At 41.7% G+C, this 72089-nt stretch overlaps 4 protein-coding genes across 4 annotated transcripts in view; 2 read left to right on the forward strand and 2 right to left on the reverse strand.

The window, feature by feature from the left end:
• LOC306852627 (uncharacterized protein) overlaps window positions 1–2797 on the forward strand; it is a 3795-nt gene extending 998 nt beyond the window's left edge. The window contains exon 2 of the mRNA XM_079389612.1: window positions 526–2797. Coding sequence (XP_079245738.1) covers window positions 526–1925 — 1400 coding nt within the window. The 3' untranslated portion in view covers window positions 1926–2797. The remainder of the gene's footprint in view (window positions 1–525) is intronic.
• Window positions 2798–22326: 19529 nt separating this feature from the next.
• On the forward strand, window positions 22327–27372 carry LOC306852676 (nuclear factor 7, ovary-like). The gene is made up of 6 exons (XM_079389700.1): window positions 22327–22882; window positions 23011–23106; window positions 24116–24346; window positions 24420–24442; window positions 24523–24644; window positions 25135–27372. The coding sequence occupies exons 1-6, from the start codon at window positions 22496–22498 to the stop codon at window positions 25638–25640; spliced, it is 1365 nt and encodes a 454-aa protein (XP_079245826.1). The 5' UTR covers window positions 22327–22495; the 3' UTR covers window positions 25641–27372.
• Window positions 27373–38744: 11372 nt separating this feature from the next.
• On the reverse strand, window positions 38745–50148 carry LOC306852640 (uncharacterized protein). Its single transcript, XM_079389638.1, has 2 exons — window positions 49726–50148; window positions 38745–40597 (listed from the first exon to the last, which is right to left on the reverse strand). Exons 1-2 carry the CDS (start codon window positions 49922–49924, stop codon window positions 39276–39278), a joined length of 1521 nt encoding a protein of 506 aa, XP_079245764.1. The 5' UTR covers window positions 49925–50148; the 3' UTR covers window positions 38745–39275.
• Window positions 50149–61083: 10935 nt separating this feature from the next.
• LOC306859085 (collagenase 3-like) lies at window positions 61084–67157 on the reverse strand (the record flags this gene model as incomplete). Its single annotated transcript, XM_079399904.1, has 11 exons — window positions 61084–61223; window positions 63404–63499; window positions 63599–63702; window positions 64096–64255; window positions 64360–64481; window positions 64567–64681; window positions 64765–64926; window positions 65052–65177; window positions 66360–66508; window positions 66588–66835; window positions 67059–67157. 11 exons carry the CDS (start codon window positions 67155–67157, stop codon window positions 61084–61086), a joined length of 1521 nt encoding a protein of 506 aa, XP_079256030.1.
• Between the last annotated feature and the right edge of the window lie 4932 nt (window positions 67158–72089).

A 72089-nucleotide genomic window follows, 5' to 3' on the forward strand; every position in this document is an offset into this window, starting at 1 on the left:
GCATAAACAAGGAAAATAACATACAAAATATAAAAACATCATAAAATAATAAGTGAATTAATAAAATCATAAAATGCTATAAATGCTAAAAAAAAACAATTATCAAACAATAAATTCCATAAATGACTATTGATTATAAATGATTATATGAATAAAGGATGATGGTCAGTGGACCGAAACGTTGATTGTGCTTATAACAATAAATTTCAATATTTAGCCAGTACCGATAGCATCTTTTAGCAAGCATCTTTTTATATTTTGGAGTTGGACTATTTTTCCACTCACCTATCGTTTTTTTCAGTTTCTGTTGATTGAAAACTAATAATTTGAGGATCAGTGTACCTCATTCATGGAAAGTTTCGGGGACATATAATTAATAAAGTTACAGTAATATGATCAAAATTTTGTAATGCAATTGTTTGCTTTCCGCTGTTATATCAGGGTTCGTTTTTGTCCTTTCTGTATTTTTTGTTTGTTTGTTTTTTACGAGTTAATGAAAATTTACTGTTTTTACTTTTATTTCAGAGTTGATTGAAGACAATGAGGAGAAAAAAGAACTGAGTGAATTAGAGGACAAAAATCATGTCAAAAGTGGACAAAAAGCCAAACAGAAAGATTTAAAGAAAGGAAGAGCCAAGAAATCTTTCACGTGCACTCAGTGTGGAAAGAGTTTCAGAGACAAATTTCATCTTGATTATCACATGAAAGTTCATACTGGAGGGAAACTGTTCACTTGTGATCTGTGTGGAAAGAATATCACACGCAAAACAAGTCTTGAGCTTCACATGAGAGTTCACACTGGAGAGAAACCGTACACATGTGATCAGTGCGGGAAGAGTTTCTCACAATCATCAAACCTTAAGAAACACATGAAAGTTCATACAAAGGAGAAGCCACATTCATGTTGTTTGTGTGGAAAGAGTTTTCCACGTCTACAAAGTTTGAAAATACATCAGAAAATACACACTGGTGTGAGAGAGTACATGTGCTTTGAGTGTGGAAATACATTTCCTTCAGCATACGGTTTAAAACTGCATGAGATGATCCACACTGGAGAAAAATCTTACATGTGTTCACACTGTGACAAGAGTTTCAGTGTGTCATCAAGTCTGAAAACACATGAGATGATCCACACTGGAGAAAAACCTTACAAGTGTTCACACTGTGATAAGAGTTTCAGTCGGTCAGGAGACCTGAAAACACATGAGAGGATTCACACTGGAGAAAAACCGTTCACTTGTGATCAGTGTGGAAAGAGTTTCTCACAATCAGTAAACCATAAGATACACATGAATATCCACACTGGAGAGAAACCGCATGCATGTGATCAATGTGGAAAAACATTTTTGAGGGCTTCAAACCTGAAGATACACCTGGAAGTTCATACAAATGAGAAGCCACATTCATGTTTGTGTGGAAAGAGTTTTTCACATCTACAAAGTTTGAAAATACATCAGAAAATACACACTGGTGTGAGAGAGTACCTGTGCTTTGAGTGTGGAAAGACATTTACTTCAGCGAGCTGTTTAAAACTGCATGAGAGGATCCACACTGGAGAAAAACCTTACAAGTGTTCACACTGCGTTAAGAGATTCAGTGTGGCATCACGTCTGAAAACACATGAGATGATCCACACTGGAGAAAAACCTTACAAGTGTTCACACTGTGACAAGAGATTCTGTCGGTCAGGAGACCTGAAAACACATGAGAGGATTCACACTGGAGACAAACCTTACAAGTGTTCACACTGTGACAAGAGATTCAGTCAGTCAGGAGTCCTGAAAAGACATGAGAGGATCCACACTGGAGAGAAACCGTATCACTGCACTGCACGTGGGAAGCGTTTCAAACATTCATCTGCTCTACAAAGTCATACAAAAACAACCATATTAAGTAGATCATCTTCACCAGATGTGACACAGTAACGCATCAAGCAACAAAATATCATCTGGATAAATCTGTTCTAACCAGACATTACAAGCGACGTGACAAAGAAACATCATCTAAAGTTTTCACAGTGAATAAAGTTCATCTTCATCTTCAAAACCAGCAGATTCAACTGAGATTCAGATCAACTCAAAGATGGAGTTCCTCCCCAAAGAACAATGTCCAAAACTTTTATTCTTGTTATAATTTTGCTTCATGATGAATTTTATATAATTTTAGTTACTTATGGGTTTCATATTATGTTTAATTGTTTCCTGTTATGTCCAATATGTTTAATTAGCAAGACTGTAAGAATAGTAACACCATTAAAACCTTACCGATACCTATTCTTTCTTGCAAGTCAGTTGGAGAGAGAGGTCCATCTCATTAGTTTTCACTTTTGCTCTGAGTAATTATTAATTCAATGTTAACCTTTTAATTAATACATTATCTTTAGTTTTAATATTTTATCAACTTTTATTGTCTGCTGATTGTATTTGAGTCAGGAAAAAGTAATTTTATAATTTCAGTTTTAATGCAGCGCAAGGGTGATATAATTATATGGTACTTCAAACAATTATAACTGTATGAATAATGTTATGAGATTGGTGTTTTAAATATTAAATACATTTTGAATGTAGGTATTTGGAAAATGTTTAAAAATAAGATTATTGATAGGCCTATATTTTGACAATAATTCAAACAATAGCCTTCGTGACAATATCCATGCCTTTTTCCAAATCCATATCGTTAACCAAATTCTCCCAATCCAACATTACGTCTTGAATTAGTCTAATTACATATGTTATGTCATATTGTGTGCTGTGGTGCACAAGTGTGTGATTTGTTGCTAATAAACAACATTTAACTGAAGCTCTGTTGCTTTTATTTTAAAATCAATATGATAATGAACAAGACAACCAAAGGCTGATGTGTTGTTTAATTTCATCCAGGGCTGGACTCAACATGTTGTTATTAGAGTAGAGCGGGGGGAAACCCCTACTTCTGTTTTTCCCACAATAGCCACTAGATAAAGTCAAGATACATTTTTGTGACTATAGACTATGACGACAAGAGTGATGTAGAAGTATTCACCATGAAGCTTAAGGTAGAATGAGGAAAACGCCCCCCCTTAAGGACAGTGTAATTCATCTTGTATTTTTTTTTCTTTGAAACAAAAGTTAAGTGTGTTGAGAAAAGTTATCATAGTTTTAAAACAAGTATGAAAAATATCCAGAGTTTTCATGGTATTATATTTTTAACAAATATTACATCTGTACCAATTAAGGGGACATTTTGCTCCATGTGGGGTAAAATGCCCCCCAGTCTTACAAAGCAATTTGCTTTAAATATTTACAGCAAAATCAGAGTACTGTCACGGTGCACACACGAGGGAGGACACAGGAACACGCAGACGAGGATGTAAACTCATATGTCTTTAATGAAGACATCAGCACAAGGCAGACATCAAACACCAGGGAGTAACGAGTAGACCAGACGAAATCTAACTCAACAGACAGGACTATAAATACACAGGCAAATCATAGCTAATGAGACAAACACAGCTGGACAAGAATTAACTAATGATAACATTTAACAAGGACAGCAAACAAGCCAAATATGGACACACAAGGCAGGAACACATGACAGAGGACTGACATAACTCCCCCCTCCAGAAAGGCTCATCCCGAGCCTTAACAGTTCCATCGGGGAGGGGGGGTGGGCGCTCTGGAGGCCCCTCAGGACAGAAACACAGGACGGGGACCTCCAGAGTGGAACAGACGGAGCCCAAGACGGAGCTGGGAGCTCAGGAGGCCATGGCAGATGGTCTTCAGGGCCTTGGCCTCGGAACCCTCGGCCCGGCCCCTACAGCCGGATCCCTCTCACCCCCCCTTCCCTGGGGAAGTTAGGGGGTATCAGGAGCCCTCCGGGGCTAGACACACAAAACAGTACATAACAGGATTAGGAACAGGACTGGACAGGACAACCCACAGGAACAGGAAGCCCTCCTGGGCTAGCTCGGAAGCTGAGGCTTCTCCTGGGCATGACAAGGAGTCAGGGGCCCTCACAGGGTCCCTCAGCAACCGCCTCCACGACAAGGGGGCAGGCGATTGGAAATGGCCTCCGCGGCCACTACAAGAGCCGCCTGCCCCAGACGAGTCTCCGTGGACAAGACCAACCGACATAACATGATTAAAACTGCTCCTGTGGACACAACACAAAACCGGCACTCCTGGCCAGAACTAGGGTTGGCTTTCCCCACGGACGGCGGCGTGATCTTCCGCGAACGGCGGCGTGACTTGGGGGAGCCGCCGATGGTGGGTTGGCTTTCCCCATGGACGGCGGACTTGGGTGAGCCGCGGACGGCGGCGTGACATGAGGGAGCCATCGACGGTGGGTTGGCTTTCCCCACGGATGGTGGCATCGATCTCCCGCGATCGGCGGGCTGGAGGGCTCGCGGCCAGCGGACGGACAGACACAGGAACAAAAATAAAAACTAGAAAAAACGAACAAAACAAAACGAGGTGAAGGGGCGCCGCTTACTGTTAGGTCTGGTCTTCTGTCACGGTGCAAACACAAGGGAGGACACAGGAACACGCAGACGAGGATGTAAACTCAAATATGTCTTTAATGAAGACATCAGGACAGGACAGGACAGGGCAGACATCAAACACCGGGGAGTAACGAGTAGACCAGACAAAATCTAACTCAACAGACAGGACTATAAATACACAGGTAAATCATAGATAACGAGACAAACACAGCTGGACAAGAATTAACTAATGATAACATTTAACAAGGACAGGAAACAAGCCAAATATGGACACACAAGGCGGGAACACATGACACACACGACAGAGGACTGACAAGTACATGCAGTTTTAGCTTAAAAAAATCTATATACAATCAATAATTATGAATTACAAAATTACAATAGCCTATTTGAAAATTTGTTAACTGATGCTAACTGTCTTGCTAACTATCTACCTGATGACATGAATTTCATGACATAACTTCAGGTAATTTTTAAGTATAAAGTCCACATATTTTATAACTAGTCAGAATACATTTTAAGGAAAAACAAAGGATTTGATGTTCAGAACAGAATAAATACAGTAATTGCTCATTGCCCCTTGGGGGGCGTTTTTACCCCACAGACTATGTTTGAGAAAAGACAAAAAAATGTCATTCTGAATATATAGTTATATTTTTATTAAATAACAGATACTCCATATCTACAGGCCCTACTGTTCTCATATCATATATAACTGTGAGGGGGTGTTTTATCCCACTCTACCCTACACTGGTGATGTACCTGAGAGAAAAAGGATTTCAATTCAAGTTTATTTGTACAGCGCTTTTTACGATACAAATCGTTGCAAAGCAGCTCTACAGGAAATTAAGTTTCTGCAATATATTTATATATTGTAGAAACTTAATATATTTAACTTATGATAAAATTTGGTAATTCTGTATGTTGTCTGAGGGTTGGCATCCTCTGAGGTCCTCTGAGGGGTTGGCATTATCTTTTCTCAGGTGTTCGGTCATCTCAGATCATTTAAGGGTTGGATCCAGACTGAAGCTTCTGTAATTCCTAGTTACCACGGGGATGTTAATCCTGTCGCAGAAACAGAGAAACAAATAGAGACATAATGAGTGTAGCTGCTGTTCCATCCGAGCAAAAATGATTTGTTCAACCCAAGCTAAAGAATAATAATAATGTACATTTGATCAGATATAACTGCAGTAAGCTGCCCACTGCTCCGGGTGTATGTTCACTACTGTGTGTTCACTTGGATGGGTTAAATGCAGAGCACAAATTCCAAGTATGGGTCACCATACTTGGCCACACACCACTTCCCTTTCCCCCTTTCCCTATTCGGGAATATATAGATTGGACAACGCAAGTACTTCTATCATTTAAGTGGGTAGAACCAAAGTCATCATAGCAGTTATTTGAGGGTTGGCTTACCTTAACGTGGTGGAGGGGTTTGAGTACCCGAATGAACCTAGGAGCTATGTTGTCCGGGGCTATATGCCCCTGGTATGGTCTCCCAAGGCAAACAGGTCCTAGGCGACGGGTCAGACTAAGAGCGGTTCAAAAACCCCTTATGATGAACAAATATCAGAAGACCGTGACGTCGCCCGGTATGGCGCAGCCGGGGCCCCACCCTGGAGCCAGGCCCGGGGTTGGGGCTCGTATGCGAGCGCCTGGTGGCCGGGCCTCCCCCCATGGGGTCCGGCCGGGCTCAGCCCGAAGGAGCGACGTGGGGCCACCTTCCCGTGGGCTCACCACCTACAGGAGGGACCGTAAGGGGCCGGTGCAAAGAGGATTGGGCAGCAGTCGAAGGCGGGGGCCTCGACGACCCGATCCCTGGACACAGAAGCTAGCTCTAGGGACGTGGAATGTCACCTCGCTGGCGGGGAAGGAGCCTGAGATTGTGCGTGAGGTTGAGAGGTTCCGACTAGAGATAGTCGGGATCACCTCTACGCACGGCTTGGGCTCTGGAACCACACTCCTCGAGAGAGGATGGACTCTTCACCACTCTGGAGTTGCCCATGGTGAGAGGCGGCGGGCTGGTGTGGGTTTGCTTATAGCCCCCCAGCTCAGCCGCCATGTGTTGGAGTTCACCCCGGTGAACGAGAGGGTCGTTTCCCTGCGCCTACGGGTAGGGGATAGGTCTCTCACTGTCGTGTGTGCCTACGGGCCGAACGGCAGTGCAGAGTACCCGGCCTTCTTGGGGTCTCTGAGAGGGGTGCTGGAAAGTGCTCCAACCAGGGACTCCGTCGTTCTACTGGGGGACTTCAATGCCCACGTGGGTAGCGACAGTGACACCTGGAGGGGCGTGATTGGGAGGAACCCGATCTGAACCCGAGTGGTGTTCAGTTATTGGACTTCTGTGCTAGTTACAGCTTGTCCATAACGAACACCATGTTCAAGCATAAGGGTGTCCATCAGTGCACGTGGCACCAGGACACCCTAGGCCGTAGGTCGATGATTGACTTTGTGGTCGTTTCATCTGACCTGCGGCCGTATGTCTTGGACACTCGGGTAAAGAGAGGGGCGGAGCTGTCAACTGATCACCACCTGGTGGTGAGTTGGATCCGATGGCGGGGGAGGAAGCTGGACAGACTCGGCAGACCCAAGCGTACAGTGAGGGTCTGCTGGGAACGTTTGGCCGAGTCTCCTGTCAGAGAGATCTTCAACTCCCACCTCCGGCGGAGCTTCGACCGGATCCCGAGGGAGGCTGGAGATATTGAGTCCGAGTGGACCATGTTCTCCACCTCCATTGTCGAAGCGGCCGCTCGGAGCTGTGGCCGTAAGGTCTCCGGTGCCTGTCGAGGCGGCAATCCCCGAAACAGGTGGTGGACACCAGAAGTAAGGGATGCCGTCAAGCTGAAGAAGGAGTCCTATCGGGCCTGGCTGGCTTGTGGGACTCCTGAGGCAGCTGACGGGTACCGACAGGCCAAGCGAACTGCAGCCCGGGTGGTTGTGGAGGCAAAAACTCGGGCCTGGGAGGAGTTCGGTGAGGCCATGGAGAAGGACTATCGGCTGGCCTCGAAGAGATTCTGGCAAACCGTCCGGCGCCTCAGGAGAGGGAAGCAGTGCCCTACCAACGCTGTTTACAGTAGAGGTGGGGAGCTGCTGACCTCGACTGGGGATATCGTTGGGCGGTGGAAGGAATACTTCGAGGATCTCCTCAATCCCGCCGTCACGTCTTCCATTGAGGAAGCAGAGGCTGGGGGCTCAGAGGTGGACTCGTCCATCACCCAAGCTGAAGTCACCGAGGTAGTCAAGAAACTCCTCGGTGGCAGGGCACCGGGGGTGGATGAGATCCGCCCTGAGTACCTCAAGTCTCTGGATGTTGTGGGGCTGTCTTGGCTGACACGCCTCTGCAGCATCGCGTGGCAGTCGGGGACAGTGCCTCTGGGGTGGCAGACCGGGGTGGTGGTCCCTCTTTTTAAGAAGGGGGACCGGAGGGTGTGTTCCAACTACAGGGGGATCACACTTCTCAGCCTCCCTGGGAAAGTCTATGCCAGGGTACTGGAGAGGAGAATACGGCCGATAGTAGAACCTCGGATTCAGGAGGAACAGTGTGGTTTTCGTCCGGGCCGTGGAACACTGGACCAGCTCTATACCCTCTACAGGGTGCTGGAGGGTTCATGGGAGTTTGCCCAACCAGTCCACATGTGTTTTGTGGATTTGGAGAAGGCATTCGACTGTGTCCCTCGCGGCGGCCTGTGGAGGGTGCTAAGGGAGTATGGGGTCCGGGGTCCTTTACTAAGGGCTGTCCGGTCCCTGTATGACCGAAGCAGGAGCTTGGTTCGCATTGCCGGCAGTAAGTCAGACTTGTTCCCGGTGCATGTTGGACTCCGGCAGGGCTGCCCTTTGTCGCCGGTTCTGTTCATAAGTTTTATGGACAGAATTTCTAGGCGCAGCCAGGGGCCGGAGGGTGTCAGGTTTGGTGACCACACGATTTCATCTCTGCTTTTTGCAGATGACGTTGTCGTGTTGGCTTCATCAAGCCAGGACCTTCAGCAGGCATTGGGACGGTTTGCAGCCGAGTGTGAAGTGGCTGGGATGAGAATCAGCACCTCCAAATCCGAGGCCATGGTCCTCAGTCGGAAAAGGGTGGTTTGCCCACTTCAGGTTGGTGGAGAGTTCCTGCCTCAAGTGGAGGAGTTTAAGTATCTTGGGGTTTTGTTCACGAGTGAGGGAAGGATGGAACGGGAGATTGACAGACGGATCGGTGCATCTTCTGCAGTAATGCGGTCGATGTACCGGTCTGTCGTGGTGAAGAAAGAGCTGAGCCGCAAGGCGAAGCTCTTGATTTACCGGTCAATCTACGTTCCTACTCTCACCTATGGTCATAAGCTTTGGGTCATGACCGAAAGGACAAGATCCCGGATACAGGCGGCTGAAATGAGCTTTCTCCGCAGGGTGGCTGGGCGATCCCTTAGAGATAGGGTGAGAAGCTCGGTCACTCGGGAGGAGCTCAGAGTAGAGCCGCTGCTCCTTCACATTGAGAGGGGTCAGCTGAGGTGGCTCGGGCATCTGTTCCGGATGCCTCCTGGACGCCTTTCTGGGAAGGTGTTCCGGGCGCGTCCCACTGGGAGGAGACCCCGGGGAAGACCTAGGACACGCTGGAGAGACTATGTCTCCCGGCTGGCCTGGGAACGCCTCGGTGTCCCCCCTGAAGAGCTGGAGGAAGTGTCTAGGGAGAGGGAAGTCTGGGCATCTCTGCTTAGACTGCTGCCCCCGCGACCCGGCCCCGGATAAGCGGAAGAAGATGGATGGCTTACTAGTCACATTGAGCATAGCATCCATAGCGTTCTTTACACCATGACAATAACCATTTGTTTAAAGCAAAAAGTCTACTGAACCTTTCGTGTCCTGGTCGATACGTGGGAAGCGGTCCTGACACGATGATCGTCGTCGCAGGTGATGTGCTGCGTACCATCTCGATCAGGCTCCTGAAGTCCCTCTTCAGTGCCGATGCTCTCGTCGCCCTTCAGGATCGCGGGTATCTGCGCAGAAACATCGAGAACACGAGCACCGGGAAACAGTGAGTGTGCACTTTACCTTCAGCTAACGTAGTACGGACGTGCCGGATGATGGAGTCTCCGACAATCACAGCGTTGCGTTCCGTCTCGCAGAGGGTGCGAAGCGATTTCGGGTGGAGATCTCGAAGACCGGAGGCGGCACCCGGGGCCTGGCTCGCATCTTCCGCTGCTGGTGCACCCAGGGTTTGTGGCATCAGAGAGAAGGACATCTAGGAAGATCGCGTCCTAGGTGCACAGGGCCTGTGCAGAGAAACACACGGAGTAGAGGTGGTGGGAGTGTTAGCAGCGCGCTGTATACTTACCCCGGACATGTGAGCGTCAGCCCGGGATGTTTCCAGCGTGGCTCTCCGCTATCTCAGCTGGGCCTGCTTTTCCACCAGGTCGCGGATCTGCTTCTCCATGGCCTCCAGCTCCAGCTGCACCGAATGCAGCTTGAATGTGTCCTCTCCTGCACTCAAAGGTAGACACAAATCCGTCATTTAAGCAAGTAACAGTGAAACAATGGTAATGGTGAGTATTAGCAATGTAAGCGAGATTAGTGGCAGCCACGCTGCCGATGCTAACAGGCTATAAACTAACAGCAGACTCGGGAAATCAAAATAAAACTAGTGATAACAAGGCACTCTGAAGAATGCTATAGAGGATATATTCACACGTTATAGAAACAAATTATACTGTATAAAATATATTTTTAGATAGAAAATAGACGATAAATAATTTACTTGGAGCTCTTTTGTTTGACTTGTGCAGGACAGGCATCTGACAGCAGATCCATCAGATCCTCAGAAACTGATTGCTCCTGTTATTTCTGTCTCATCTGATCGTCTTGTAACGTCTCGCTGTGTGAATGAACTTCATGAGATCAACTGTCATTTTGATGAAGTAAATCTACTCAATCTCTCTCAACGTTTATATTTTAAATCATTAGAGCTGCAGTTTATCAGGGCATTCTCAATCTCCAGAATCACGTGAGTTCATCTGATGATTGACAGCGTTTTATACAGTTAATTAATTCAGCCCAGATCATTTGATTTTCTACTGTATTTCTTGTATAGATCAGTGGTGGTGGATTTCTGTCCTGATCTTCATTGTACTTCTGGTTTTGATCTGTTTCTTGCTGTGGAAAAGGATCTTCAGGTGAGTCTCGAGTCTTTAATTGTGTGTCATGAAGTCATATTTAATGATGAAATCAATAGTTTATTCATTGAAATTTAATTTGAGACTCTCTGAATTTGAATCTGCTGAAACTGAATGTGATTCTCTTGGGGATCCTGAATCTGGTGTCCAGATGAAGCTCAGATCAGAAGAATCTGATTCACTGAATCAATCTGAATCTTAGCAGATCAACGGTTCTATGTCCAGAGGATGATCTTCATCATCAGCATCATCTTCATCATCACCACAGTCATTTACTCAAACTCCTCAGGAGAGGGATTGTTGCTTCATTCTGAGCTTCTCAGCTTATTCTCATTCATCTGCATCTGTCTGTTTTATGGAGTTTCTTATGAGCTCAAAGTCATCAAAGCATCGATTCTGTGAAGCTGTTGACATTCAGTCATTCAAATCTCTGTAAATAAATGGCTTGTCAATAAGTCTTTCTCCTTAGTTCTTCACACAATTTTCATGTTTCACACATTTTAATAATTCAGGATCTAAAAAAAAAAAACTAAACTGAGCAGGAGTGGAGCGCAAGGCATCATGTTTGTTCCACATTGCATTTGTGCTCTAGTGCAAGACCCGTACGTTTCTTGAGGAAATTTTAAGTTTTGTGCCAGATTTATTGGGTTTATTGACAAAAAAAAAAAATCACACATTCATTCACTTTCACTGTGGAAAAACATTTGAACCTTGAATACTATGAATGTATCTTTTTTTGCACACCTGTAGAACAACCAAAATTAAGCCCAGTTTTGTGTGTGTATAGTTAATGTCACAAAATTAGGACCGGATGTCCCTTATAAACATGATTGTCACGAATCTGGTACATGCTCTCCCGGTTAACCACCACCAGAGGTCACCCGTTCACCACATTGACTTTCACTCACAACACACTAGACTCCATTTCCCACAATGCATTGCACAGATCACAGCTGTCACCATTCACACATCACACACACCTGATGCTCATTTCACAATCACTCACTCTCTATTTAAGCCTGGGACTTGCTTTTGCTCACGGCCGAGTATTGTTAGCATTTATCACTCCCCAAGTGATAACAACTTTACAGAGTCCTAGTCCTAGTCCTAGTCTTAGTCTTGCCTTGTTTTCCTGCCGTGTCTGACCCTGCCCGTGTTTACTGGATTTACCCTTAGCCTCTGCCGTTTGGACTCTGTTCGCTCCCCGTTTGGACTTATTGCTCTCGTCTCTGGATTATCTCTGCCTTGCGCCTTTGGATACTGTTCGTTGATCGTCGACCCACACTTGCTCCACGGACTGCTTTGTCTTGCCCTTGCCATACCTGTTTGCCACTATCTGACCCTGCCTGTTTACTGACCATGTTTTACAATAAAGCTTTGCAAATGGATCCGTACGTCTCACGTCTCGTCAGCCCCGTAACAGAATACTCGGCCATAAGAGGATCCAGCGGCTTTTCTAATAGACATTGGCCAGGTATGGACACTGCACTACTGTTGTTAACCCTCGAGCAGGGTTCAAGACCGCTCGAGGAATACATACAAGAGTTTTTAGATCTCGCTTATTTTTCTGATCTGCCGGACTATGCACTAATAGACTTCTTTTGTGAGGGCATTATCAGCCGCTCAAACGACAGTTAATCCGTGAGGGTCCCCGTGCGTCACTCGCTCAATTTATGGACTGTGCTTTGCTGTGTGTGGGCTCTTCATTCACTGTGGGTGTCGCGGAGGAACGCAACACAGCACTCACTCGCAAAATGGCGGCAACAACAACACCCCTTCATGTCATCGCTGTCAAGCCAGAGTCTGCTCACGTCATCGCTGTCAAGCCAGAGTCTGCTCACGTCATCGCTGTCAAGCCAGAGTCTGCTCACGTCTCAGTGCTCCAGCCAGAGTCACACGACGCCTCAGCTCCTCAGCCAGAGTCTGTTACCACAGATTCAAGGTCAGTCCTTCGAGTTCTGATATCCAGTGTGATGGACCCACCACTGATGTCGGTGCGAGTAGCAGGCATTTCCAGGGCCTCAACCCTGGCTGTTACAGAGACTGTTCCCCTGTCCTCAGTGCTTCCCGTTATGGCGGTCGCCATTTTGAGTGTGTGGGCTGCACACTGTGCTCCTGAGGCCTCTCCTGTCCACGAGTCTGTTCCTGAGGTCTCTCCTGTTCACGAGTCTGCTCCAGTGCCTCCAGAGGTGGCGGCTTCTGCTGCAGAACCTCCCGAAGTGGTGGCACCTACTCCCGAATCCCGAGAATCCAGTTCTCATGTCACGGCCATGGAGGCCGTTCCTGTACTCACTGTCTGCCTTGTGTTACGCGCCTCCCAGTCTAGGGGGTCAGGGAGGCAGTAACAAGAAATTTACTAAAGAGTAGGCAACCAAGAGCTCTCATCTCCTGTCCCACCACTCTACAAAGAAAAATCACACTGATCTTTGTAACACTTAAGAAAGACTTTATTTAGTCCAAAATACACAAAGAAAAAAAAAAGGAAAGCATGAATAGGCTTCGGGAGGGGACAAGGCCAAAACAACAAACATAACGTTCTAACCTTTTAGGGGGTATACTTTCCTAACCTTTCAAAGCAAGATTCAAAGTAAGTGACAAAGTTCTTACCTTACTCCCTCTCTAAGCAAACACAGGAGAAAACATGGACGTAAACAAAAATGGCATCCACCTCCCTACTGCTTCCGTAATTAACTAAACCAAAATTTATAATCAAAGCCAAAATTCTAAATGTTTTAAACTCAAGGCTCTTACAGTAGTCAAATGAAGTTAAGAAAACTTAGCTTCACTGCAGCCCAAGTCTGCTTAGCTTAACAACAACAAGTAATCAACAAGTTACAATCAACAATGAGAATTTTAACACACATGCTACAGCTGTGAGGCAGGAGAAGACAGTCTTGGCAGCCTGGAGTCAGAAAGGAGCTTTTTAAACTGGGTTTTCCTCTCCAGCTTTATCCACAAGCCTTCTCAATCAAAAGCCAATCACTGACAACCAGGAGATGATTGTAATTGGTGTCAGCTGGTCTTCATTTGCACTCAGGAGGGGGGAAAGAGAGAGAGCACAACAACAACAAAAAACACCAAAACATTGTACACATAATAATTACGCCCTGGGACGTAACACCCCCATCACCAAATTTACAACCAATGGCTTGTAAATACTGTAATGAATTCAGCCACCACTAGGGGCCGCTGGCGAGCTTTATTGCAGATTATGACCTATGCTGCCACCACCTTTAATTCTGACCCGGTCTGGTCCGGGAGGAGCACACGAAACACACTCCAAAACAAGAATTATAAAGAATTACACTTTATTAACAACAATAGCAGCCATATGGCATTGTCTCACTTAAATATCCTGATTACATATACTGGTCATATTAGTTCATTAAACCGTGAACACGCATTTAAAAGGGAATCAAATACTCATTCCAGATTCACAGCACACTATAAATATGGTGACATCTCATGCAAAGCACACTTAATTAGAAACTCCAAACATCAATCACATGCCTTAAGTGTAATAACCAGCACAGGCAATCGACATTCAATTCAAGAGGACAGTAATCACTAATGGCTGAACACAACAAGAACAACACACATAAATCATATAGAAGGATTAAAATGATTTCGGACTTCCCTGTCCACGTCCAACGACACCCTGCCGTCACTGTGAATACTCAGCCTTCCCCACCGCGCCAATGATAGGAAGGTCTCTTTTAACCAGCCGCCAGGTCCACCTACACTCTCGTCCCTATCTATCTAAAGTTCCTCCCCACTATCTACCTCCAGGCCAATAAGTGGGACCCCGGTTTTCTTCACGCCGGTGGTGCTAGCCAACCACGAACGTCACGGATCCCTTTTGTGAACCTAGCAGGCTTAGAAAACACAGTTTATCAGTCTCTTTCACAGTCCCCTGGTCAAACAACCAACCCCCATTTTAAAGATATCCAATTATTACTCATTGTCCACAGGTGTCCTCAAAAACGTCATTCCTTCCGTGTTTGTCCGTAGCAATGATGTCACGCACCGTCAATCGAATCATAATCATTACAATACTTTACATGTACAGTTTCTTCCACAGGTTCCGTAACACGTTAATCTCCGTCACAGGCTCTGGAGAGTGCATCTGCCAGCAGGTTCTCGGAGCCTTTCTTGTATTGAATGTTCAAGTTAAACTCTTGCAGGTAGAGTGACCAGCGCATCAAACGCTGATTCTGGTTGCACATGCGAGAAAGGAAGGTGAGAGGGTTATGGTCAGTATAGACAACTAGAGGAATACAACTACCTCCCACATACACTTCAAAATGCTTAAGTGCCATCACTAGCGCTAGAGCTTCCTTCTCGATGGTACTGTAGTTGCGTTGACATTTGGAGAACTTCTTAGAGAAGTAACAGACGGGATGCTCGACCCCAGCACCGTCTTCCTGCAGCAGGACTGCGCCCGCTCCCACAGCACTTGCATCTACTTGTAGTTTAAATGGAAGAGAAAAGTTTGGAGCTGATAGGACCGGAGCATTGCAGAGAAGGTCTTTGGCAGCCACAAAAGCACATTCACACTGAGGAGACCAAACAAATTTCTTCACGGTACTAAGCAGGTCAGTAAGGGGAGACACTAACGTTGCAAAGTTTTTACAAAAACCTCTATAGTACCCGGCCATACCTAAAAACCGGCGTAACTGACGCTTGGTACTAGGGGTAGGAAATTCAACAATAGCAGTTACTTTAGCTGTAACTGGTTTTACGTAACCTTGCCCCACTTTTTTCCCAAGGTAAGTTACCACACCTTTAGCAAATTCACACTTGGCCAGATTCAGGGTTAGCTGAGCATCACTTAATCTGTTAAACAGACTTTCCAAACTACAGAGGTGATCTTCCCATTCACTTGAATAGACTACAATGTCATCCAGGTAAGCTTCACAATTAGGCAAACCTGATAAAACTTTTTGCATTAAGTTTCCGTTCAACGGCATACGGCCCAGAAAACTTAGCTTGAAAAGCTGAGCCAGGAACAGGAAATAACACAAGTACAGACTCACCCGGCTGGAAATTGCGCTGTACTGCATTTCTGTCAAAGCAAGATTTCATCTTAGACTGTGTCGTTGCTAAATGGATCTTTGCCAGTTCACAAGCCTTGTGCAGACGGTCACGAAAAGAACTGACATAGTCTAGAACAGAGACTGATGCATCACTCTTACCTACTAACTGTTCTTTTAACAACTTTAAGGGGCCTTGAATAGTGTGAGCAAACACAAGCTCAGCAGGACTAAACCCTAGTGACTCTTGAACAGATTCCCTTGCAGCAAACATGAGGAGCGGTAAGCCATCTACCCAATCCCTTCCAGTTTCTACACAAAAGATACGGATCATAGACTTCAGGGTCTGGTGAAAGCGCTCTATCGCCCCCGTGACTCGGGGTGATAAGCACTAGACATGTGATGCTTTATTCCCAACTCTTTCAACATCTGTCCAAAAACCTTTGAAGTGAAATTTGACCCCTGGTCAGTTTGAATTACTCTGGGCAAACCAAATGTGGTGCAAAACTTGACGACCTCCTTCAGCACCATCTGTGCTTTCAACGAACGCAACGGTACAGCTTCTGGGTAACGGGTTGCAGTACACATTATTGTCAAAATATACTGATGCCCATGTTTTGACTTCGGGAGAGGTCCTACACAGTCAATTAGCAGTTTTTCAAAGGGCCCTCCTATAACAGGTATCGGATTAAGAGGAGCTTTTGGGACAGTTTGGTTTGGTTTTCCCGCACGCTGGCAGACATCACATGAACGGCAGAATTGAGACACACTGGATTTTACCCCAGGCCAGTAGAAATGCTTAGTGATCCGCTGAAACGTTTTAGTGACACTGAGGTGTCCAGCGAGAACATTCTCATGTGCCAATTTTAACACTTGGGAACGATAACTGGAAGGTAGAACGATCTGGAAAACTGTTTGCCAATTATACCTTTCTGAAGACTTTGGCTTCCACTTACGCATTAAAACCCCATCATCCCAAAAGTATCCTACCCGCGCTATTAAGAGATCGCAATCGTCAACAGCAGCACTAATGCACTTTGCGAGAGTAGGGTCCGATTTCTGCATAACAACCAGATGTTCCTTACCGAACACAGGAGGAGGATCAGTGATGGGCTGGGACTCATGACTAGGCAATATTTCAGTCTCGACTGACAACTCGCATTCTACTGGATTAGGCTGTACAGCTAGGAAAGAGTCTGAAAGACCAACAACATCTTGAAACTTTTGTGACTGGGACCTAGTAACAGCACACGCAGGAAAAGCTAGGGGAAATTTTCCAGAAAGATCAACTGAGCTGCACACAACTGGCTCACTGACAACAATTGGATTGGGGAAGACTACCACCTGCAAGATCATTTCCCAATATAAGACTGACGTTGTCTACTGGCAATTTTTTACATACCCCCAACTGAACCATGCCCGTAACAAGGTCAGACTTTAAATTAACAGTGTGTAATGGAATACTAACACAGCCCATTTCGATGCCACGAACAAGGACATTTTCACCAGTGTATGAAGCATCAGAGAAAGGCATAACACCATCCAGAATGAAGGACTGAGCCGACCCAGTATCTCTCAAAATCCGCACGCACTTAACTACAGAACTGTCAGCCAAAGACACATAACCAGTCAAAAGAAATGGTGAATAGGTCGCAGCGTCAGTGGCAAATAAGTCGGGAATAGATTGTACGAGTGCCACATTTTTAAGTCTCGCATTTGCAGTCTTCTGTTTCCAAGCCCGACAGTCAGAGATTATATGGCCAGGATCAAGACAGTAAAAGCAGACTCTCTTTCTTTCCACCTCTTTTGAGACAGTTTTACCCCCACTAGGCTTACTGACATTACCACGGGCTATGTCCCGAACCACAGACTCTGTAGCTAAGGAAGTTTTTGTTTGACGACCAGTGGAAAAAACGGTTCGGTGGGTGATCGCAAACTCATCTGCAAATACCGCGGCATCTGAAAGCTTTGATACTTTTTGTTCATTCAAATGAACTACAACACCTTCCGGTACACAAGTCTTGAAGTCTTCCAGTAAGACCAAATCTTGCAACTCCTCATAAGTTGAAGTCTTACTGGCAAGACACCACTTTTCAAAAAGTGATTTCTTTTCTCTAGCGAATTCGACATAGGTTTGATTGGCTTGCTTTGAACATGCTCTAAATTTTTGCCGATACGCCTCCGGCACTAACTCGTACGCCCTTAAGACTGCTGTTTTCACAGTGTCATAGTCCAATGACTCCTCAATTGGCAAAGCCGCACACACCTCCTGTGCTTTGCCAACCAGGTTACACTGAAGCAGTAGAGCCCACATGTCCTTCGGCCACTTCAGTTTAAAGGCGACACGTTCAAAAGCGACGAAATAAGAGTCTACTTCTGCTTCACGAAAAGGAGGTACTAACTTGATGTACTTGCCCATTTCAAAGTCAGATTTAGACTCAACAAGATCAGTAGGGGAAGGTGGAATAGGAACTTGTCGATCACGAAAGGCTTGCGCTTCAAGATCAAGTTTACGCAGTTGAATGTAGCAGTCAGCTTTAATTTCAAGAGCTCTCAGACGAAGTAGTTGTGTCTCATGCTTCTGTTTTCTTAATGCCAGATCAAGCTCTTTTAATTTAAGCACCACTTGGGGATCTTGATAAGATTCTTTTTTCACACTACTTCCTGAACTGGAATCACTGGACGCGACTTCTGTGTTAATTTCAGTGTCGACCACATGCTCTACTACCAACTCTGGAAAAATACCTTCCTCTGCCAATTTCTTGTACAATTCATCTTTTATCACCTTTTTCTGCGCTGTCCTAGCAACCGTTACATTATAAAAGTCAGCAATTACAAGCAGGTCTTTCTTTCTACAACGATTGAATTCCTCCAACGTAGGAGACAGCGTAAATTTGATCAAATCGAAATCCATATTTATCAACAATATGCGACTTCCTCAGCCACTAAAGTTTAAAGCAGTCAAACAAAATTATGCTTTTACAACAACACAATTCCAAATTGGTAGAAAATGGACGAGCCCCCAATTGTTACGCGCCTCCCAGTCTAGGGGGTCAGGGAGGCAGTAACAAGAAATTTACTAAAGAGTAGGCAACCAAGAGCTCTCATCTCCTGTCCCACCACTCTACAAAGAAAAATCACACTGATCTTTGTAACACTCAAGAAAGACTTTATTTAGTCCAAAATACACAAAAAAAAAAAAAGGAAAGCATGAATAGGCTTCGGGAGGGGACAAGGCCAAAACAACAAACATAACGTTCTAACCTTTTAGGGGGTATACTTTCCTAACCTTTCAAAGCAAGATTCAAAATAAGTGACAAAGTTCTTACCTTACTCCCTCTCTAAGCAAACACAGGAGAAAACATGGACGTAAACAAAAATGGCATCCATCTCCCTACTGCTTCCGTAATTAACTAAACCAAAATTTATAATCAAAGCCAAAATTCTAAATGTTTTAAACTCAAGGCTCTTACAGTAGTCAAATGAAGTTAAGAAAACTTAGCTTCACTGCAGCCCAAGTCTGCTTAGCTTAACAACAACAAGTAATCAACAAGTTACAATCAACAATGATAATTTTAGCACACATGCTACAGCTGTGAGGCAGGAGAAGACAGTCTTGGCAGCCTGGAGTCAGAAAGGAGCTTTTTAAACTGGGTTTTCCTCTCCAGCTATATCCACAAGCCTTCTCAATCAAGAGCCAATCACTGACAACCAGGAGATGATTGTAATTGGTGTCAGCTGGTCTTCATTTGCACTCAGGAGGGGGGAAAGAGAGAGAGCACAACAACAAAAAAAAACACCAAAACATTGTACACATAATAATTACGCCCTGGGACGTAACACTTGTCACGGCCACGGAGGCCGTTCCTGACCTCATGGTCTGCCCTGTCACGGCCACGGAGGCCGTTCCGGACCTCATGGTCTGCCCTGTCACAGCCATGGAGGCCGTTCCTGAACTCACGGTCTGCCCTGTCACGGCCACGGAGGCCGTTCTTGAACTCACTGTCTGCCCCGTCACGGCCATGGAGGCCGTTCCTGAACTCACTGTCTGCCCTGTTACGGCCACGGAGGCCGTTCCTGACCTCACTGTCTGCCCTGTCACGGCCATGGAGGCCGTTCCCGAACTCACTGTCTGCCCTGTCACGGCCATGGAGGCCGTTCCTGAGCTCACGCCCTGTCCTGTCACGGCTAAAGAGGCCGTCTGTGAGCTTACGCCCTGTCCTGTCACGGCTAAAGAGGCCGTCTGTGAGCTCACGCCCTGTCCTGTCACGGCTAAAGAGGCTGTCTGTGAGCTCTCGCCCTGTCCTGTCACGGCTAAAGAGGCCGTCTGTGTACCCTCGCCCTGTCCTGTCACGGCTAAAAACACCGTCTATGAATCCTCGTCCTGCCCTGCCACGCCCTCTGTGATCATGAATGCTCTCCCTGTATTGTCTGTCTCTGCTCTCCCTGTGTTGTCTGTCTCTGTTTCCCCCAGATCTCAGACTCTGCCATGGTCTCCTGCCCAGTCTGCTTCCTGGCTAGGGTTTTCTGCTCAGGTCTGGTGGTCCTCTGCCCCGCCGTGGTGGTCTTCTGCCCGGGTCTGTTGGTCGTCTGCCCCGCCGTGGTGGTCTTCTGCTCGGGTCTGGTGGTCGTCTGCTCCGCCATGGGGGTCTTCTGCCCGGGTCTGGTGGTCGTCTGCCCCGCCGTGGTGGTCTTCTGCTCGGGTCTGGTGGTCGTCTGCTCCGCCGTGGTGGTCTTCTGCTCGGGTCTGGTGGTCGTCTGCTCCGCCGTGGGGGTCTTCTGCTCGGGTTTGGTGGTCTTCTACTCCGGTCTGGTGGTCATCTACTCCGCCCTGGTGGGCTCCTGGTCCGTCTGCTCCGCCCTGTTGGGCTCTTGCTCTGTCCTGGTCTCCGGTTCCACCGGGGTGTCCTGCTCTGCCGGTTCTGCCTCAGTCCCCGGTCTTCCCACTTCCTCACGGACCTGGCCCTCCGTCCCTCCCCCTGTTCCGCCTCCGCTCCACCTCCCTCCTGGATTATTTAGGAGCGTCAGGAAGCCGCTCCTTGGGGGGGGGGCTATGTCACGAATCTGGTCCATGCTCTCCCGGTTAACCACCACCAGAGGTCACCCGTTCACCACATTGACTTTCACTCACAACACACTGGACTCCATTTCCCACAATGCATTGCACAGATCACAGTTGTCACCATTCACACATCACACACACCTGATGCTCATTTCACAATCACTCACTCTCTATTTAAGCCTGGGACTTGCTTTTGCTCACGGCCGAGTATTGTTAGCATTTATCACTCCCCAAGCGATAGCAACTTTACAGAACCATAGTCCTAGTCCTAGTCTTAGTCTTGCCTTGTTTTCCTGCCGTGTCTGACCCTGCCCGTGTTTACTGGATTTACCCTTAGCCTCTGCGGTTTGGACTCTGTTATGATGGCGCAGTGGATAAGGCACATGCCTTTGGTGTGAGAGACCCGGGTTCGAATCCACTGTGAAACACCAATGTGTCCCTGAGCAAGACACTTAACCCCCTAGTTGCTCCAGAGGCGTGCGACCTCTGACATATATAACAATTGTAAGTCGCTTTGGATAAAAGCGTCAGCTAAATGAATAAATGTAAAATGTAAATGTAAAACAATGGAAAGAATAATTACAGAAAGAATAACATATTTTTTAGAGAGTAAAAATCTGTTGTCTCCTTATCAGAGTGCATTCCGTAAGGGCAGGAATACAATGGACTCTGTATTATGTCTAGAATCAGACATTAGGAAAGCACAGACAAACAAAGAAGTAGTAGTAGCTATCTTCTTTGATGTGGAAAAGGCATATGATATGCTCTGGAAAGAAGGATTATTAATCAAGTTAAAGTCTTTAGGAATTAGTGGTAGAGCATATAACTGGGTTCAGAACTTTTTATTTGACAGAAAAATACAAGTTAAAGTAGGTGAAGAATACTCTAGAATGCATACAGTGGAGAATGGAACACCACAAGGTAGTGTGTGCAGTCCATTAATATTCAACATAATGATTAATGGCATATTTTCACAAGTTGAACAGAATATTGGAAAATCTTTATATGCAGATGATGGGGCTTTGTGGACTAGAGGTCGCAATATATCATATGTTCATAAAAAAATGCAAAATGCAATAGAGGAAGTTGAAAAGTGGGCTAATAAATGGGGGTTTAAATTATCTGTATCAAAAACGTTTGATACAGGAGGAGAGAGAGCAGGAACAGAAATGAAGAGAATATAATAACCCGTTTGAGAATAGGTCACACAGGATTGAATAGTACACTGTTTAAAATTGGCAAACATCCAACTGGGGAATGTAATCACTGTAGTCAGCAAGAGACAGTTGAACATGTAATACTTCACTGCAGGAAATACAACAAAGAAAGACATAATTTTATTCAGTCACTAATTAAAGATGGGCATAAAAATTTTTCAATAATAGGTATACTAAAGGAAAAGGCTATATATGATATTATTACTAAGTTTATTAAAGAAACGGAATTAAGTAAAAGAATTTAGACAGTTATTTAATATTTTTATTTTTTTTGTTCCCCATCTATCCTATTATGTTAATCCTATAAGCATGTATCCTGTCCACACTCCAGTCCAGTCGGTGGCGGTAATGCACCTACAAGTTGGTTTGCCAACCGCCATTAAACACCAAAGAAGAAGAAGAAAATGTCTCGACAAAAGCTGACAAGAATCAGTGATCTGTGATGAATGAAGGAAAATGCTTTCAAGAAGGGTTTTTAAGCTTTCTTTGTGATTAATTTTTGAAAGAATCATTCAGAAAGTAAAGTTCACATTGCTGGAGCTCAAACAGGGACGATGGCTTCATCAGCTGAATATGATTATATTTGTCCTGTATGTCATGAAATCTTCAAGACTCCTGTTATTCTATCATGTAGCCACAGTTTCTGTAAAGAATGTCTTCAACAGTTCTGGAGAACCAAACAAACTCAGGAGTGTCCCGTCTGCAGGAGAACTTCAAGACATCAACCTCCAGTTAATCTTGCTTTAAAAAACTTGTGCGAGTCGTTCCTGAAGAAGAGAAATGAGAGACGTTCATCTGAGGAGTTCTGCAGTTTGCACAGAGAGAAACTCAAACTCTTCTGTCTGGAGGACAAACAGCCTGCGTGTTTAGTGTGCTTTACTTCACAGCAACACGACAATCATAACTTCAGACCCATCAGTGAAGTGGTTTCAACACATAAAGTAAGACCGATTTATATCTGATGTTTAAAGCTGGGCATAAATACATTTCTTACTACCATTTTGCTGATATAATGTGAACATATTACAGAAATCTCTGGTGTTTTATAGATATTCACTTTAAATTCCAGGAGGAGCTCAATACAGCACTGAAGTCCTTACTGGAGAAACTTCAACACAAAGAAAACATTAAAGGAGAGTTTGAGAAAACACTTCAACACATCAGCGTGAGGATTCATATTCATACCTTTGATTAGAACAGATGCATTGTTTTGTCTGACAATTGCATGCTCCTGTATTGACCTGAATAAATGTTTACTCCTTGAAGTTTATTAAATCAACTGTCAGACACATGCATTTAAAATCTTTTTATTCTGGGAATGGTATCGGTTCACATAAACAAACCCCCTGAGTGCCGGTTGCTTTGACAGTGGGCAGGACTAATATATAAGCAGCAATCTCATTGGTTAGTGCTCACCTTTCACAGAAAATATTTTACATTTGTAACTAACTTTAGTGAGTTTTTAATCTTGAACCTCATTATTAGTCTTTCCACAGAAAAACCGAAAGACGAATAATGTTAAAATCACCAGCAGTCCTTAAATCTGTTTAATATGAAATCTACATATTTTCATTCAGACGTGGTTGCTATGTGTGGGATCTGATAGGGCTCATGCATGGCTGTAGCCAGGCTTTAGAAATTAGTGTTAAATAATTGTGCTATAATAATAAACAAATACACACATACAACTCATTACATACACTATAAACACTTTAAAAGAGACAGACATGTAGATGTTTGTGAAAGATGTTTTCTCGGTTTTGTTAAAGGGGTCCTATTATGCTCTTTACAAAGTCTTGATTTTGTTTTGAGGGTGTACTAGATGCTCTCATGCTTGGTGGTTCAAAAATCCATACATTAAAAAATACGTTAAATATTAAATAATGGAGCTTTAGCATGAGAGCAATTCTTTCAAATAGTATCACATTTAAAAATATTACTGTATACACATATAAATGTAAAGATACACATATAAATTATATTTATATGTGTATATTTATAGATTATATTTATGTGTATTTGCCTCCTACAGACACAGAACATCTACTGTTACAGTACTAGTACTTCAGAAAGCTAGTTGTAGTTAACTACCCTATATTTACCCACTCACTCTTCGTGCTGCTCCAGAATAGTGCATCTTTGAGATGATTGAAGTGAATGTTGTTTGCTTTCAGTCTCAAGCTAAGCACACAGAGCGTCAGATTAAACAGCAGTTTGAGAAGCTTCATCAGTTTCTCAGAGATGAAGAAGAAGCTACAATCACTGCACTGAGGGAGGAAGAGGAGCAGAAGAAGCAGATGATGAAGGAGAAGCTGGAGGAGATCAACAGACACATCTCAGCTCTTTCACACACAATCAAAGACACGGAGGAGATGATGAAAGCCAGTGACGTCTGCATTCTGAAGGTCTGATTTCAGATCATTGATTGATTGATGATTGATTGAGTTGTTGATGATCAATGGTGTGCTTGTTCTGCAGGAGTTTCCAGTCTCAATGAAAAGGTGAGTGATCTGCTGGTGTCTCTAGTCTCTCTGCTTCTGGTCCAGAGCCACTTCAGTTCTGATCCTGAATGTTCTTCCAGAGTCCAGATCTCATCACAGCCGGATCCACAGACGACTTCTGGAGCTTTGATTCATGTGCCACGTTACTTGGGCAACCTGCCCTTCAGAGTCTGGAAGAAGATGCAGGACATCGTCCAGAACAGTGAGTCTGACTGCAGAAGATCTAAAATGTTAGTCTTGAATTAGTTGACCCATGCATTTAATATTTTGCACTTCATAAAATGCAGTGGAAGTTTATGTTAAGGGAACATAGTGAGCATCATTGCTCCCTAGTTTTTTTGTGGGATTTTTTTAGGGAGCGATCGTTCCAGTGCATTTTTGTGATCTCTTAAAAGGTCGAGTGTTTATACAATGCGCAGTGTTTCTGTAACTGTCCAAAGCATATGTGATTTGGCATGCAAGGCATGTGATTGGCACCACAAAAGTGGTGTTTACTCTGCTCCGGAGCAGGGTTCTTTAACACCGGGTATAAACTGGTGCTAACCCCTCTTCTAAACTACAAGTGTGAAAAGTCCTAATGTTTTGGTCTGATTGCGCATCAATCCCAGGGCATGTAAATATGATAACAGAAAAATGTCTGATGTATTTGATCAATAGATTGATAATAATCTGTGTTGATTGTGTCTCATTAGCTCCTGTTATTCTGGATCCAAACACTGCAAACCCACATCTTGTCCTGTCTGATGATCTGACCAGTGTGAACTGGAACTGGAACAAACTACCTCTTCCTGATAATCCAGAGAGATTTGACTCTTATCCCTGTGTTCTGGGTTCAGAGGGTTTTAACTCAGGAACATACTGCTGGGATGTGGAGGTTAAAGAGAGTTCAGACTGGATTCTTGGAGTAACTACAGCACCAAACCAAAGGAAAGGACGTGATTTCTATAAGACTGGTGTCTGGAGTGTGTGGTACGATCAGTATAGCCTGTCTGAGCAGCCTATCTTTGGCTTTCGTGTTGAACAGCAGCTTGATCGTGTTAGAGTTTATCTGGACTATGACAGAGGAACAGTGTCATTCTCTGATCCTGTAACTAACACACATCTACACACATTCACAACCTCCTTCACTCACACACTCTTTCCATTCTTCTGCTGTTATACTATTTTCACTCTGAGGATCTTACCATTCAGTAGTTAGTAAATGTTACTCCTGTAGGACCGGACCTGCTTTCATCATGTTTCCAATATTTAATTCAGATCACATGAGTAAGAGTACAGCTGGTCTGAATATCAGTACTGCTGTGATTGGCCCGTGATGACCACATGACTGACATCCAGCTCTACAGAAACACTTTGGCTGCGTCTGAAACCGCCTGCTCAACGAGTAGGTACTTATTTTCAAGAAGTAGTTACTTAACGAGCGCTAAAAGAGTACGTACTCTACAGCCAAATCTCGTTGAGTATGAATGAGATCCGCCATATTTACGTTATCATGTGACCTATGACGTTATAACAAGCGCAAAAAAAAAAAGATATGAGCGACAGGTTTAATTCATCTATCTGTAAATATTTTGATGCTGATTAAATTTGCTCATTTTTGGTCTTGTTGAAGAAACAGCTGCCCTTATGATTGTAGTATAACCAACAAATTTTGGGTTGATTTAAGTTTTTATATTTTTAACTCAACTAATATAACCTACAGTTACAGTTTCATCCTTAAATAAATTATTTTTTTATTATGAAAAACCAAAATCGTTCATCCACATGCAAAACCGACTTAAATCTCCTTTGTTTTCCTCTTTTTCTTGTTGAATGTCCCTCTCGTTTCATCCCTGAGGCTTATAAATAACAAAAACAAATGCAATTTTAATGCATTGATTAATAATGAATGTTATGATTATTCAAAAATATTTAATCTTTTTGTCCCTGTGTATATAATCTCATACTATGATGTATGCAAACCAATTCTAGTTATGTTTTCTTTCTCTTTATGATTGTTCATTGTTAAAGCTACTACCATCTTTCCCTGAGCTTGTATATTCTGCAGTAATAATAAATAATAATAAAATAAAATAAGAGCAACATGCGCACAAACATCTGAAAGCATCAATAAATCCACAACCCCACCTAGTATGTTTTCCTCCATGTTTGTAATTTCTGTGTCAATCAGCTGCTCAAAGATCTTACCTTTGGAGAGGATTGTTGATTTTACTCCAAAAATTTAAGTATTACTACTTAGAAATTAAGATTCCTTCAGAATGCATTGGTTGCCCAACACTTATGAACAATAATAATGATAAATTCTGACCAATAATTAATTATATTTTTTAGTGAAACAAGCTAAATGTAATTGTCTTCTTCATATGCTGTAGCTATGCATGACTGTACACTAGACAAATCCAGCCAAGGTGAATACATCTCAATTTTCAGTCAAGCAATGAATTTAATGCATGTTAATTTAACAATTATATTTTATTTACTGACAACAGGAAACATGAACAAATTAGTAAAATGTAAATACAAGTAACCATGACAATAAATAAACAAGTCAACAGCACATGAAAAATCTTTATCAAACATAATTGTTCTAAAAATCATGTATTTACAGGCAGTGACCCACATCCTACTGCATCTCAACACAGCTGAGCCAGTTCTGCAGCTTTATTCTGATGAAGACCACCGTGTCCAGCTTCACCTGTCTCCGCCGTCCATCACATCCCTCACTGCTGCAGTCAGACTGAATCTGATCATGGATGGGAAAGGGACATCGAGGCTATCGTTGCCTGAGTGCACAGAGAGGATGAGGAAGACCATGATGACACCCCTGTACCACACACAATCTTGAAGCAAGAGCAGGAGAACGCGTGTGGGAAAATCTAGCTGCCAAATGCATAATTGTAAATTTACAAAACATTAAATGTAAAAAAAATTTTTTTTAAATGTAAATGCTTTTTTTGTGCCTTGGGCACAAACGCTCAACAAAGCTGCTTGTTTCTTAAAGTTTATTTATATAATATAAATGCTTACATATATTTCATACAATTTCTATTTGGGGCTTTAAAGGGTTAGTTCACCCAAACATATACATTCAGTCGTTATTTACACACATCCACACTGTTCAATCCTTGTGTGTGTGTTTGTCCTGCTGGTTTCTGTTCATACAATATCAGTCAGTGGAGCCTAACTTTCAGATTCTTCGTGAAATTATTTGATGATGCTTTTGAAGCTTCTGAAACTCGTGCTCCATTGACTGATGTTGAATGAACAGAAACCAGCAGGACAAACTTGAATAAAATCACATCTTCAATTTCTTTTGGTCTTTCTCTAGATGCTCTCGCTGGCTCTGGGGTCACTGAGGATGAAGAGACCACAGCAGCATCCGGTTCAGATGAGGCAGTAAGGGCAGGTGGAGTGATGGAGCATCTCATTCATGGCACTGGATCATTTCCAGGATGTTGCTGTGGACTTCTCCATCCTCACTGCACACACCAGTCTGCAGACATTTCAGATCATACAAAGATGAAAATTACAAAATACAAAATGATTTCTTACTTTATATTTTTGTTTTCCTTTTTTCCCACAAATCCTGCTGTCACCTGCTCCAGCACAAAAGCTCTGCATCAAATGCACAGAAATCAAGAATCAGAAAAGCGCTGTAACAGCTTCGTTTGAAATTACAATCATTAAAATAAACGAAACCTTAAGATTTAAAATAATTTGTTATTCATTTCAGTAACTGAGAGGTTTTCAGCTCACTGAGAGCCTTTGAATATTCTTTTAGAATATTTTCCTGTTTCTTATTAAATAGATATTTAATGGTCTTTAAGAAGGTTTATGTAAATGCACTTTGTGTTTACTGGAGCTCTACAAATATACTGTAACATTACTGTCTAGCATCTACACCTTCAGCAAATCAACAATTTACTATACAGTAGCTCAAGAAATGCGATTTTAACACATGTAACCGTGTTTTTGATCGATAATACTCACATTTGTAAACACCCGCGTCGCTGATCTCCGTCACGTGATGATGACGTATCCTCTCGCGCGGGGCTTCTGGGATAGAAAAGTATCCATCGGATGAACACTCAAGAATCTGGGCAGAAGCAGTAGGACATCCGGGAACTTCTCGACTACTCGTCTATGAATACTGAGGTTTCGGACATACTTATTCGGTCGCCTACTGCTTTTCCACTACTATATAGAGAAGTAGGCATATTCGGACGCACTTTAAGTAGACGCACGTCCGAATCTCGCGAGAAATAGTATGTCACCCAGGTAATTCCTGCCTACTCTTTTATGAATCCGAAGGATTCGGACATACTTCAGACACTACCGGCCTGAGTTGGAGAGAGGGGATCTACCGGTCTCTGGGAAGCGTCTGGGCCCGAGCCAGCTCGCCATCGTCCGCGACTCCCCCGAGCCCGCCGCCATTCGCGGCTTCCCTGAGCCCTCTGCAATCCGCGCTGCCAGAGCGCCCTCCAGTGCCTGCTCCTTGCAGGTGCTCTCCTGCGTCTCCGCTGGTGCCGTCCAGCTCTCCTGCGTCTCCGCTGGTGCCGTCCAGCTCAGCTCCTCAAGAGTGCCCCCAAGTGTCTGCGCTTCAAGAACGCCCCCAAGTGTCTGCGGTTCAAGAGCGCCCCCGCGAATCTGCGCTGCCCGAGCGCCCTCCAGTGCCGGCTCCTCGCAAGTGCCTTGCAGTGCCTGCTCCTCGCAAGTGCCCTCCTGCGTCCCCGCTGGTCCCATCCAGCCCTCCTGCATCTCCGCTGGTCCCGTCCAGCTCTCCTGCGTCCCCGCTGGTTCCGTCCATCTCCGTGCTGCCAGAGCGCCCCCCAGAGTCCGCGCTGCAAGAGTGCCCCACAGAGCCCGCTCCAGTCCCGCCATGGCCTCCTGAGTCTCCTGACCCGCCATGGCCTCCTGAGTCCCTGGATCCGCTATGGCCCCCTGAGTCCCCTGATCCGCCGTGGCCTCCCGAGTCTCCTGATCCGCCGTGGCCTCCCGAGTCTCCTGATCCGCCGTGGCCTCCCGAGTCTCCTGATCCGCCGTGGCCTCCTGTCCCGCCGTGGCTCCCAGAACGGGTCCCGCTCTGGAGGCCGGTAGCCCTGCCCCCTGGAGGCCTCCAGAGCGACCAATAGTTGAAGATCAGACCAATAGTTGAAGATCTAAAATAAGTTAAAATGTTCTTAAAATTTTGGTTCAACTCGATTATATTTTTAATATAAGTTAGTTTAAATGTTAAGTTAACATAACTTGAAATTACTTAGTAGATTATATCATATTGCATGTTTTAAGTAAAGAATGTTGAGTGAACTCAAATATTTAAGTTCATCTAAAAAAAATATATATCTTTATTTTACTTAAAATAAACAAGTTGGTTTTACTTAAGTATGATGCAAAAATGGTGCATATATATTTTAAGTAAATCGAACATCAGTTTTATCAGTGAATACTTATATAGCATTTATTAATGTTACTTGATATTAAGTTTAAGATTTTTCATATCAATTCTGCTTAAAAAGATCTGATATAATCCTGTTTAAGCTTCTCCTGAGCAGTTTTAGGTTACGGACCTGTTGCTGTGATAGCAAGTCTAGGATGAGATTTATTTACACTGTTATTTGTGCAGTGTGCGAATGTCAAAAACTAAAAATAAAAAAAATCAGATTTGAAGCTTGTGACATAAATGTGTACATCAACTCCATTACTTTATTTAACATTCACGTAAACACTACAATCAGATTCATCAATCTAAATGAATTCAGTCCAAATGAACCATAAATTGTGCATGTAAATATATCACAAATTAATTTTTGATTAGTAATATGCATTGCTAAGAACTTCATTTGGAAAACTTTAAAGGTGACTTTCTCAATTTATTTTTTTTTTACCCACAGATTCCAGATTTTCAAATAGCTGTATCTTGCCCAAATATTATCCTATCGTAACAATATAAATTTTCCATATATTAAAGGAAAGCTTATTTATTCAGCTTTAAGATGATGGATACATCTCAATAAAAAAAAAGAAAAAAAGAATGACGACGGCGAGCTGGCTCGGGCCCAGACGCTTCCTAGACACCGGTAGATCCCCTCTCTCCAACTCAGGCCGGTAGTGTCTGGGAGGTCCACGGGACGGTGATAGTTGGCACCGAGCCAGAACAGCTTGTTAAGCATTGCATCCTCCCAAGCCGTTGCCGCGGCGATCTTGCAAAAACCTTCCTTTATGACTGGTTTTGTGGTCCAGGGTCACATTTTACTCTAGTGTGAATCCTCTCATGTATTTTCAGGGGTTCTGACCGTCTGAATCTCTTGTCACAGTGTGAGCACTTGTACGGTTTCTCTCCAGTGTGAATCCTCTCATGTATTTTCAGATGTGATGACTGAATAAATCTCTTGTCACAGTGTGAACACTTATGAGGTTTCTCTCCAGTGTGGATCCTCTCATGTGTATTCAGGGCTCCTGACTGACTGAACCTCTTGTCACAGTGTGAACACTTATAAGGCTTCTCTCCAGTGTGAATCCTCTGGTGCTGTTTTAAACTGCTTACTGAAGTAAAAGTCTTTTCACACTCAAAGCACAAGTACTCTCTCACACCAGTATGCATTTTCTGATGCATTTCCAAATTTTGTAGACATGAAAAGCTCTTTCCACACAAATAACAAGAATGAGGTTTCTCCTTTGTATGAACTCTCAGGTGTTTCTTCAGGACTGAAGCCCACAAAAATGTTTTGCCACATTGATCACATGTGTGCTGCTTCCCTCCAGTGTGGATGTTCATGTGATCCTTAAGATTAGCTGATTTTGTGAAACTCTTCCCGCACTGATCACAAGTGTGCGGTTTCTCTCCAGTATGAACTCTCATATGTGCCGTAAGGGTTCCTTTTTGTAGGAAACTCTTCCCGCACTGATCACACGTGTACGGTTTCTCTCCAGTATGAACTCTCATATGTGCCTTGAGGTTTGCTGATTGTGTGAAACTCTTCCTGCACTGATCACAAGTGAACAGTTTCTCTCCAGTATGAACTCTCATGTGAACATCAAGAGTGCGTTTGTATGTGAAACTCTTTCCACACTGAGTGCAGGTGAAATATTTCTTGGCTCTTCTTTTATTTACATCGTTCTGTGTGGGTTTTTCTCCACTTTTGACATGATTTTTCACCTCAGTTTCAATCAATTCTTCTTTCTCCTCATTATCTTCAATCAACTCTGAAACAAAAGTAAAATCAGTAAATCTTCATTAACTTCATTAAAAAAAATTAACCCTGATATAACAGCGGAAAGTAGACAATTGTACTACAAACTTTTGATCATTTTGATGTGATTTTATAAATTATGCGTCCCTGAAACTTTCCATGAATGAGGTACACTGCTTTTCAAATTATTCGTTTTCAATCAACACAAACTCAGCACACCTGAAAAAATGATAGGCGAGTAGGAAAAAATAGTCCAACAACACGGTCGAATCCAAAATATAATAATGCAATCCTGCACTCTATCAGTACTTGATAAATATTGCAATTTATTGTTATAAGCACAAGCAACATTTTGGTTCACTGACCTTCATCAGGGAAAAATTATTATTTTTAAATAATATAGACACAAATCTCATGCTTCTACAGGGAGAGCTATTAAGTACGTTTGATCAACAACATGAAGGATCTGAGGATCCACAAATACAAACTGTGTTCCATCAACAGAGCGACCATACATTTGCATTATATTTTTCTTTTCTTTATTTTCATTATTTTATAATCATTTATTTGTATAATCATTTATAATCATTAACCATTTATGTAATTTATTGTTAGATTATTTTTTATCATTTACCATTTATATAATTTGATTATTCATTTATTATTTTATGATGTTTTTATATTTTGTATGTTATTTTCCTTGTTTATGCATGTTCATTGTTAATCTGATGATTGTGAGGTTTAATGAACTGTTTTGTCTGAATGAATAAGAGATAAGAGGGGATGTTAATGGAAATTCAAGGTTTATGGGATGTTGTTGTTGGATTTGTGCTGGTCAGACAAAGTCTTAGCATTGAAACATATGCAACTAAGATTATTCAATAAACTTTGCTCCTTTTTATCTTCACTTCATCTCCTGCATCTGGTCTTCTCTGGCTTTGCTCAGTCATCTTCTAGGGTCACAGAAGACTATTAATACAGTTTTGGTATCAGGCATTACTTGATGTTAATGGGTTTTAAAACTCTAGTCTACCACATCCAGTTCTCAAAAGTCTTGTGAACAAATGTTCTGTATGTGTTTTATAGCCTTATTTTAGTGACTATTTAATTTTAGAAAAAAAAATTTTCACTAACCATGTATAAACATTATTTTCTCAAAAACACAAACATCTAGGCTACATTCATGCTGCTCATGTATTATTGTAGCCTAGTTTGTGCCGATTACAGAGTAATCAGACTCAAGTCATTAATATGTTTTTAAGATACTGAAAAAAGCACAAATGTCAGGGCATGTCAAAACTTCTCCAGGGCCACAAAACAACATCAGAAGATAGAAGATTATTGCTTTGTAAGCCTAGGCACCACAAACAGTCATTAAAGATGAATGAAGAATAAACACCAACCTTCTTGTTCCTCGTGTTTTATTCTCCAGGTTTCTGGTTCCTCGTGTTTTATTCTCCAGGTTTCTGGTTCCTCGTGTTTTATTCTCCAGGTTTCTGGTTCCTCGTGTTTTATTCTCCAGGTTTCTGGTTCCTCTTCTTTTATTCTCCATGTTTCTGGTTCCTCGTGTTTTATTCTCCAGGTTTCTGGTTCCTCGTGTTTTATTCTCCATGTTTCTGGTTCCTCGTGTTTTATTCTCCAGGTTTCTGGTTCCTCGTGTTTTATTCTCCATGTTTCTGGTTCCTCGTGTTTTATTCTCCAGGTTTCTGGTTCCTCGTGTTTTATTCTCCATGTTTCTGGTTCCTCGTGTTTTATTCTCCAGGTTTCTGGTTCCTCGTGTTTTATTCTCCATGTTTCTGGTTCCTCGTGTTTTATTCTCCAGGTTTCTGGTTCCTCGTGTTTTATTCTCCAGGTTTCTGGTTCACTGGTGTTCTCCTCGCTCTCTTCTTTAACAAACACCATCTTCACAGCAGATCTCAGTTCAGATGATCCTCCTCCAGATATTCCTGCTTGATTCAACACTTAGTCACGGCTGTGAGGATGAGAATATTACAGGTATTTACTGACCTGATTCAAAAACTGTATTTTTATATTTACAGAAACAACATTTCTAACAGTTTGTATTAAACCAGCCTGACAACAGAACAAAACAGAGCATGCTGAAACTCTTCTTCCTCTGGTTTTATGGTGTTTGGCAAACAAGCGCCTGTGTTTAAGCGCCACCCGCTGGACTGGAGTCAAGAGGAGGGGAAATAATACGGGGAAAATTACTTAGAGTGAATATGACGAATTGAGACAGACGCACTGTTTTAAATAACTGATTGAACAATTCAGCTTTAAATGATTCAAGATAGTATTTCACTAGTTTGTTGTTTCTGGTTTTGAATTTTGTGCACAGTGCGCCCGACAGGGGTTAAGTAACTGGGGCCCTCAATGAGGGGGCCCCACAAATATATATTGATAATCCATAATATTATCATGATGAAATGACAATTAAAATACATAATTACATGCTGTCAGTTGGAATAACATTTTGTAAGAATAATTTTTACCAGGGGAACCACTGAAAAGTGATTGGGCTAGTTCTGAGTAGCAATTGGGTGGGTTTTGCTGTGAAAACCTGGCAACCTTAAGAGAGGGAAAGAAAGCAGCAGGAGCCAGGTAAGCTGGCTAGCCAGGTAAATTTCAATTAAATTTGCACCAATCCTGAATTTCAGGTATCAATCCTGCTAACAGCTAACCTGCTCCGGGGCAGATTATGTTCTGGGTTAGAGATCTCAAACTGAAACTAGACACGTCTAATGCAAAAAGTACCTCCCCCAGTTTCTCCTGTTCCAAATAAAAGTAAAAAAAAAAATAAAAATGTCTGGCTTTAATGATAATTACTTCAGAGTTATTTTATATGATTTATATAATCATTATAGGATTTATATTATTATTAATCCATTACACAAGCAATTATAGTTTAAGTTCAGTGGTATCTTCAAAGTCAGGAAAGCGTGAGAGGGCCAGTCCTTCCAAGGTCGCAGTAGAAACTTTGGACCCTGAAGCCATCTTTTGGGGATCTCGCATATAAGATCTCGCAGGTTCTTGCCACGAGTCAAGGTCGGCAGGGTTCTTCATTCTGCCTGATTGGTCAACTCCTGAATCTCCGCTACCCGGGTGCTTACAAAAACCTTGTTTCAGCAGGATTCAGAATGGAGCCAGTGGAGCACAACAATGGAGTCAATCCAGTAGGTGATCTTGTCCAAATTCAGAGTGAGCTCATTTGCAAGCAACTTTCGGTATTGACTGTTGCTTTCGTGGGGCCACTCTGGATCGGGCTAAAAGAAAGGCAAGGTGGAGTTCCCCCTGGTGACCTTCTGAAAGGAGGTAGGCCACTAATCTGGAGAAGAGATATCCAAAGAGAACAAACACCACCCTGACCAAACTTATCTCCTTGATCATTTTCAACCTTCTCCCCCCTGCCCTCTCTGCCTCTCCTCCCTCACTCTTATTCCCCAAAAAGCAAGAATATCCATATGCCACAAGTGTTATATCTTGTCAATGTCATGTCTCTGTGCGATTGGTAAATTGGTCTCAATTTTACAGTAGGCACTTATATTATGAGAAATATTGAAAACTTGTGAATTCTGTACTTCTGTTGTGGACGGTCTCCTTTCAAAATCTGATAAACATTGCTCCACATCAGGTGTGACCATTTGAGCACGGAAACCAACAAACCAAAAAGGTCTTTTATGTTTTTACACCTGACCTGAATATTTCTTTGTCTTTGTTATCTGGGTATATTAGGGAAGTGACAAAACACTACTTTGCAATTCTGTAGCCAGATCAGCCGTAGTGTGGAGTGTATTTCATATGTTCCTGGTAGCCACTGACTTTCAGAGTGTAAAAAAAAAACTGTTTGGTTACCAACTTCCTTCAATAAATATCTTCTTTTTTGTTCAACAGAAAAGGGAAATCAATATAGATTTAGATACTGGGGTGCGTAAATTATGACTGAAATTTCACTTTTGGGTGATCTATCACTTTAATATTAAAGGTCATTAGTACTACAATTAATAACTCATATGCAAGATGGCATCAGTTGCATGTTTTTAAAAAAAAAGAAGAAAAAGCGAGTCCATGGTATGATATGAGAGACAATGATATACAGCATTGCCATGATGACTTCGACTGATAGCAGATATCGCAGCACAGAATGTGTTTTATAACCCCAACAAATAACTTTTTGTTGAATGCAATTGAACTTGTATTACACGTTTAACATTTAGATTCGTTTTTTCCATTGTTTTTCTTTTTGCAGAATTGCTGTTGTTTGCATTTACACTATTGCACTGTGGATATCAGTAGACATAGACCTCATTGAGATACTACTGACTGAACAAAAACTGAAAAACCGCTAACTCAGCTGTCTTTCTTTTCTAGATTAAGAGAAGACAAAACAAGTCCAGACAAGTACAGTTTGTAAACAAACTTTGTGGTTTGCCAGAGTAAGCCTGACCTGTTTGAAGTCGATTTAAAAGCTTGTAGTTTCAAGGTGTTTGAGTGAAGCAGTTTGAAGTTTAAATAAACAGTAGTTTTTAAATCTTAAAGCTGAAGATTTAGTCATGCATACTATGATACGGTCTAAATCCTGACTGTAAATTCTCTCAGATGCCATTTTTCTCTAAGAAGGAACATAGCTGAGAAGATACTGCCTTTTCTAGTATTTTTGACAGAAAAGTGAGATTTGAGATCATCTGTAATGAACTAATTCTCTAGCATCAAGTTTGTTTTTTTGTTTTTTAATGGGAAGCTTAATAACAGCCAGTTTGCAGGTTTTGGGGACATATCCTAATGAAAATGATGAATAAATATTATGCAGCAGAGGATCTATGACTTCTGGACTCTTTTAGTAGATTAGATGTAATAGGGTCCAACATACATGTTGTAGGTTTTGATGATTTGCAAGTTTATACAATCATTCCTCTCGGCCTCCAAAATCCCATCACCACCTCCATGCTGTGCCAGCTGGAAAACCGACAATTTATTTGATCAGGCCAATGGTGAGGGCGGTCAGCGACAGACAGTGCAGTGCGTCAGGTGATCGAAAGTGTTTTTCTGTCGCAAAAACAATGTCTCAACATAGCCATTATCTATTTGTCCTTCATGGACTGCGTGATTTCACCACTTTGTGTGGAATTGTTTTTTTCTGCGACTAAGCGACTAATAAAATTTTGGTCGACCAAGCCTCTTCTCGTTGACTAACAATTACTTGATTATTAAGGGGCAGCCCTACATAATACACTGCTTTTACTACAGTAATACAATAAGCTTTTAATGAGGCAGCTCAACGTTCCTTCACTACTAGTAGAAAACAAACAGAGATGAAGAAAATCCATCAACAACAGCATGATTCAGACATCAGTGAGTTTATAAAGCTCTTTATTAAAGGAATAAACTCATATGGTGAAAATATGATGTATTTTCTTAAATGGCTAGGAATACTTTTGGATAAATATACATCAGCTCATCTTTCTGATCTACATCACATATATGATTACAAGTGGTCAACAGTATTAAAACTGAAAGAGAACAAAAATTTGAACAACTCAAAGCTGAACAAGCAGAACTTGAGAGAGCATCTGAGGATATTGAAGCTGCAAACTTTGGTGTGGAGCACATCATGAGGGGAGATTGGTCAGATCTATGAATCATGTTCATCTGTGCAGAAGAACAAGAAAGACCTGCAGATTGACTTCTCTTCTCTCCCGAGTCTCGCAGCAGAGATGATGATCTCTAGATTTCCACTGGAGCTGATGGATGGAGATGCTGCTCATGTTCCTGTGATCAGGATCTCTGATGTTCTAGATCAACTCACCCAGAAACTGGGAAACCAGAGAGTCTTTGTGCTGTCAGTTTTAGGGATCCAGAGCTCTGGGAAATCCACCATGCTGAATGCCATGTTTGGGCCGCAGTCTGCTGTCAGTGCTGGCAGATGCACCAGAGGAGCCTTCATGCAGCTGCTCAGAGTCTCATAAGAGATGAAAACACAACTGAACTTTGACTATATTCTAGTTGTTGATACTGAGAGTTTTCCTGCTGTAGAACTTACTGGGAGATCAATAAGAGATCATGAGAATGAATTGGTCACATTTTTTGTTGGTCTTGCAGATCTGACATTGATCAACATCTTTGGTGAAAACCCAGCTGAGATGCAGGACATTCTTCAGATTGTTGTTCAGGCCTTCATGCGGATGAAGAAGGTTAGACTGAATCCCAGCTGTGTGTTTGTGCATCAGAACGTTTGGGACGTCACAGCTGGAGAGAAAAACATGGAGGGAAGGAGACGACTGTGGGAGACACTGGATGAGATGACAAAACTCGCTGCTCAAGAGGAAGACTATAATGCAGAATGGTTCAATGAAGTCATTAGCTTTGATGTTCAGAAAGATGTAAAGTATATTCCTCAGCTCTGCGAGGGAAGCCCACCGATGGCTCCACCAAACCCAAACTACTGTGAGAACATTCAAGAACTGAAGGAAACTATTTTGTTTCATGCATCAAAATCAGACAGAATGAGGCTGACACACTTAAAAGATCATACTGAATATCTCTGGGAGGCTTTACTGAATGAACAAGTTTTGTTCAGCTCTCGGGAGAGTCCCGCCTACAGGAAATAATACATGTTTACACCAATAATCCTGTTCAAAATTTTTTGTCTCCTTGAACCTCCATATAGTGTGTATATTTTGTGAGAGCATGGTTATTACTACCAAAAAGTTTAAGGTCTATCCCAATAATAAATCATGGATGTCTAAACTAAAGCAGTTAAGCTTTGTCTACAGAAGTTGTCGTCTTACAGTCAATTCTACTGTCTTGGTGTCAGTCATGTCTCTTGATTTCCCCTCCTCTCGTATATCTCCATTTGGCCCTCCTCATTCCTGTCAGTGAATACTTATATAGCATTTATTAATGTTACTTGATATTAAGTTTAAGATTTTTCATATCAATTCTGCTTAAAAAGATCTGATCTATTCCTGTTTAAGCTTCTCCTGAGCAGTTTTAGGTTACGGACCTGTTGCTGTGATAGCAAGTCTAGGATGAGCTTTATTTACACTGTTATTTGTGCAGTGTGCGAATGTCAAAAACTAAAAATAAAAAAAAATCAGATTTGAAGCTTGTGACATAAATGTGTACATCAACTCCATCACTTTATTTAACATTCACGTAAACACTACAATCAGATTCATCAATCGAAATGAATTCAGTCCAAATGAACCATAAATTGTGCATGTAAATATATCACAAATTAATTTTTGATTAGTAATATGCATTGCTAAGAACTTCATTTGGAAAACTTTAAAGGTGACTTTCTCAATTTATTTTTTTTTACCCACAGATTCCAGATTTTCAAATAGCTGTATCTTGCCCAAATATTATCCTATCGTAACGATATCAATTTTCCATATATTAAAGGAAAGCTTATTTATTCAGCTTTAAGATGATGGATACATCTCAATTAAAAAAAAAAAAAAAAGAATGACGACGGCGAGCTGGCTCGGGCCCAGACGCTTCCTAGACACCGGTAGATCCCCTCTCTCCAACTCAGGCCGGTAGTGTCTGGGAGGTCCACGGGACGGTGATAGTTGGCCCTGAGCCAGAACAGCTTGTTAACACCTCCCAAGCCGTCGCCGTGGCGATCTTGCAAAAACCTTCCTTTATGACTGGTTTTGTGGTCCAGGGTCACATTTTACTCTAGTGTGAATCCTCTCATGTATTTTCAGGGGTTCTGACCGTCTGAATCTCTTGTCACAGTGTGAGCACTTGTACGGTTTCTCTCCAGTGTGAATCCTCTCATGTATTTTCAGATGTGATGACTGAATAAATCTCTTGTCACAGTGTGAACACTTATGAGGTTTCTCTCCAGTGTGAATCCTCTCATGTGTTTTCCGACTTGCTGACTGACTGAACCTCTTGTCACAGTGTGAACACTTATAAGGTTTCTCTCCAGTGTGAATCCTCTGGTGCTGTTTTAAACTGCTTACTGAAGTAAAAGTCTTTTCACACTCAAAGCACAAGTACTCTCTCACACCAGTATGCATTTTCTGATGTATTTCCAAATTTTGTAGACATGAAAAGCTCTTTCCACACAAATAAAAAGAATGAGGTTTCTCCTTTGTATGAACTCTCAGGTGATTCTTCAGGTTTGAAGCCCACAAAAATGTTTTGCCACATTGATCACATGTGTGCTGCTTCCCTCCAGTGTGGATGTTCATGTGATCCTTAAGATTAGCTGATTTTGTGAAACTCTTCCCGCACTGATCACAAGTGTGCGGTTTCTCTCCAGTATGAACTCTCATATGTGCCGTAAGGGTTCCATTTTGTAGGAAACTCTTCCCGCACTGATCACACGTGTACGGTTTCTCTCCAGTATGAACTCTCATATGTGCCTTGAGGTTTGCTGATTGTGTGAAATTCTTCCCGCACTGATCACAAGTGAACAGTTTCTCTCCAGTATGAATGTTCATGTGTTTCATAAGGTTTGATGATTGTGTGAAACTCTTCCCACACTGAGCACATGAGTAAGGCTTCTCTCCAGTATGAATGTTCATGTGTTTCATAAGGTTTGCTGATTGTGTGAAATTCTTCCCGCACTGATCACAAGTGAACATTTTCTCTCCAGTATGAATGTTCATGTGTTTCATAAGGTTTGCTGATTGTGTGAAACTCTTCCCACACTGAGCACATGAGTAAGGCTTCTCTCCAGTATGAATGTTCATGTGTTTCATAAGGTTTGCTGATTGTGTGAAACTCTTCCTGCACTGATCACAAGTGAACAGTTTCTCTCCAGTATGAACTCTCATGTGAACATCAAGAGTGCGTTTGTATGTGAAACTCTTTCCACACTGAGTGCAGGTGAAATATTTCTTGGCTCTTCTTTTATTTACATCGTTCTGTGTGGGTTGTTCTCCACTTTTGACATGATTTTTCACCTCAGTTTCACTCAATTCTTCTTTCTCCTCATTATCTTCAATCAACTCTGAAACAAAAGTAAAATCAGTAAATCTTCATTAACTCTTTAAAAAATTAACCCTGATATAACAGCAGAAAGTAGACAATTGTACTACAAACTTTTGATCATTTTGATGTGATTTTATAAATTATGTGTAGAACTTTCCAGTAGGTAAATATTGTTATATGTATAATAAGAAGTGGGAGTTATTAAAATGTTCTGGGGGGTAATTGTATAGATTTATCGCCTTATTCTAAAAGCAGACAAAATTTAGGTTATATTTTATGTATGATGTAATCTTGCTAGGTTACAGGAATGTTTATTATTATTCCTAATCACTGTTCTGTGTGTCTGTATATACTTAGTTGGATTCAGTGTGCTAGCGTGTTTAGGTTTCGGTTTCGTTTTGAGTTGATGGTCAGGGCGGGGATGACTTGCCAGTTTATAACCTGATCTAGCTGATACCGCTGATCTAATTGATCGAACAATTCTGACTAACAAAACAAATCAACGTGGGAGATTATTGTAATGTGTGCACAATAAAAGAGAATGAAAGAGATTCGAGTTGTATCTGCCGTCCTTGTCCTGACACCCTTTCAGTGGGGAGATTGCTGAGCTATAGCAGGTAGCCTAGTAAGGAACTGGACAGTTATAAACTGCAGTAGGAGCCGTGCTAGAGAGGACACGAGCCCTGAGCAGGAGAGTGCTATCGTTGATGACCAGCGCCGGGATCGGAGACTCGGATTCTGGGGATAGAAGTGGCCGGCAATGACGCCATAACAACGGATGAGCCGTTAAAGAGCGGAAGAACGTCCGCAACTGTGAGTAAGATTGAGTGAACAGATTAGGAGCTGCGGGGCTAATAAATTGACTTTGTGAATAACGCCGTTACCATCAGTAACATCTGGAAAAGACGTCTGTGTTGTTTACGGATGAGTCGATTCGTTTGAACGATTCTTTTACTAAAAAGCAATTATAGCGGTTCTGTTCGCTGGAAGAAAAAAGAAAAATGGCGGATGATAATCCAGATCTAGAGAGTTTAAAACGGAGGCGCTCTAATGTACAACGAAACTTTACTACACGAATAAACCGTCTTGATGTAAGTGCTGACCGTTTACGTGAAGTTGAGTTGTCAGAAGAGTTAGCGAGATTGAAGCATGATTATAACAAACTCCTCGATGTCAGTAATGAATATATAGACGCACAGAGCCAGATAGATCCTACTGATGACAACAGTGAATTGCAGGACGCCCTAGCGAGAAGGGAAGCCTGTGAGCAAAGGTTCTTTGAAGCTGAGAGTAAGAGCATGGAGTTACTGTGGTCCAAGTTTGCAGCGCCGGACATAGACGATCTTGTAAAACAGTTCAAGTCTGCGTTTGCTCGGGCTGAGGTGCTCGGGGAAAAGAAAGTAGTGCCATGGGCACAGCAAGGAGTTGAAAGTGGTAAATTAGATAGGAAACTCCGTGAACTCAGGGAGGCTGTGTACACTTGGAGAGACTATCGGCCTCATGGAAGAGACGGGTGGATGCTCTTTTTATCATTGAGAGAGGATAGGGAGCAACTGATGGATGGATGGACATACCGACGTGAAAATGAGGTCATGAAGAGGCATAGTACAGAACTAAAAGACGATGGAGGTGATGGTGAGGAGGTGAGGAGGTAAAGGATGAAGACGATGGAGGCGATGTCGCGGTCGGTGAGCATATCACAACGGCTATCGACAGCCTTACAGCTGAAGATAACATCACCTTAACCCAACCAGCAACCCTTACTGTTGATTCTCTACCTGTTAACGACCAGTCTGCTGTTGTCAATCCGTCCATTAATGGGCAGGGGAGTGTTTATGTCACGAGCTCTTCTTCATTCATGGCTACAGGTAAAGGAAACATCCCGATTTATGCTGCTCAAGGTGCTACAGTCACTGGTCGACCTCAGAGTAGATATGAGTCAGCTACCAACTGTAGACCCCAACAGACTTTACAGCCCACCCTGCAGTCCAGACAGTCTGATGGTGGACTTGGTGTCAGTTTCGCTCTACCTCCAACCCTTGGCAGCACACCACAACTGCCGAGTGTTCATACTGAGCTACCCGTCGATCTCAGCATGGGACAAGGTAATAGTATACCATATAGCAGCTCTGGTTCATACGCCGGTGGAGATAATAGCTCTCAGTGGATTAGACCACAAATAAGGCTCACACCCATAAATTTGCCTAAATTCTCTGGGGACAGGAGAGATTATTGGCGCTGGAAAGCTGAATGGGAAAGTATCCAGGCGCAAGCAGAACCTACGGGGTCGAGGGAATGCAAGAAACTTTACTTGCTGGATAGTATAAATGAGTCTGTGAAAAGTGTACTCAGACTGTTGCGTTGCAGAGATGTAGACGATATCTTCAGGGAATTAGAAAACCGTTATGGTGACAAAGCACAAACGGCAGAGGAGATAGTGTTGGAACTTCAATCACGGCCTGCTGTAAAGAACCACCAGCCACGAGAAACGTTAGAGTTGATTCTTGCAGTGGAGAGAGCTGTGATGGACCTCACAGACCTGGGGTGCGCGGATGCTGTACAGAATCTACTGGTGATTCGGTCTTTGGAGAGTAAACTCCCGGATGTTATGAAAAGAGAGTGGCTCATGTGCGTGGGAAACCCTGTTAACAATGTCCACCCAGGAAACCGTTTCAACAGACTTTTGATGTTCCTGGAAGAACAAAAATTGTTACTCGTGAGGTTGGAGCAGTTGCTGCCCAGCAAGCCATCACCTGCTAATGCTCCTGAGAGACCAAGCTACCGAGAGAAACCAGGTGACAGGTGGAGAGGGAAGAAGTCGTTCACTAAGACTACATCAAGGGAAGTCAAAAGAGATTCCAAGCAGATACCATGTGCTATGTGTGGGGATGAAGAACATGGAGGTAAACTGTTTCGCTGTAAAACTTTCAGGAAGGCCAGTCTGTCAGAGAAGAAAGCTCAGGTGAAAAAGGCAAAAGTATGTTCAAAGTGCCTGGATGTACATGAAATCGATACCATTTGCACTTCAAGGTTCCTCTGTCATAGGGAAGAGTGTAATAAAGGCGACAAACCAGCGGATCACCGCTATTTCCTCTGCCCTAAGGCATCAACGAGGAAGGACGCTACTAGGAGGGAAAACAAAGCAGAGGAAAAGAGGGAATCTTGTGGTCCGACAGAGGAGCAAGAGACTATGTTCGCTGAGTTGGGACTGACTCCTCACCAATTGGAGGTTGTCCGTAAAGCCTGTACTAACAAGGCTTCGTCAACAGTGTATTCTGACAAGGGTCTGATAGAACAGAGTGGTTTGAAAGAACATCCGGTCCTTATGATGCTTGTATCTGTCACGTCAAAGAGAGGAGACAGCCTTGGAGCTTTGGTCGATCTTGCTTCTGACACGAATTACATTACACACCAAGCTGCAGAAAGACTCGGACTGACAGGTGAGCCAATCATTCTTGTCGTGCATGGGGTTGGCTCGATGAAAGTGAAAGTTGAGACAAAAAGGTATCTCGTGAAAATCAAAGTGTGGACATCACGAGGAACTCTGAAGCTCCATGAGATGATCTGCTATGGGATGACCGACATTGCCAAAGTGGATCATGTGGTGAGCTCAAAGCGATTAGAGCAGTTTTTCCCGGAAGCTAAGCCGGGTGAACTGGCCCGTCCACGGAAAATCGATTTATTGATCAGTACTCGAGAAGGCCGTTTAGCACCGTAAAGGTTGCAAAGGGTCGTTGGTGTTGTGGGATGGTCCTCTGGGCAAGATCGTGAGTGGTGCGCATCCAAACCTCTTTGAAGAAGTGAAGGTGATCGCATGGAAGTCGAAGACGCACTTCGTTCGCGCAATGAGGACAGTAGCCGTCAAAGTTGAGGAATACTTTGTGGGAAAGCCAGGAAGCCATTTAAGGCAAGAAAGCAGTGTGAAAGTTCGAACGACAGCAGCATGCAATAAAGAAGTCCTTGAGTGGCTAAAATGGGATAGCATCGGTGCTGCCTGTAACCCTAACTGTGGAGGGTGTCGCTGTGGTAAGTGCACACCAGGGGGAAAGGAGATGACTCTTGCTGAGGAGAAAGAGCTAGAGAAAATAAAGGCAGGTCTAACCTACAGAGAGGGAGATGCCCACAGTGACCAGCCACATTGGGATGCGAAGTACCCCTGGACGGAAAACCTAGCCTCTCTTCCCAACAACCGAAAGGCTGTGGAGACAACATTCCTGAGGGCTGAGAAGCGGCTCCTGAAAGACTCCCTGTGGAAAAAGACTTACATGGAGCAAGTCCACGACATGGTAGAGAGGGGAGCGGCTGTTAAGCTTACTAAGGATGTGATGGACAGCTGGGATAGTGCTGTGTGGTGGGTGAGCCACCTAACTGCTCCAAATCCACACTCATTGACTACGCCAGTGCGCCTCGTCTGGAATAGCAGCCAGGAGTACAAAGGGGTGAGCATGAATAGCATTTTGCTCAAAGGCCCAGATGTCCTAAATCCCATCAGGGCGGTGCTCCTCAGATTTCGGGAAGGAGTACATGCGGCTATCGGAGACATCACCAAAATGTATAATTCAATATGGTTGGAAGAACAAGAGGTTCATGTACATCGATTCCTGTGGAGGGACTCACTGGAGGATGAAATTGAGGATTATGCGGTCGTGAGAGTGAACATGGGGGACAAACCGGCTGGGTGCATTGCCCAAGTTGCCATGCGAGAGACAGCAATGTTGCCCCAGTTCTCTGATATGGAAGAGGAAAGAAGAGTCATCAAAGAGGACTCCTACGTCGATGACCTCCTCACATCCCACAATGATCTACACAGTCTGAGTGGGATTCTAGCAGGAGTGGAGTATATACTAAAAGCAGGAGGCTTTTACCTCAAGCCTTGGGTCCGGTCCGGCCAAAGTGGAAGTCGGGACGGGATAGAGTCTAAGCCTGTGACTTTGACGTTGCCCAACCAGCTAAGGGAGGAAGATAACAAAGCCCTGGGGGTTGGTTACCTCGTGCAGGAGAACAAACTCTTTGTGATGGTCTCCATCAACTTCTCCAGAAGAAAGAAGAAGATGAGAACTGAGGCTGACCTCACAGAAGGAGAAGTGGAAGTAAAGACACCAAACCCACTGACACGTCGTGTTCTACTGAGTCAGATTGCTGGTTTGTATGACCCGATCGGTTTGGTAACACCTGTGAAACAGAAAGGAGTGATCCTTGTTAGAAGAGCCTTCCAAGAAGCTGGTAAGCTGACTAAAGACACCTGGGATGAACCTCTGTCTGACGAGCTCAGGAGAAAGGCGATTGAGCTGTTCAAGGAGTACGCTCGTCTAAGTAAGATCACGTTTCGCAGAAGCCTCACACCGTCTGACAGGAGGGATAAACCCTGGGGAATTACGTTTTCTGACGGGAGCTGTGAGTCCTACGGCGCCGTACTGTATTTGTGATGGGAGACGTCAGATGGTGTGGTCAGTCGGCTGGTAGAGTCGAAGGCCAAATTAACCCCACTCAACCAGAAAGGTGACGCAGTCAAAGCTGAGTTATGTGGGGCTGTTTTTGCTACTCGGCTGAAGGGATACGTATTGAAGCATGGGCGATTGGACGTAGAGAAGTGGTTCCACTTCATCGACAGTCAGACGGTGTTGGGAGCCATCCAAAAGGAGAGCTACGGATTCCAGACATTCTTTGCGAACCGAGTCGGAGAGATTCAGAAGGCTGGTCCCGTTACTGACTGGTGGTGGATACCAGGCGAGGTCAACGTCGCTGATCTGGTCACGAGGGGGTGCTCTTCCGAACTGCTGGGTAAGAACTCTGTGTGGCAGAAAGGTCCCAAGTTTCTGTCTAGTCCAGTCGAGGATTGGCCCATAAAGTCTGCTTCAGAAGTAGCAGCTGATGCTAGGGAGATAGTGAGTAGACTCCAGAGAAAGGCTTTTTCAGCAGTCCTTACCAGAGCTCAAGCCAAGGAGTTGGTAAACCCTGATAGTCCTGATGGTGAAGATCCCATAGTCACAGGAGGAGTTAGCAGGACTCCAGCGTCCTCAGAAAATGGGATGAGATTGACCTCATCTGTGACCAAGGAATCTGAGACACTATGGGGAGCCACGCTCATAGACCAGGTGGATCCAACAAGATACAGCTCTCTAGCTAAACTTTGTGGAGTAGTCGGTTATATTCGCAGAGCTGTAAAGAAATGGTTGTCATGTGTAGGTAAGATCCCTATACAAGAAAAGTGGGAGGCAGTATTGACAGTAAAGGAACGCAAGACTGCATTCCAAGACCTGTGCCTAGCCGCCCAGAAGGAAGTTAAGTTTCCTGTGACGACATTGAACAGACTCGTTGTCAGCAAAGATGTGACAACAGGGCTCTTAATATGCCATGGTAGAGTCCAGACCATTATACAAGGAGGGACCGGTGTGCCTCTGATCCCTTACAATGCGTGGATCAGCACCCTTCTTACACGAGAAGCCCATGAAGCTAACCACGAAGGTGTTACTGGCACTCTCCTCCGTGTGAGATCTAAAGCATGGGTAGTGCTGGGACATCACTGGACCTTTTTGGCCCCTATGTTGTTAAAGATGCTATAAGACGTAGAGCAAAGATGAAAATATGGGGTGTGGTGTTCAGTTGTATGGCTTCGAGAGCAATACATGCTGACATTGTGGAAGATCTATCGACGGAAGGATTCCTTAAAACATACCAACATTTCACGGCTCTCAGGGGTCACCCAAAGAAGCTCTGGTCGGATCAAGGGACCAACTTTGTGGGCGCCAGGCCAGTATTACAGGAACTTTATGAGTTTCTAAGTAGCCTCGACAAGGGTCAAGTCCAGGAGAAGGCGGTAGCTGGAGGAACCGACTGGATGTGGGTATTTCACCCGGCAGACTCCCCCCACCGAAATGGGGCGGCTGAGGCAGCAGTCCGCGTACTCAAGAGAGCATTAATCAGTGTTGGCAAAGAAGAAAACCTGACAGCACTGGAGTTCCAGACTCTTCTGTATCTAGCTGCTAACTTGTCAAATGAGAGACCAATCGGTGCCAGAGCCCAGGTACAAGATGAAACCGTGGAAGTCGTTACTCCCAACTCTCTTCTACTCGGCCGCGCAGGACCCTGTGGGGACTCTCGAGGGTTTGAGTACCCAACTTACCCAACCGTGCGTCTAAGAGCAATCCAGATTGAGGTTGACAAGTTCTGGGAGCGATGGAGCCAGCTGGCAGGTCCAGGCCTATATATCCGCCAGAAGTGGCACACGCCTACTAGAAACGTTGCGGCAGGGGACCTAGTCTGGTTAGCTGACCAGAACGCACTGAGAGGCCAGTTCAAGCTGGGTCGAGTCGTCGAGGCATGTCCTGATGTGAAAGGCGTAGTGCGAGATGTGAGGGTGAAAGCATGTCGAAGTTGTCCAGTTTTCGATGGGCAGCCCAAGAGGAACCGAAGTATGGAGAACTATCCCTACACCATCCTCCACAGGGATGTTAGGAGGTTGGTGGTTCTGCTTCCGGTGGAGGAACAGTAAAGGATCCCCACCATGGTGTGTTTCGGTTGGTAAAGGATAGTAAAGTATCCCCACCATGGTGCGTTTCGGTAAAGGATCAAGACCCTCACCACTACCTCCTCCTGGAGGCTGGTGGTGTGCTTTGGTGGAAGAGGTCAAAATGCTATCGAGGACAATGTATGTTGGTGATGGACCTCGAAGAAATACTTTCTCATATTATGACACAGAACGTTCATATCTATGCATGTATGTTTGCATGGTCACAAGGAGGATTTCCTATTTAGAAGTTTAACCGTTGAGTTATGGTAGCCTACTTGGATTCTAGAATCAGTAGACTAAGTGGGAGGTGTAGAACTTTCCAGTAGGTAAATATTGTTATATGTATAATAAGAAGTGGGAGTTATTAAAATGTTCTGGGGGGTAATTGTATAGATTTATCGCCTTATTCTAAAAGCAGACAAAATTTAGGTTATATTTTATGTATGATGTAATCTTGCTAGGTTACAGGAATGTTTATTATTATTCCTAATCACTGTTCTGTGTGTCTGTATATACTTAGTTGGATTCAGTGTGCTAGCGTATTACGTTTAAGTTTCGGTTTCGTTTTGAGTTGATGGTCAGGGCGGGGATGACTTGCCAGTTTATAACCTGATCTAGCTGATACCGCTGATCTAATTGATCGAACAATTCTGACTAACAAAACAAATCAACGTGGGAGATTATTGTAATGTGTGCACAATAAAAGAGAACGAAAGAGATTCGAGTTGTATCTGCCGTCCTTGTCCTGACACCCTTCCAGTGGGGAGATTGCTGAGCTATAGCAGGTAGCCTAGTAAGGAACTGGACATTATGCGTCCCTGAAACTTTCCATGAATGAGGTACACTGCTTTTCAAATTATTCGTTTTCAATCAACACAAACTTAGCACACCTGAAAAAATGATAGGCGAGTAGGAAAAAATAGTCCAACAACACGGTCAAATCCAAAATATAATAATGCAATCCTCCAAGACTGTTTTGTCTGAATGAATAAGAGATAAGAGGGGATGTTAATGGAAATTCAAGGTTTATGGGATGTTGTTGTTGGATTTTTGTGTTCGTCAGATGAAGTCTGAGCATTGAAACATATGCAACTAAGATTATTCAATAAACTTTGCTCCTTTTCATCTTCACGTCATCTCCTGCATCTGGTCTTCTCTGGCTTTACTCAGTCATCTTCTAGGCTCATAGAAGACTATTAATACAGTTTTGGTGTCAGACATTACTTGATGTTAATGGGTTTTAAAACTCTAGTCTAACACATCCATTTCTCAAAAGTCTTGTGAACAAATGTTCTGTATGTGTATTATAGCCTTTTTTCAGTGACTATTTAATTTTAGAAAATTTTGTTTTTCACTAACCATGTATAAACATTATTTTCTCAAAAACACAAACATGTATGCTAGTAACACTACATTCATGCTGCTCATGTATTATTATAGCCCAGTTTGTGCCGATTACAGTGTAATCAGACTTTAGTCATTAATATGTTTTTAAGATACTGAAAAAAGCACAAATGTCAGGGCATGTCAAAACTTCTCCAGGGCCCCAAAACACCATCAGAAGATAGAAGATTATTGCTTTGTAAGCCTAGGCACCACAAACAGTCATTAAAGATGAATGAAGAATAAACACCAACCTTCTTGTTCCTCGTGTTTTATTCTCCAGGTTTCTGGTTCCTCATGTTTTATTCTCCAGGTTTCTGGTTCCTCGTGTTTTATTCTCCAGGTTTCTGGTTCCTCGTGTTTTATTCTGCAAGTTTCTGGTTCCTTGTGTTTTATTCTCCATGTGACTGGTTCACTGGTGTTCTCCTCGCTCTCTTCTTTAACAAACACCATCTTCACAGCAGATCTCAGTTCAGATGATCCTCCTCCAGATATTCCTGCTTGATTCAACACTTAGTCACGGCTGTGAGGATGAGAATATTACAGATATTTACTGACCTGATTCAAAAACTGTATTTTTATATTTACAGAAACAACATTTCTAACAGTTTGTATTAAACCAGCCTGACAACAGAACAAAACAGAGCATGCTGAAACTCTTCTTCCTCTGGTTTTATGGTGTTTGGCAAACAAGCGTCTGTGTTTAAGCGCCACCCGATGGACTGGAGTCGAAATAATACGGGGAAAATTACTTAGTGCGTCTGTCTCAATTCGTCATATTCACTCTGTTTTAAATAACTGATTGAACAATTCAGCTTTAAATGATTCAAGATAGTATTTCACTAGTTTGTTGTTTCTGGTTTTGAATTTTGTGCACAGTGCGCCCGACAGGGGTTAAGTAACTGGGGCCCTCAATGAGGGGGGCCCACAAATATATATTGATAATCCATAATATTATCATGATGAAATGACAATTAAAATACATAATTACATGCTGTCAAATGGAATAACATTTTGTAAGAATAATTTTTACTAGGGGAACCACTGAAAAGTGATTGGGCTAGTTTTGAGTAGCAATTGGCTGGGTTTTGCTGTGAAAACCTGGCAACCTTAAGAGAGGGAAAGAAAGCAGCAGGAGCCAGGTAAGCTGGCTAGCCAGGTAAATTTCAGTTAAATTTGCACCAATCCTGGATTTTAGGTATCAATCCTGCTAACAGCTAACCTGCTCCGGGGCAGATTATGTTCTGGGTTAGAGATCTCAAACTGAAACTAGACACGTCTAATGCAAAAAGTACCTCCCCCAGTTTCTCCTGTTCCAAATAAAAGTAAAAAAAAAAAAAAATGTCTGGCTTTAATGATAATTACTTACGAGTTATTTTATATGATTTATATAATCATTATAGGATTTATATTATTATTAATCCATTACACAAGCAATTATAGTTTAAGTTCAGTGGTATCTTCAAAGTCAGGAAAGCGTGAGAGGGCCAGTCCTTCCAAGGTCGCAGTAGACACTTTGGACGCTGAAGCCATCTTTTGGGGATCTCGCATATAAGATCTCGCAGGTTCTTGCCACGAGTCAAGGTCGGCAGGGTTCTTCATTCTGCCTGATTGGTCAACTCCTGAATCTCCGCTACCCGGGTGCTTACAAAAACCTTGTTTCAGCAGGATTCAGAATGGAGCCAGTGGAGCACAACAATGGAGTCAATCCAGTAGGTGATCTTGTCCAAATTCAGAGTGAGCTCATTTGCAAGCAACTTTCGGTATTGACTGTTGCTTTCGTGGGGCCACTCTGGATCGGGCTAAAAGAAAGGCAAGGTGGAGTTCCCCCTGGTGACCTTCTGAAAGGAGGTAGGCCACTAATCTGGAGAAGAGATATCCAAAGAGAACAAACAACACCCTGACCAAATTTATCTCCTTGATCATTTTCAACCTTCTCCCCCCTGCCCTCTCTGCCTCTCCTCCCTCACTCTTATTCCCCAAAAAGCAAGAATATCCATATGCCACGAGTGTTATATCTTGTCAATGTCATGTCTCTGTGCGATTGGTAAATTGGTCTCAATTTTACAGTAGGCACTTATATTATGAGAAATATTGAAAACTTGTGAATTCTGTACTTCTGTTGTGGACGGTCTCCTTTCAAAATCTGATAAACATTGCTCCACATCAGGTGTGACCATTTGAGCACGGAAACCAACAAACCAAAAAGGTCTTTTATGTTTTTACACCTGACCTGAATATTTCTTTGTCTTTGTTATCTGGGTATATTAGGGAAGTGACAAAACACTACTTTGCAATTCTGTAGCCAGATCAGCCGTAGTGTGGAGTGTATTTCATATGTTCCTGGTAGCCACTGACTTTCAGAGTGTAAAAAAAAAACTGTTTGGTTACCAACTTCCTTCAATAAATATCTTCTTTTTTGTTCAACAGAAAAGGGAAATCAATATAGATTTAGATACTGGGGTGCGCAAATTATGACTGAAATTTCACTTTTGGGTGATCTATCACTTTAATATTAAAGGTCATTAGTACTACAATTAATAACTCATATGCAAGATGGCATCAGTTGCATGTTTTTTTTAAAAAAGAAGAAAAAGCGAGTCCATGGTATTATATTAGAGACAATGATATACAGCATTGCCATGATGACTTCGACTGATAGCAGATATCGCAGCACAGAATGTGTTTTATAACCCCAACAAATAACTTTTTGTTGAATGCAAATGAACTTGTATTACAAGTTTAACATTTAGATTAGTTTTTTCCATTGTTTCAAAAACTGAAAAAGCGCTAACTCAGCTGTCTTTCTTTTCTAGATTAAGAGAAGACAAAACAAGTCCAGACAAGTACAGTTTGTAAACAAACTTTGTGGTTTGCCAGAATAAGCCTGACCTGTTTGAAGTAGTTTTAAAAGCTTGTAGTTTCAAGGTGTTTGAGGGAAGCAGTTTGAAGTTTAAATAAACAGTAGTTTTTAAATCTTAAAGCTGAAGATTTAGTCGTGCATACTATGATACGGTCTAAATCCTGACTGTAAATTCTCTCAGATGCCATTTTTCTCTAAGAAGGAACATTTTTTTTTTTTTTTTTTATGTTTATGTTTATTTCATTCATGGATATTTTTTTCCCACAAAACTTACTTCATCATCCTCATACATATAATTTATAAAACCATGATGAAAAGGAGGCAGGATGAAGAATATCTTATATTTCCTGCCCCCTCAAAAAAAAAAAAACAACAACAAAGTCATATCCAAAAACTCAACATTTCAAGTCCCCATCAATACATAACAATAACAAATGAACAAACTAGAAACCAAAAACATCAACCCGACACAGATTCCAAAGCAAAAGCAAACCATAATAACAACCATCATCATCAATTTATATAAGTATTCATCCAAAACAAAAGCAAACCATAATCACAACCATCATCATCATAATCATCAATTTCTATAAGTGTTCATATAAATCCATTGTTTTCTCTTTAAATCCTTTTTTAAACTGAAATATATTTTTACATTGCTTTAGTTCATTTTGCAGAGAATTCCAAACTTTCACTCCCACCACTGAAGTACACATTTGTTTTGCTGTTGTCCTTACAATTGGATACTTAAAATGTCCCTTTCTTCTCCCTTCATTTTCTATAAGAATAAACAAGTGTTGAAGGTTTGTGGGCAATATTTTATCTTTTGCTTTAAACATAACAATAAGTGTCCGTAATTCAACCAATTCTTTAAATTTTAACAATTTAGAGCCAAAAAATAAAGCATTTGTATGCTCTCTATAATCTGTTTTAAATATAATTCGTATGACTCTCTTTTGTAATAGAAAGAGTGACTTTGTGTTGCTTTGGTATGTGTTTCCCCACACCTCCACACAGTAGCTAATATAAGGCAACACCAGTGCACAATACAAGGTTCTCAAGGCCTTATAATCTAACACATGTTTTACCTTATTCAATACAAAAATACTCTTAGATATCTTTTTTTGTATGTATGAGATATGTGGTTTCCAAGTCAACCCTTCATCTAATAGCACACCCAAAAACCTAATTTCCCTAACTTTCATTATTTTTGTTCCTGCTATTGATAATACAATACTTTCATCTTTTTTTTTATTACCAAAAATCATAAACTTTGTTTTCTTTAGATTTAATGACAACCTATTCATGTCAAACCATTCCTTCACTTTAACCATTTCTTGTTCCATACTAAGTACCAATTCATTTAAGTCATTTCCTGAGAGGTAAATGTTTGTGTCATCTGCAAATAGAACAAAATTCAATAACTTAGATACATCGCAAATATCATTAATGTACAGTATAAATAATTTTGGTCCTAAAACTGAACCTTGCGGTATACCACAATGAATTTGCATATTATTCGATTTGTTGTTATTATACTGAACATACTGTTGTCTTTTGTTCAAATAACTACTTAACCAGTCCAATACTATTCCTCTCACACCATATAATTGTAACTTTAATAACAAGATTGAATGATCAATTGTATCAAATGCTTTCTTTAAGTCGATAAACACACCTATTGTGTGTTTCTTATTGTCAGTTGCACTTACTATGTCCTCAACTATATTCATGGTCGCAGAAGCTGTAGATCTACCTAAACGGAATCCATACTGGCTCTCGTTTAACAACTGTTTTTTTTCAATAAATTCATCTAATTTTTGCACAAAAACTTTTTCAAGGACTTTAGAAAATTGAGATAATAACGAAATTGGTCTATAATTTGTAAACATATGCTTATCACCGTCTTTGTATAGTGGGACCACCTTTGCTACCTTCATCCTATTAGGGAAGATCCCTGTTTGAAATGAAAGATTAAATATATAACTTAAGGGTTTAACAATACAATCAATGGTTTTTTTCACAATAATCATATCTAACCCATCCGTATCTGTAGATGTCTTGTTTTTTAATGCATTTACTATAGAAAGAATTTTATTTTCACTAACATCTCCAAGAAACATTGATTGAAGGACTCTACTCCCCCTTATCCCTCCATTCTGTAACCCTGAATTATGTTTTTCAATATTCTCTGCTAGCTTGGGTCCCACATTTACAAAAAAGGAGTTAAATTCATTTACTACTTCGTTTAAGTTTTCAATTTTCTTATTATCCTCGTTTATAAAATAATGTGGTGTACTGTCCTGACCTGATGTACTTTTCCCAATCAGCTTATTCAAAATATTCCATGTTCCTTTAATATCAGTTTTGTTTTTTTCCAACAAGCTCCCAAAATAATCTTTTTTCGCTTGCCTCATTATTGTTGTTAATTTATTTTTATATAGCTTATACTTCATTTCTGCTTCTTTTGACCTAAATTTGATAAAATCTCTATAAAGTTTATTCTTCTTTTTGCATGCATTCTGTAATCCCCTGGTAATCCAAGGGTTTTTGCTAAAACTGTCCTTATATCTACATTGCACATATGGACAATGCCTTTCATATAATGTAATATATTTATCTAAAAAAGCTTCATATGCTACATTTACTTCCCCGACATACACCTCTTTCCAGTCTTGCTCACTCAATTCATTTCTAAATCTACAAATGGCTTCATCTGTCCTTTTTCTAACATATTTAATCCTACAGCCAGCTTCCTTCTCATTGGGTATTTGACAATCCAAAACACAAAAAACTGGTAAATGGTCGCTTATATCATTGATCATCAAACCACTCTTTATTTTACTTTCTAAAACATTTGTGAAAATATGGTCGATCAATGTAGAACATGTTGTTGTTATCCGAGTTGGCTCGGTGATCAATGGAAACAACCCTCTACTGTATAGCATCTCCAAAAAATCACTAGCTGTAACTTGTCTATTCACACTCAACAAATCGATGTTTATGTCCCCACACAAAATATAAATTTTCTTTTCATTCAGTTGACATAACACCTTTTCTAGCTGTTCATTGAATGTTTCAATTTTTGACCCAGGTGTTCTGTAAATACATGTAACAACAACATTCCTCTTCTTTTCCATATCAATCTCCACTGTAATACATTCAAATAAATCATTAATGGCTGTTGTCATACATTCTACAATTCTACATTTCAAATCGATATTCACAAATAAGGCAACACCCCCTCCCCTCTTATCTCTTCTACTGCAGTAATGCAATTCATAACCTTCCATACAAAAATCTACATCTCGAGCTTCATTAACCCATGTTTCTGACAGTGCTATGACAGAAAATTTATGTTTTAAAGACCTTAAGTATTCCTGGATCTTGGTAAAGTTTGCATACAAACTCCTACAATTAAAATGTATTACTGAAAATTTACTGTCCAGGCTAACTGTATCATTAAACTTTTCTTCTGTATAGTAATCACACATAGAATTAATTGTGTTAAAGCAGTGATTTTCTGGATCAATATTGCATTCAAAATCATACAACTTATATTCTATGTATTTAGCTCTTAACAATGTGTAGCCCCTCGTAGGGCCAGAGAAATCAATCTCAGTCATCATTTTCTATAAGCAAACAAATAAACAAATAATAATACCCTACAAATATTATTTTTACAACTGCTGTGTTTAACCAACAAGTACCGCCATATGGAGAACAAAATAAATATCCACAATAAGTCCAAAATCAAAATACAAAGTCGCTGCAATAAGAAGTCCCAATGGCAAAAAAAAAAAAAAAGTAGGTTTACAAAAAAACAGCAGTAGCAAGGGCAGTGTAATATTAACAGCTTATAAAATTTGAGCCTGCGTCTCCAAGAAAACATTGTAAATCCAGATCGATGAATAAAAAAAATAAATAGAAAAAAATAACCCTACTATATACAGTCATAGTCAAAGTAGAGAGGTGTTTCCTACCTTGATCCCATAGGTACACCAAACTCCCTTCAAAACTAATTAAACATCGGCCAAGGAAAAAAACCTTTCAAGCGCCGCTCAAGAAAAGTAAAAAATAAAATATACTTCCGGCCAAAAACTTGACTAATCCTTTGGTCTTCACCTGGCCCAAAGTTCCTATATTCCCGAAAAGCATGTTTGCCATTATCTTCATTTATAGTGGTCCAGATCCTTCAGCTCCCTAATCATCAACACTTTCTCCGCTTCAGGCGAAGGGCCATTCAATCTTATCAACACCTTGCAATCTCTAGTCCAGGTAGCTTTTATTTTGCGTTCCTTCCATAGCTGCCGAGCAACTCGTGCAATCTCGGCATTTTTAGATGTTAAGTGTTCATTGATGTACACCGCCGTGCCTTTAAGCTTTTTCCCCTGAACCAAAAGTTCCGTTTTGTGTTTACGACTCACAAAACGCATCATAATTCTGGGCTTGGTTGCACGGTCCTTACTTGGTAGAATGTGACAAGCTGTGATGTTGCTCTTGTCCAGATGGATGTTCCTACTTTGAAGAAAGGAAGTTACCTGCGTTTCGAGGAACATAGCTGAGAAGATACTGCCTTTTCTAGTATTTTTGACAGAAAAGTGAGATTTGAGATCATCTGTAATGAACTAATTCTCTAGCATCAAGTTTGTTTTTTTGTTTTTTAATGAGAGGCTTAATAACAGCCAGTTTGCAGGTTTTGGGGACATATCCTAATGAAAATAAGTCGTTAAGTCGTGACGTATTGTCAAGTATGGTGACCCATACTCGAAATTGGTGCTCTGCCTTTAACCCATCCAAGTGCACACACACAGCAGTGAGTAGTGAACAAATCCACACACACACACACACACACACACACCGTGAACACACACCCGGAGCAGTGGGCAGCCATGCTGCGGCGCCCGGGGAGCAGTTGGGGGTTCGGTGCCTTGCTCAAGGGCACCTCAGTCGTGGTATTGAGGGTGGAGAGAGCGCTGGACGTTCCCTCCCCCCACCTACAATTCCTGCCGGCCGGGGGCTCGAACTCGCAACCTTTCGATTACGAGTCCGACTCTCTAACCATTAGGCCACGACTTCCCAAATGATGAATAAATATTATGCAGCAGAGGATCTATGACTTCTGGACTCTTTTAGTAGATTAGATGGAATAGGGTCCAACATACATGTTGTAGGTTTTGATGATTTGCAAGTTTATACAATCATTCCTCTCGGCCTCCAAAATCCCATCACCACCTCCATGCTGTGCCAGCTGGAAAACCGACAATTTATTTGATCAGGCCAATGGTGAGGGCGGTCAGCGACAGACAGTGCAGTGCGTCAGGTGATCGAAAGTGTTTTTCTGTCACAAACTGTCGCAAAAACAATGTCTCAACTTAGCCATTATCTATTTGTCCGTCATGGACTGCGTGATTTCACCACTTTGTGTGGAATTGTTTTTTTCTGCGACTAAGCGACTAATAAAATTTTGGTCGACCAAGCCTCTTCTCGTTGACTAACAATTACTTGATTATTAAGGGGCAGCCCTACATAATACATTGCTTTTACTACAGTAATACAATAAGCTTTTAATAAGGCAGCTCAACGTTCCTTCACTACTAGTAGAAAACAAACAGAGATGAAGAAAATCCATCAACAACAGCATGATTCAGACATCAATGAGTTTATAAAGCTCTTTATTAAAGGAATAAACTCATATGGTGAAAATATGATGTATTTTCTTAAATGGCTAGGAATACTTTTGGATAAATATACATCAGCTCATCTTTCTGATCTACATCACATATATGATTACAAGTGGTCAACAGTATTAAAACTGAAAGAGAACAAAAATCTGAACAACTCAAAGCTGAACAAGCAGAACTTGAGAGAGTATCTGAGGATATTGAAGCTGCAAACTTTGGTGTGGAGCACATCATGAGGGAGATTGGTCAGATCTATGAATCATGTTCATCTGTGAAGAAGAACAAGAAAGACCTGCAGATTGACTTCTCTTCTCTCCCGAGTCTCGCAGCAGAGATGATGATCTCTTGATTTCCACTGGAGCTGATGGATGGAGATGCTGCTCATGTTCCTGTGATCAGGATCTCTGCTGTTCTAGATCAACTCATCCAGAAACTGGGAAACCAGAGGGTCTTTGTGCTGTCAGTTTTAGGGATCCAGAGCTCTGGGAAATCCACCATGCTGAATGCCATGTTTGGGCCGCAGTCTGCTGTCAGTGCTGGCAGATGCACCAGAGGAGCCTTCATGCAGCTGCTCAGAGTCTCATATGAGATGAAAACACAACTGAACTTTGACTATATTCTAGTTGTTGATATTGAGAGTTTTCCTGCTGTAGAACTTACTGGGAGATCAATAAGAGATCATGAGAATGAAATGGTCACATTTTTTGTTGGTCTTGCAGATCTGACATTGATTAACATCTTTGGTGAAAACCCAGCTGAGATGCAGGACATTCTTCAGATTGTTGTTCAGGCCTTCATGTGGATGAAGAAGGTCAGACTGAATCCCAGCTGTGTGTTTGTGCATCAGAACGTGTCAGACATCACAGCTGGAGAGAAAAACATGGAGGGAAGGAGACGACACGACTGCGGGAGACACTGGATGAGATGACAAAACTCGCTGTTCAAGAGGAAGACTATGATGCAGAATATAATGCAGTCTCTCCACAAGCTCCTCGTCTGTATGTGGATCTCAATCAAAATTACTATTTGGAATCTCCTTGTCTCCGCGCTCCTTGTGTCCCGAGAAGGAACTGACAGAAGACCGGACCCAACACAGTAAGCGGCGTCCGACATTTTTGTTTTTTAGAATTTTTTTTTTAGTTTGTTCCAGTTTGCTCCGCGGCATGGACGCCGCCTCCCGCTTCGCCGCCCTGATCTGCGGGGATCATCCGTTTTACGAGTATGCAGAGGGTTTCCACTGGTCCCGTCCAGCTCAGCTCTTCAAGAGTGCCGCAAAGTGTCTGCGCTTCAAGAGCGCCCCCAAGTGTCTGCGCTTCAAGAGCATCAAGAGCGCCCCCAAGTGTCTGTGCTTCAAGAGCGCCCTCCAGTGCCGGCTCCTAGCATGTGCCCTCCAGTGCCGGCTCCTCGCAAGTGCCCTCCAGTGCCGGCTCCTCATAAGTGCCCTCCAGTGCCTGCTCCTCGCAAGTGCTCTCCTGCGTCTCCGCTGGTCCCGTCCAGCTCTTCTGCGTCTCCGCTGGTCCCGTCCAGCTCTCCTGCGTCTCCGCTGATCCCGTCCAGCTCTCCTGTGTCTCCGCTGGTTCCGTCCAGCTCAGCTCCGCAAGAGCGCCCCCCCAGAGTCCGCGCTGCAAGAGCGCCCCACAGAGCCCGCTCCCCCAGAGCTCCCCATAGAGCCCGCTCTTCAGTGGCTCCCAGGGGGGAACTTCCCCAAGAAATTGTTTTGGGGGGGCTATAGGGTCACGGCCTAAAATAAGGCCACAACCTGAAAAAATAAGGTCGTGGCCTCCCGAGTCTCCAGTCCCTCCATGGCCTCCCGAGTCCCCTGATCCGCCATAGCCTCCCGAGTCCCTGGATCCACCATAGCCTCCCGTGTCTCCTGTCCCGCCATGGCTCCCGGAACGGGCCCCCGCTCTGGAGGCAGGTAGCCCTGCCCCCTGATCCCTGGAGGCCTCCAGAGCGCCCACCCCCCCCCTCCCCATTAGATGGAATATGGCGTGAGGACACGGCTTCCGGAGGGGGGCATTATGTCAGTCCTGTCTCTTGTTTTCCCCTCCTCTCGTATCTCTATTTGGCCCTCCTCGTTCCTGTCATCATTAGTTAATTAGTCCCGAGCCCTGTTTGATTAGTCCTCACCTGTTTCTGTTGATTTCCTTGTGTTTATAAGCCCTGTGTTTCCCTGCCCTGGTGTCCGGTCTGAACGTCATCAATGTTCGTCTCTCCCCAAGCTCCTCGTCTGTATGTGGATCTCAATAAAGAATACTATTTGGAATCTCCATGTCTCCGCGCTTCTTGTGTCCCGAGAGGGAACTGACACTTGGCAGGTCTTCCAGCCAATTCCTTCAAACCTCTACAATTAATCCAAAATGCCACTCCACGATTAATCTTTAATGAGCCGAAAACAACTCACACGTCACACCTCTGTTCATCAGTTTGCACTGGCTACCAATACCTGCTCGCATTAAATTCAAGGCATTAATGTTTGCCTACAAAACCACCTCTGGCTCTGCACCCCTTTACCTAAATTCAGTACTTCAGACCTATGTGCCTCTAGAAGCTTGCGTTCTGCAAGTGAACGATGTATTATTGTGCCATCCCAAAGAGGCACAAAATCACTTTCACAGACTTTCATTAACTGTTCCCTCTTGGTGGAATGACCTGTCCAACTCAGTCCTTAGCCATCTTCAAGAAACGGCTAAAAACACATCTCTTCCATCTTTATTTGACCATCTAACTCTAGCACTCGCTATTCTAATTCTATTTTATCTGTCTCTTTTTATTTAAAACACACACACACACACTTGAGCCTCTATCAATTGAATATTTATTCTCTAACTGCTAGTTTTTCTTGAAAAACTAACACTAGCTTTCTTTTTTCTATTCTATCTACTTGTTTCTTTACAAAACAAACAACAACAAAACACTAAGTTTCTCTTTTTCTATATTCTATCTACTTGTTTTCTTAAAAAAAAGAAAAAGAAAAAAAAAGGTATTTTTATGGGTGCCCGGACAGACAAAGACTCAGATGCGGCAGCTGACATTTTGGCTTTGTTGCCGAGTTCAATAAAGTCTTATTTTGGCATCTGGAACTCTGCTTCTTGAGCTTCATTGACAAATTTGAGAAGACCATTGTTTGTTCCACAACCAATTGGGATCACAAACAGGATTGACTTGAAGCCTGACCTTGACGAGAGCCGTAGCAGGTGAATGCCTGGTGAACACGCAAACAATAAAAGACTTGTGATGTGCGCAATTTTTTTGTTTAAATTAAAATGATGAATTGTTTGCGTGGTTGCTAAGGTCAAATCTGTGGCGGTGCTCGAAGAAACCCTTACGCAAAGTAAGGTTCTCTTCATATTATGTTTGAACTGCTGCTCATTCCTGCTCTCAAAAAAAAAACTGAAAGACGCAATATTACCGATGGCATTTGTCAGGAAAAAATATTTTTCAGTCGCCTCTTCTACACATCACGTGATGATGATGATGATGATGATTAGATAAACCCGAAAGTGAAAGTAAATCTGAACAGCAGCTCGGCCCCGGGTGAGATTATATTCCTTGCACCTCTGTGTTTTATGCAAATATGTTTATTTTTATATATTATAAATCATTACATATATAAGCTTTATGAGATTATGTTTTGGCTGTATTTGTTTTTCTAGAAACCATATTATATTCAGTGAAAATGGCGACGAGACCTTTCCTGGTAAGCAACTCTCCATTTATACGTTTAATAAGAATCATTTCAGTTAGTTTGGATTGTCATAGTCTGAAGAGTTTATTTAGTTTGAGATTATGTTCTTCAAGTGTCATTTGGTCCCTCTGGAAAACATTATAAACGACTCAGATGTCAGATCCATCGCTATTTTTACTGAAGGTGTTAAATGACATTTAGTTCTGTTGAAGCAGATAAATGTTTTATTCTGCTCGTAATCTTGTGCAATGACACTTGACTTTGACATACTCCATATTTCCTGATCCTTTCAGAGATGTCAGCGATCAGCTCCAGTCCAGATGATCCCCTGATCCGGATTCTTCTGATGAGGCTCATCTGGAAACACTATACTGGGAGAAAAGGGATTCATAATGACAAGCATGAAGTTGAAGTTTGTGAGGAGAAAACATAGGTGGATGTCAAGCAAGTGAATGTGACTTCACTTCACTGAGGTTAAAAAACAGAGAAACTCAAAGAATCGTGCATCACATGTTGAAAACTCTTCAACTCTCTAATGGGATTCAGTGAAGAAAGAGCGCTTCACACCGAATGGACCGGACCCGAACATTCAGAATGAACTGGTCTGAAGTTAAGTTACACAGTTTAATGGGTTAGCTGGAGCAGGCGGACTGGAATAGACCAGACCGAGGAGACAAAACTCATTGGTTTATCACAAATAGAAAAATGCATATCTATCTATGGATAGACAATGATGGAACTGCTTAAACTGTCCTGACAAACACTTGAAGTTTGTTTCTTCTTTTTCTCACACCTGAGGAAGTCTGAAGTCAAAGGGTGGGGTACGGATTTGGGAACGGATGACTTGTGTTTTTATTTCATCTTGACCCTGCCTTCTGCTGTTTTCCGCTTATAAAACTGTAAGAGTGGTTTCCCTACAGTGGTTCAGACTGTAGGATTGCCGAAGGACTAAAGAAACGTTATCAGCACGATTGTATAAAACTGTACATTTCTAGTCTATTACCACCCACTGTCACTTATAATAACGATAGAAATAAGTGCAGTTAGAATAGCTAAATATGTGGGAGAGCGTTGCTATTGAGTGACTATATTGCATTGCAATAGCTAGCACTTCAATATTAACCTTGAATCAAGACTATTTAGCACATCATTTATAATAGAAATGGTTTAATAAGAGTATTTTGTTATGGTTACACTTGAATTGGTTACAAAATAGATGAAGGATGGTAAAACATATACAGTTAAAGGTACCCAACATGTATGCAAAAAATCACCTGAGAGAAAGAGAAGGGGGGGGGGGCAGAGCCCCAAGAAAAGAGACAGAGCATCAGTTACAATCTTCTTTTATCCCTTCTTTGACCATGTGACTGAAACCCAAATGTGAGACATTCAAACTGACCAATCAGCAGATTACAGTTTCACCCACTGTGCAAAAGGTGAGACAATTAGCAGACCCCCGATGCATACACATGTTGGCCTACAGGCCTTGATTGATATCAACTCTTTCTGTGCCTTCAGAAACGCCAAACGGCAAGATAGGATTGGGACAGGAAAGCAGACGTCTTTGATTATTTTCAGCCTTACAACAGTAGTAAATTAGAAGTCCAGTGACAATTTTGATCAATTAATGAACAATTGATTTTTAATATATCCCGTTACGCTCCATCTCCATCCATGTTTGAGGGAAGCTGACTAACATTGCAGGAAGTAATTGCTCTTCAGCAAACGAAGGAGGTTTCTGTTGCTGGAGCTGAACTCAAACACATTTTCCCCACTGAAGAGATAAATGTTATCTGAAAGAAAAAAGTAAGTGATCTTCATGAAATTGTACATGAATGCTAGAATAATTTCTTTGTATTTTTGCATATCTGTAGAAAATCACAAACACCTACCGTTGGAAAAGTGGGCTGCTGTGACCTGTCCAGTCAATCCTGGAAATCCATTTTCAACTTTTTTGGGATTCCCTTGGTCCATCTTCTTCTCCGTCTCGTCATAGCTACCAAAAAAGAGGAAATTTTAAAATCTGATGTATTTTCAGACAAATTTTAAGGGCTTTCGATTATGATGCAGCACTTCCCTAGTAAAAACATAAATATACTGAAATGTATTTGAAATACATTTACTTTGTGTATTTATACATTATTGACACTCTATCCTCCAATTTGACACTGTTAAGTGCTTTGACACAATCTGTATAAATAAAGGTGACTTGACTTGACTTGTGCTAAGTATATTACAAATGTAACGGAGGCCAGCGAGTAGGTGCTGTGCAGGTGAATCTCACTCCCCTGATCTCAAGAGATGCACTAGCGACTAAATATGTTATTTCAACAATACTGTATTGAAAAAATGTATTTTAAATGTTCCTTTTTTACTAGGTTTGACCCACCTGTAGTAATATTTGTCGAAGAACAGTAGTGTTTTTCCTGAGTTCTTGTCATGGACGGCAGCATCCACTTTTTTCACAGATGCTGGCAGACCAAAGCTGCTGAGAGGTATAGGAGAGCCGGACTGAAGATTTTTGCCATTAAAAGCCCAGACCTGTTTACCTATGAATGAAGACAGGCCATGATAAGAGTTCTTCTGAGCACAGGTATAGAGATTTGTAAGTGTGATTGTGGTTTCAGCATTCCCAGATTGTTTGAGATGATACCTTTGAAAAAGAAAACATTATTTTGCACTGGATCCTCATAAGCAGCATCTATTTTATCAGGAGCGTTGGACCAGAAACGGTTGATCGGATTATTTCTGCTTGAAGAACTGTTCCAGAAAGAGCTGCAGAGAGAGATTTGATTTGAATATTTTATGTTTATACTGTATATAAAAATACACAAGATGGGTATCTGTTTTTCTGTATTACCTGTCCTTGAAGAACACTGTTTCTCCCTTAAAAGTCGTCACTGCATCCCAGACCAGGTTAGGACAAGATCCAGTATTGGTTGACGGTTCTGAATCCAATGCAGCACTGATGGAACCTGATAGGATTACCACATAGTAAACAAACAACTCAATATTTTTGACTCAGAAATCATAGATATTCTCTTGATGATCATATTACCATAGAGTGACTGAATCCCTTCAATATCATCACGGGACAAAGAGAAACGATCTGGATTAGTAAAGCTGTATGTGGGGAACATCAGAGCACCAGGAACATCCGAATGAGAAAGACCCAGAGAGTGACCGAACTCATGGGCAGCCACCAAGAACAAGGCATGACCTGTGGAGAACAATTTTGGGTACAAGTGAAAAAGATTAATTGCCGCTTTAGATTTTTTTCTTGAAATCAAAGGGGTACCTAAGTTCAAGCTTTGAAAATTGTTTAAAATAAAAAAAAAAAAAAACCTTTTGAACGGAAGGTGAAAGACTCATCATCATCGAAATGTGCATCTCCACCGATTCCAGGACCAGGAGCAAAAGCATGAGCCAAAACACCACTTGGTCCATCAAACGGCTGACCATCACCGTGATCTGTAGGAAACAGTTTATTTGTCTTGTTCTCTGCTTACATACAAATAGCGATAGATGCTATTTACACTAAGTGCAAATAGCAATGGATTCTAACCCTAAGTGAAAATAGCAGTATTTTTTAACCATATGTCATATTAGCCAATCGCTAATCGGTAAAGTCAGTGCGTCAGTTAGAAGTCCCGCATGCGCACTGGCTGATGTAGCCTGAGAAATAAGCTTTTTATAACGCTATTTGAGCAAAAGAAACAACATTTATAACACAGTTGTTGTCCGATTTCATTGGTGATTTCAAATATGAAATTTAATCGTAAGCTTAATGAACAGTTTTGGAGAATTTGATGTTTCCCCATACAAAGTGATAGGAGCTGCTGTTGGATGCCCGAGAGGCCTTTCAAAGATGGCCACCGAGTGACAGGACTTGTCTTAAAGAGACTTTGATACTACTTATCATCTGCACCTCGGTATTGTAGTGCATTATAAAACAGTACGCAATAATAACGTATTGAGTGTACATTGTAATATTAATTGAAATTATTAAATGGATGCCACCTTATTGGGACAATAAAGCCCTCCCTACACCTACCCTAACCCTACCCAATACTTTATTTTCAACTTTTTGATTATTTCTGTCATTTTTATTGAAAATAAATGGCTTTTCCGATGCAATTTGAGAAAGTAGAAAAAAAAAATTGGCAAAAGGGATCGAACGTGGAACTTATTGTCCCAATAAGGTGGCATTCATTTAATAATTTAAATTTAAATTATAATTCACACTAAAACTTTATTATTGTGCACTGTTTTATAATGTACTACAATACGGAGGTGCCCATAGTTGCCACTTTTTGCAATAAGTAGTATAAAATCCTGATATTTTAACATAGTGTTAATAGAATCTATAGTTATTTGTGCACTTGGTGTAAATAGCATATTGTTAAAAAATGCTATTTTCATTTAGTGTAAATAGCATCTATCCCTATTAACACTTGGTGCAAATAGCTGCTGTCAGTTGAATTGAATTAAACTGTCCTGAATTTGAAAAATTTTTATAAAAATTCTCTTTTGAATCAAATCAGAACTCGGTGATTAAATTTAAGTATGAATTTAGTTCAAAAGAATTCATCAAAATGAATAGAGCATGGTTATTAAACAAAATTTGAATATAGATAAAGTGATTAAATTTACCCCTTGTAGCGAAGGAGATCATGATGTCAGCTGTGCCACTGGAGATGCGCTTGAATCTCAGAGGAGTGACATTAGCCCAAACCTGCAGGGCTTTCTTCATGGTTTCATCCACTTCAGCGTTTGACATGTCAGGGGTGTAGTTCATGATTCTGTGGAAAAGGATCATTCTCTGTATCTGCTTTTTTCACTCTGCCTTTTTCCAGTGAGGAGAACTGTTATCATACGCACCTGTAGGTGAGCTTGTTGGTCTGCCATTTGGGTTTGCCTCCGAATGTGGAGTACGCAGCAACATCTGGAACTCCACAGCGGGGCTTCTTCATCACCTCTATTGTTTCTTTGTCCAGCGATCCAGTCACCTTAAGGCCAAAAAACTTCTGCATCTCTTTTAGTTTTTCAGACAGTATATCTGTCTCCCGGGCTGCGAAACTAGGAGAAGGAGACTTATTTGCCAGATTGTAGAAGCTCTTCAAGTAGTTCTAAAAACAAAAACAAAACAAGGAATTATTGGAAGAATTAGGAATAGGACCAAATCAGTAAACAACTATATCTATGTATATATTAGTCAACATCTGAAGTGGATCAAAACCTTTCATCAAAGTTGACCTAAAACCAAATCAGCACCCTTTCTTGTCTTTTAGGACAACTTTGATGAACTTTCGTGATCCATTTCAAATGTTGACTATTGCATGTAAAACAAACCTTTGCAATGCCATAATCATCAGCAGGCTTTAAAACGGGTCCAGCGTGAATAACAAACAACAGGCTTGCAAGAAAACCCAGCTGGCAGTGAATCCCCATGATGAGAGTTGCTTCTTCTGCTCGTGTGCTTCGCTTCTGATTAATTAGTGTCTGATGACGACTTTTATACTCTTAAAACTGTGAGGTATTGAGCAACAGCTGAAATTAAACCATCAAACGGACAGACAAGACTGTAATTACAGGATTTTCAACTTGACACAGCCTCTTCCTCCTCGCCCAGATATTAATATTAATCCTCTTCCGCATACTTTATTTAACAGCAACATGTTTTTTTGCGTTTCTATGTTTTATAAAAACAAACTAGCTTCAAAGTAGCAATCAAATCTGAGGAGGAGTACTGAGAGAGCAAAGATTCCTCATTATTTTTGTCCATTTTGAATGAACATTATATGTTAAATTAGTCATAAATCATGTTTAGTGATGCTCTTGGAAGGAAGTGGACAATTAATGGTAAATTGATATTGCATCTTTTGCACATTTATTAATTTATTGCATAACAATATTTGCTGAGAAAAAATGCTAAACAATCGGGCTTTTTCAACAAGTCTGTTTTGTATGTTTTAATTCTGTCACAATTCTACTTACGTAATTTATTTACATATACTTTTTACTTATGAAAGCATTGTTTTAACAGTGTTTTGCCTTAAATGTAAACATGTTTTCTTGTTACGAATACCCAGTTGCAGCATATATAAGGTAGCTGATTCATTTGATTTTCTAGTTACTAAGTTGCTTTATTTCAGAACTAAATAAATTCAATTCAAGTTTATTTGTACAGCGCTTTTTACGATACAAATCGTTGCAAAGCAGCTCTACAGGAAATTAAGTTTCTACAATATATTTATTGATGTCATCTCAGATCATTTAAGGGTTGGATCCAGACTGAAGCTTCTGTCATTCCTAGTTACCACGGGATGTTAATCAACAGAGAAACAAATAGAGACATGATTAGCGTAGCTGCTGTTCCATCTAAGCAAAAATTATTTGTTCAACCCAAGCTAAAGAATAATAATAATGTTGATCAGATATAACTGCAGTACAAGATTATAAGATGCATTATGTGAATGCTTGGCTAAAGAGATGTGTCTTTAATCTAGATTTAAACAGAGAGAGTGTGTCTGAACCCCGAATGTTATCAGGAAGGCTATTCCAGAGTTTGGGAGCCAACTGTGAAAAAGCTCTACCTCCTTTAGTGGACTTTGCTATCCTAGGTACTACCAAAAGTCCAGAGTTTTGCGACCTTAGAGAGCGGGTTGGATTGTAGCGTGGTAGAAGACAAGTTAGGTACGCAGGAGCTAAACCATTTAGGGCCTTATAGGCAAGTAATAATAATTTGTAAATGATACGGAACTGAATAGGTAGCCAGTGCAGAGACTGTAAAATTGGAGTAATATGATCATATTTTCTTGACCTGGTAAGAACTCTAGCCGCTGCATTTTGGACTATCTGTAGCTTGTTTATTGAAGATGCAGGACAACCAGCTAGCAGTGCATTACAATAGTCCAGTCTAGAGGTCATGAATGCATGGACTAGCTTTTCTGCATCAGAAACAGGGAGCATGTTTCGAAGCTTGGCAATGTTTCTAAGATGGAAGAATGCTGTTTTTGTTAACTTGGGAAATATGATTTTCAAAGGACAAGTTGCTGTCTAATATAACACCCAGATTTTTGACTTTAGAGGATGTGACAGTGCATCCGTCTAGTTGCAAATTATAATCCAAGAGATTCTGTGTACTGTTTTTTGGTCCAATAAATAATATCTCTGTCTTGTCTGAATTTAATAGGAGGGAATTATTGGTCATCCAATGTTTTACAGTTTTTAACACAATCTATTAGCTTAGATAGTTGAGAAGTTGCATCTGGTCTTGTTGTGATATATAGTTGAGTATCATCAGCATAGCAATGAAAACTAATCCCGTATAAATAAAAGGGAAAGCCCCAATTTAGGAAACAAAGCTGTGTGTACAGTGTGTGCAGAGAGAGTGAGGTGTGCTTCAGGTGTTATGTAAGAGCTGCAGGTTATGTCAACTGTTGTCACTCTTTATTATCAGATGAATGAGTAATAATTTAGAATAGACTAATGACTTACAAGCTTTAAAACAATGCATACGCACTGTAGAACTATTATGAAAATAGTCCATGTGACTTTTCAGTTCCTTTGCAACCACATAGTTTTGTGTGAGGAACAGAGAGAAATTTAGCGGATCTCCTACTGTGTGCAGAACTGCAGATACGTGCCTTCAGCTGTTGCTTTAACAGGTTTTTACTTATACACCCATTAATAAAAGAGGGTTGATGGTGGGATCATGTGAAGACATGGAAACCAGAGCAAATTACAGGTTTACAAGGAATTAGAGAATGGGTCCGGCAGAGATGAGTCAAGAGGAGATTCTGCATTTGGTTGACAGAGATACAAAGACTGTTGCAGGAAACATCTTGAACTGTCATCAAATTCATGTTTTCAATTAATTAATGTAACGACTGACATCGCCCTTAAAAACACGGATGATGTGTCATCAAAGGAGTATTTCCTTTTGAGGTGTGAAGGAAATGTTCAAATAAAAATGTAAATAATATTAATAATCACTATTATATTTTGCTACTTTAAATTATTGCTTAAATGTATCATTGTACCTATACATATTATTATATCTATATGCTATTCATATATTTTGATCCTCTATTTATTTATTTATTCTTTGTTTTGAATTAGCTATTTTGTCATATTGCATTTTGTTCAGTTGAAAATAAAATGTAAACAGGATGAAAAAATAAAATATTTCTTGTGTGAGCATTTAGATATGTCTATTATCTATTAGATATATGTATTAAAACTTTTAACCAAAATATTCTTATTATTATTATTAGTAGTAGTAGTAGTATTAAATACTAAGATATTTACATTTCACATTTTAATTTTCTTGAAATATTTAAACATCTGAAAAACAAAAGTTAAATGTGTTCAGAAAAGTTATCATTGTTTTAGAGACAATGACATCAATTATAAACAACGTATGACAATTGTCCAGAGTTGTCATGTTATTAGATTTTTAACAAAAATTTTATTTGTACCAATTTGTAAATTTTCATTTTGCCTCATAGGTGGGGTAAAACGCCCCTCAGACTGACAAAGCTGTTAAACATTTACAGCAAAATCAGACTACAGGCAGATTTAGCTTAACATTAAAAATAATATAATCAATAATTAAGAATTACAAAATTAAAATAGCCAATTTGAAACATTTTGTTAGTTACTAACTAGCTACCTGATGCTAACTTGAGCTAATTTTTAAATATAAAATCCAAATATTTGTATTAGAATTAGAAACTAGTTAGAATGCATTTGATGGAAAAACAAAGGACTTGATGTTCAGAACAGAGTAACACACCATAACCACACTTAAACCAACCCACACCACCAAACCTGTCCCTAACCTCACCCGTATCCTGCCTCAATAGCAGCAAAAGTGTTTTGCAATACAATATGAACACAATAAGTACATTGAGCTTATGTTTTGAGGTAGTAGTTAAGGCCACCTAAAATAAAGTGGGACCTTGTACTGTATTTCTATAATCCCTGTAATTTCCAATTGGTTAACCAATGTTGTGTCTCACTCTCCCCTATTTAACTATTAAGCTGGAATGAGAGTATAGTTCCTAGCCATATCAGCCTAGAAAATCACAACTTTTCATTTTCTGTCAGTCTTAGTGTTGAACGTAACTACAGAAGAGTTAAGGAAAATAGGAAAATGATCAAAACTCTTTGGTCATTTTTGAGCGAGATGCTAATGGTCTAATCCGATTCAATGATCTATGCTAAACTAAGCTAAAAGTGCTACCGCCAGAACTGGAGATCGGCTGAATGGATTCAAAAACGGTAAAACTCAACTGTTTAACTCTTGGGGAGTTGTAAAATGAGCCTATTTCCAAAAAAGTGGAGTGTTCCTTTAAACGATTTCACTTGGACCCATTATGCGAGCTGTCTCTTTAAGATCATATAGGGGAAGTCGTGGCCTAATGGTTAGAGAGTTGGACTCGTGATCCAAAGGTTGCGGGTTCGAGTCTCGGGCCGGCAGGGATTGTAGGTGGGGGGAGTAAATGTCCAGCGCTCTCTCCACCCTCAATACCACGACTGAGGTGCCCTTGAGCAAGGCACCGAACCCCCAACTGCTCCCCGGGCGCTGCAGCATAAATGGCTGCCCACTGCTCCGGGTGTGTGTTCACTGCTGTGTGTGTGTTCACTGCTGTGTGTGTGCACGTTGGATGGGTTAAATGCAGAGCACTAATTCCGAGAATGGGTCACCATACTTGGCTGAATGTCACTTCACTTCATATACATGTTGCTGCTGATTGGGCTGACATTTTGACACACCCACCAAAGAAGAGAAAATATGTCTCAAACCCCATTGCACACCATTTCCAGGAAACATGTCGTTCAACCTGGAAACTGTAGCAAAACGTTGTGCAGCGGTTTGAGCTTGAACGTGCCCCTGCTGTGATTAAAGGAATAAAACTGAGGGGTGGAGCCAATGAGCTAGAAATTTAGGGAGGAGCCATTCAGTTGTGTAACGGTTCTGTTTTCAGCTGAAAGAAGAGGATCAAAATCCTAACAAAGAAATCAGATCCAAGCTTTATAGCATAATAAACATAATAAAACTATTTGACTACTTCTGAAAAAAAAGACAATTTGATCATTAAATTAACTGTAAAATATTAAATTAAACACATAATACACCGTTTATTATGATGTTTCTGCTTTTTTGGGTTTAAGTAAAGCTAGATTTTGCTTTCAAAATACTCCAGAATAACTTTTAAAGTAACTTTTATTGCATGTAGTATATCAAAATTGCCATTAAAGCATAACTGTTTTTATGTGGGGCCAAAACCTTTGTGCAGACGCTGAAAAACAGGAACGGACTGAAACTGATATGCCTGTGAGACACTTCTTTGTGATTCTTCCCCACCGGAGCAG

Source organism: Barbus barbus (assembly GCF_936440315.1).
Source record: "Barbus barbus genome assembly, chromosome: 3".
NCBI lineage: Eukaryota > Metazoa > Chordata > Actinopteri > Cypriniformes > Cyprinidae > Barbus > Barbus barbus.

Excerpts from the sequence above, each read along its gene's own strand:
- LOC306852640 (XM_079389638.1), bottom strand. The coding sequence starts at position 49,924 with ATGGTGTTTGTTAAAGAAGAGAGCGAGGAGAACACCAGTGAACCAGTC. Across the intron at positions 40,598-49,725 it reads AAAACACGAGGAACAAGAAG|AGTTGATTGAAGATAATGAG; the intron begins GTTGGTGTTTAT and ends CTTTTGTTTCAG.
- LOC306852676 (XM_079389700.1), top strand. The coding sequence starts at position 22,496 with ATGGCTTCATCAGCTGAATATGATTATATTTGTCCTGTATGTCATGAA. Across the intron at positions 23,107-24,115 it reads AAACACTTCAACACATCAGC|TCTCAAGCTAAGCACACAGA; the intron begins GTGAGGATTCAT and ends GTTTGCTTTCAG. Across the intron at positions 24,347-24,419 it reads GTGACGTCTGCATTCTGAAG|GAGTTTCCAGTCTCAATGAA; the intron begins GTCTGATTTCAG and ends CTTGTTCTGCAG.